The following is a 71,376-nucleotide window of genomic DNA, read 5'->3' as shown; positions in this document are numbered from 1 at the left end:
GATGTTTGAAGTTGGTGAGGGAGATTAAAGTCTCCAACTTCAGCGATTTTTGCAATTCGTTCCAGTCACAGGCAGCAGAGTACTGGAACAAGTTCTTGGTCACCTCCCTGACCAAGACCCTTCTCCTCTGAATGCTCAGCTTGGCCGGGCGGCCAGCTCTAGGAAGAGTCTTGGTGGTTCCAAATTTCTTCCATTTAAGTATGATGGAGACCACTGTGTTCTTGGGGACCTTCAATGGTGCAGAGATTTTTTTTGGTACCCTTCCCTAGATCTGTTTCTCGACACAATCTTGTCTCGGGAACTCTACGGACAATTCCTTCGACCTCATGGTTTGGTATTTGCTCTGACATGCACTGTCAACTGTGGGACCTTACATAGACAGGTGTGTGCCTTTCCACATGTCCAATCAAGTTGTAGAAACATCTCAAGGACGATCAATGGAAACAGGATGCACCTGAGCTCATTTGAGACTCATGGCAAAGGGTCTGAATACTGATGTAAATAAGGTAGTTTAATACATCAGCAACAAAACATGTAAAACAGTTTGCTCACTTTGTAATTATGGGGTTTTGTGTGTAAATTGCTGAGAATTTTAATTTGATTTAATCCATTTTAGAATGAGGATGTAAAGTAACAACAGGTGGAATAAGTAAAGGTGTCTGAATACTTTCCTAAGACACTGTATATATCTAGTGTCCTCTCAGATGCTCTGCACCAGTCTGTACCAACCCTGGGTCTTCTAGCTAACGGGTCAACTAAGTGGAAAAATACATTATTTTTTTGACCTTTATTTAACCAGGTAGGCAAGTTGAGAACAAGTTCTCATTTACAATTGCGACCTGGCCAAGATAAAGCAAAGCAGTTCGACAGATACAACGACACAGAGTTACACATGGAGTAGAACAAACATACAGTCAGTAATACAGTATAAACAAGTCTATATACAATGTGAGCAAATGAGGTGAGAAGGGAGAAAAAGGCCATGGTGGCAAAGTAAATACAATATAGCAAGTAAAACACTGGAATGGTAGTTTTGCAATGGAAGAATGTGCAAAGTAGAAATAAAAATAATGGGGTGCAAAGGAGCAAAATAAAAAAAAATTAAAAAATTAAATACAGTTGGGAAAGAGGTAGTTGTTTGGGCTAAATTATAGGTGGGCTATGTACAGGTGCAGTAATCTGTGAGCTGCTCTGACAGTTGGTGCTTAAAGCTAGTGAGGGAGATAAGTGTTTCCAGTTTCAGAGATTTTTGTAGTTCGTTCCAGTCATTGGCAGCAGAGAACTGGAAGGAGAGGCGGCCAAAGAAAGAATTGGTTTTGGGGGTGACTAGAGAGATATACCTGCTGGTGCGTGTGCTACAGGTGGGAGATGCTATGGTGACCAGCGAGCTGAGATAAGGGGGGACTTTACCTAGCAGGGTCTTGTAGATGACATGGAGCCAGTGGGTTTGGCGACGAGTATGAAGCGAGGGCCAGCCAACGAGAGCGTACAGGTCGCAATGGTGGGTAGTATATGGGGCTTTGGTGACAAAACGGATTGCACTGTGATAGACTGCATCCAATTTGTTGAGTAGGGTATTGGAGGCTATTTTGTAAATGACATCGCCAAAGTCGAGGATTGGTAGGATGGTCAGTTTTACAAGGGTATGTTTGGCAGCATGAGTGAAGGATGCTTTGTTGCGAAATAGGAAGCCAATTCTAGATTTAACTTTGGATTGGAGATGTTTGATATGGGTCTGGAAGGAGAGTTTACAGTCTAACCAGACACCTAAGTATTTGTAGTTGTCCAAGTATCCAAGTCAGAGCCGTCCAGAGTAGTGATGTTGGACAGGCGGGTAGGTGCAGGTAGCGATCGGTTGAAGAGCATGCATTTAGTTTTACTTGTAATTAAGAGCAATTGGAGGCCACGGAAGGAGAGTTGTATGGCATTCGCTACACCCAGCATAACATTTGATATTTTAGACATTTAGCAGACGCTTTTGTCCAGAACGATTTACAGTTAGTGCATTCAACTTAAGGTAGCTAGGTGGGACAACTACATTATCCTGATTTTAAGGTCTATGAGAGATCACTTGGTCTTGTTATTTGAATTTTTTTAAAGACAAAGCAACCATAAGAACTGAGGACTGTGTACATAACAATACTCAGAGACATACAGAATACAACACAAGAAAAGTTATCAGACAAAATACTGTTAGCTTACATTCAATGGCTTATGGCACATTTTGCCCGTATATTGACATATATTTGATTTAATCAATATTGTTCAACAGAACTCTAGTCGACTTTGTCAAAGTTGGTCTTGTTACCTCCTCAATCAGGCTTGGCATTTTCCTCGTCTCAAACCAAATCCTCTTTATCTCCTTCTCCTGCTCCCTCTGGATCTGCCTCACCAGAGCCAACCTGGCTCCCAGCTCCATCATGTAGTCTGTCTGGATCTCCCTTTCCTTCAACTGACACTCAGCCCTCCTCTGTGTCAGCGTTGAACCGTCCATGTCTTCCTCCTAGCTAACAATACGTCTGGGAAATACATAACGTTGTAGTAAGTGGCGTGTTGCTAACCAAAGAATAATGCATCTCTTTATGATGTGCTCACATTTCTTCCCCTTTACTTACAATTAAGCAAGTGACGATCCCAATCCAGAGATGATTACGCAATAGGCCTATCTGAATTACTAGTAAATTGTTGGCTACTTGAAAAGCAACCAAGTTCAAATGAATCGATTTTGGCTGTTCCTATTATGTGCACAATATCCTTTATGACATCTTCATTGTGATGCAATGAAGATGTTACCATTGGAGATAACAAAGCACATCATAGACTTTAAAAGATCAAACTTCAGGCTCTCTCTGTACCTTACTATTGAGCCTTATTCAACCCCCTCATGTTACGCCACTCCATATTGGTCCTGGTTCTCACAAACCACACTAATCACTTATATAATATCCTTCAAAAAGGTTTTGGGGGAAGAAAGTGACTCTATATCCATCATGGACCTAACTTGTTGTACAGTTTCACCTATTTTAATCACACGTCTTCTCTTTGAGTGGCTTTGAGAGCAACTGAATGTAAATAGGTACATATTTATTGAGATAATTGATTGTAATATATGTTGGGGATTAACACAGAGATGGGGTTTTCTTTCATCAATAGAATGTATTTGCCTTTAGGCTGGTTGACTACAACAACTGTAACATGCCATCTCAGTTGTCAGGATGAACAATTTTCTCACAAAAAAACTGATTCAAGCAAACTGTCTCTCGTCAATAGTTTCACTTGTCACCATGATTGCATGTCAGGCCTACTTAAAGGGTCATGTTAGTACACAAGTCATTTGAAAAGTAGTTATTCTTCAGAAACATAGTTAAACAGTAAGTTATATTACAACCTACCTCTGAAGTAAGCAGTGTGTTCTCTTGCTAATGAAATAGGACATGAATAATCTGTCAGTGGTTAGTTGAATCAGTCTCTTTGCACTGTTCTGTTTGTCTGTGCAACAGCTAACCTCCCAGAATCAGAATCTTGTGATGTCACAATGAAGGCCCCATTGCTATGACTACCCACAGAAGCTCTCATGTGTAATCAAGTGCTGGAACAATTCCTTTTTTAAACCTGTTGAGCACAGTCATATGTAATATTTACATTGAATCCATGTAACCAAATGTTTTATTAAAATAAAATGCTCTACCTCTTATCAAATTGTTGACCATTCATAATACAGGTGTTTTGCCTAATTCAAATTTAATATGTTTTAGATTTCACAACTAGCATCCAAGTTTACTTAGGTTATTTGTTTGACCTTAGCCTTCCGCTAATGTCAGTGTTGCTCATCAAAATCTTAATCATTAATCAAATATATAGGCTACCTTACTACATACAGTAAAACAGGTCTTCTGTAGACTGTGACACCTCAGTGAATGTTAAAGAAAACATCTCTCCTCAATGGCCTCAGCTATTAGCCATATGATCAACAAGGTCAAATGTTGCACTAAAATCAAGAAGCAGCTCAACCATAAGTTTATTTTGGTCAAGTGACCTGAGCCATTGATCTGTTAAAACAACTAGAGCTGTTGTAGTTGAGGGATCTTCACAGTTCGCATGCTGGTAGAGAAATAAGATGTACTGGATGTGTAATTATCTAGGCCTGAAACATTTGATTGAAGAGTAGGTGTCCCTGAATTCTTGCATTGTAGTTAAATTTATTATTAAGGAAATCAATATCAGCTGACTATAGAACAGTAGTTTTAGACCTGCCAACAGGTCCCATTGTTTAAAAACTTGTTTGAAATGTTTCTTATCCATGTCTTTCCAGTTGATCTAACCAATCAGACTCAAGAGCAGTGTAATTACTGACAGTGTAACAAAGTTGAAACTGCATCCTTTGTGTGTCTTCCACTAAGATACCAGTTGCATTTACATAGAGATGTAGGTTCTGCATCAGTCACATTACATACTGTTTGACAAATAGCCTATGTCTTGTTATAGGAATAAATGTGAAATGCAGCACTGAAATTGTTTGAATTACATTAAATGATTACCTGTCAGAGACCACCCACTGGTTCTCTATTTCTTCAGATAGTGTTGACACTGTGACTTCAGTTAAAGGGGGTAGATCAGGAATCTTTGTTGGAATGTGGCCCTCAAACTCAACTGAAATAAACAGAGCAAATAATCAGGGACCTGCATCCTAATGATTCTATTCTGTCATGGATGATAATAATTAATACTGACATTTTCAAACATATGATCATAATCCTTTTCAGTTATTCTATAATATAGGATATAATCAATGTTGATTTTATCTTGTGCAAACATTATCATAATCATTTTCACTGTCATAACTCAGTTCATCTATTAATTTCATACCTGCTCCCAAAAAGGCTCTTACATTTTCATTTTTACTTACAAATACAAAAAAATTGCATGGATGGACATGGACAGGAATAAGATCTAGTGTTGACGTGGTTGTACTGTCCTAATACATCCTCACATGGCAACTTTGATCCGCATAGATACTAATCATCTAGACCACGGGGATTGGTGGAAGTCATGCAAAACAGTTTTTTCCGCATTCATGTAATGATGGCACTGAAGCAGACACATTGAGCACACGTTTGGTATGTCAAAGCTTGTTGTACTAATTACATATGCCACCAACAAAGGTGATGGATACAATTTGAGATTTTAACTTTCCTGACCAGGACAGTCACGCAATACTGGAATATAAAAGAAAACCAGAAACCCTGAACATGTGAGTAGATACAGTGGGGCAAAAAAGTATTTAGTCAACCACCAATTGTGCAAGTTCTCTCACATAAAAAGATGAGAGAGGCCTGTAATTTTCATCATAGGTACACTTCAACTATGACAGACAAAATGAGAAATAAAATCCAGAAAATCACATTGTAGGATTTTTTATGAATTTATTTGCAAATTATGGTGGAAAATAAGTCAAGGTAGCATGAGTGAAGGAGGCCTTGTTGCGAAATAGGAAGCCGATTCTGGATTTAATTTTGGATTAGAGATGCTTAATGTGAGTCTGGAAGGAGAGTTTAGGTTTGATAACACAGTGTCCAAAGAAGGGCCAGATGTATACAGAATAGAGGTCGACCGATTATGATTTTTCAACACCGATACCGATTATTGGAGGACCAAAAAAAAGCCGCAACCGATTAATCGGCCAATTTATATATTTTTTGTAATAATGACAATACAACAATATTGAACACTTATTTTAACTTGATATAATACATCAATAAAATCAATTTAGCCTCAAGTAAATAATGAAACATGTTCAATTTGGTTTAAATAATGCAAAAACAAAGTGTTGGAGAAGAAAGTAAAAGTGCAATATGTGCTATGTAAGAAAGCCAACGTTTCAGTTCCTTGCTCAGAACATGAGAACATATGAAAGCTGGTGGTTCCTTTAACATGAGTCTTCAATATTCCCAGGTAAGATGTTTTAGGATGTAGTTATTATAGGAATTATAGGACTATTTCCCTTTATACCATTTGTATTTCATTAACCTTTGACTATTGGATGTTCTTATAGGCACTTTAGTATTGCCAGTGTAACAGTATAGCTTTGATCCCTCTCCTCGCTCCTCCCTGGGCTCGAACCAGCAACACAACGACAACAGCCACCATCGAAGCAGCGTTACCCATGCAGAGCAAGGGGAACAACTACTAGAAGGCTCAGAGCGAGTGACGTTTGAAACTTAGATACTGTATGCTCAGTCAGATTACATGCAACGCAGGACACGCTAGATAATATCTAGTAATATCATCAACCATGTGTAGTTAACTAGTGATTATGATTGATTGTTTTTTATAAGATAAGTTTAATGCTAGCTAGCAACTTACCTTGGCTTACTGCATTCGCGTAACAGGCAGTCTCCTGTGGAGTGCAACGAGAGAGAGGCAGGTCGTTATTGGGTTGGACGAGTTAACTGTAAGGTTGCAAGATTGGATCCCCCGAGCTGACAAAGTGAAAATCTGGAGTTCTGCCCCTGAACGAGGCAGTTAACCCACCGTTCCTAGGCCGTCATTGAAAGAAAATAAGAATGTGTTCTTAACTGACTTGCCTAGTTAAATAAAGGTAATATTTATATATATATATAGATTAATTCACTTTTTATAAATCGGAAAATTGAAGCCCCAAAATACCGTTTTCCGATTGTTATGAAAACTTGAAATCGGCCCTAATTAATCAGCCATTCCGATTAATCGGTCGACCTCTAATACAGAATGGTGTCGGCTGCGTAGAGGTGGATCAGAGAATCACCCGCAGCAAGAGCGACATCATTGATATATAAAGAGAAAAGAGTCAGGCCGAGAGTTGAACCCTGTGGTACCCCCATAGAGATTTCCAGAGGTCCGGACAACAGGCCCTCCGATTTGACACACTGAACTCTATCTGAGAAGTAGTTGGTGAAACAGGTGAGGCAGTCATTTGAGAAACCAAGGATATTGAGTCTGCCGATAAGAATGCAGTGATTGAATAGGCTTGTAATAGTGGTTGCAACAATTTTGGCAGATAATTATAGAAAGAGAGGGTCCAGATTCTCTAGCCCCTCTGATTTGTAGGGATCCAGATTTTGCAGGTCTTTCAGAACATCAGCTATCTGGATTTGGGCGAAGGAGAAGTGGGTGGGGGGGCTTAGGCAAGTTGCTGCGGGGGTGCAGAGCTGTTGGCCGGAGTTGGGGTAGCCGGGTGGAAAGCATGGCCAGCCGTAGAAAAATACTTATTAAAAGTATTGGTTATCGTAGATTTATCGCTGGTGACAGTGTTTCCTAGACTCAGTGCAGTGGGCAGCTGGGAGGAGGTGCTCTTATTCTCCATGGACACTACACTGTCCCAAAACTTTTTGGAATTAGTGATATGGGATTCAAATTTCTGTTTGAAAAAGCTGGCCTTAGCTTTAGTAACTGACTGTGTATATTGGTTCCTGATATCCATGAAAATATGCATATCGCGGGGGCTATTCGATGCTAATGCGGTACACCACAGGATGTTTTGTGCTGGTCAAGGGCAGTCAAGTCTGGGGTGAACCAATGGCTATATCTGTTCTTGGTTCTACATTTTTTGAATGTGGCATGCTTATTTAAGATGGTGAGGAAAGCACTTTTAATGAGCAACCAGGCAACCTCTACTGATGGGTCAATATATCCAGGATACCCGGGCCAGGTCGATTAGAAAGGCCTGCTCACTGAAGTGCTTTAGTGAGCGTTTGACAGTGATGAGGGGTGGTCGGATGCAGGCAATGAGGCAGAGATCGCTGAGATCCTGTTTGAAGACAGCAGAGGTGTAATTAGAGGGCAAGTTGTTCAGGATGATATCTATGATGGTTCCCATGGTTACGGATTTAGGGTTGGACCTAGTAGGTTCTGTGATAATTTGTGTGAGATTGAGGGAATCTAGTTTATATTGTAGGACGGCTGGGGTGTTAAGCATATACCAGTTTAGGTCACCTAACAGTACGTACTCTGAAGATGGATAGGGGGTAATCAATTCACATATGGTGTCATGGGCACCGCTGGGGGCTGAGGGGGATCTATAACAAGCGGCAAATGGTGAGAGACTTGGAAAAGGGGATTTTTAAAAGCTGTCCCAACACCTTACCACTGCTACACCTGGCTATCAGCTAGAGCCTTGTCTGGCAGCGAAATAGTTCATTCATCCAGTGAGGCACATGGGCTACTAGCAGCTTACTACACAACATACACTTAGTATGAATTTCTTAGCTACAGTATAAATTTCTCCCTGCCTAATTAAATCAATTATGAAGAATCATACAAGACATTTTTGGACTCAACTTGTTGTGCTGTGCTCACTTGAACAGGAAGGTGGTACGGCGGTCCATCGTGGGCAAATTTTGTTATCAAACTTTGTCATCAAGGTCTGGCATTCTCTGGATTCATGGTGCTTTCAAGACAACTGGGAACTCAACAACAAAAAAGCTTGAATCATGATGACGTCAGTGATCTTCAGGTCGTAGCTCTTTAAAGAGGCCCGAGTTTCAAATGTACAATTCCGAGCTAGATGAAAATTGAAAACGTATTTTCCAAGTCGTAGCTCCTTTTTCCCGTGTTACCAGTTGTCTTGAACTTACTAGACTTACTTGATGTCAGCTTTGCACACACTTGACATTCTCTCGACCATTTTCACCTGGAATGCCTTTCCAACAGTCTTGAAGGAGTTCGCTCATATGCTGAGCACTTGTTGGCTGCTTTTCCCAAACCATCTCACTTGGGATGAGGTCAGGTGATTGTGGAGGCTGGATCATCTGATGCAGATCTCCATCACTCTCTTTCTTGTTCAAATATCCCTTACACAGCCTGGAGGTGTGTTTGTCAGACTCCGGAGACGGGCACATCGTGCACCACTCCCTAGCATTCTTCTCGCCAATGTCCAGTCTCTTGACAACAAGGTTGATGAAATCCGAGTAAGGGTAGCATTCCAGAGGGACATCAGAGACTGTAACGTTCTTTGCTTCACGGAAAATGGCTCACTGGAGAGACGCTATCGGAGTCGGTGCAGCCAACTGGTTTCTCCACACATCGCGCAGACAGAAACAAACATCTTTCTGGTAAGAAGAGGGGCGGGGGCGTATGCTTCATAGTTAACGTGACGTGGTGTGATCATAACAACATACAGGTACTCAAGTCCTTCTGTTCACCTGATTTAGAATTCCTCACAATCAAATGTCGACCGCATTATCTACCAAGGGAATTCTCTTCGATTATAATCACAGCCGTATATATTCCCCCCCAAGCAGACACATCGATGGCTCTGAACTAACTTTATTTGACTCTTTGCAAACTGGAATCCATTTATCCGGAGGCTGCATTCATTGTAGCTAGGGGATTTTAACAAGGCTAATCTGAAAACAAGACTCCCTAAATTTTATCAGCATATCGATTGCGCAACCAGGGCTGGAAAAACCTTGGATCACTGCTATTCTAACTTCCGCGACGCATATAAGGCCCTGCCCCGCCCTCCTTTCGGAAAATCTGACCACGACTCCATTTTGTTGATCCCTGCCTACAGACAGAAACTAAAACAAGAAGCTCCCGCGCTGAGGTCTGTTCAACGCTGGTCCGACCAATCTGATTCTACACTCCAAGACTGCTTCCATCACGTGGACTGGGATATGTTTCGTATTGCGTCAGACAACAACATTGACGAATACGCTGATTCGGTGAGCGAGTTCATTAGAACGTGTGTTGAAGATGTCGTTCCCATAGCAACGATTAAAACATTCCCAAACCAGAAACCGTGGATTGATGGCAGCCTTCGCGTGAAACTGAAAGCCCGAACCACTGCTTTTAATCAGGGCAAGGTGACCGGAAACATGACCGAATACAAACAGTGTAGCTCTGTAAGGCAATCAAACAAGCTAAGCGTCAGTATAGAGACAAAGTAGAGTCTCAATTCAACGGCTCAGACACAAGAGGTATGTGGCAGGGTCTACAGTCAATCACGGATTACAAAAAGAAAACCAGCCCAGTCACGGACCAGGATGTCTTGCTCCCAGGCAGACTAAATAACTTTTTTGCCCGCTTTGAGGACAATACAGTGCCACTGACACGGCCCGCAACTAAAACATGCGGACTCTCCTTCACTGCAGCCGACGTGAGGAAAACATTTAAACGTGTCAACCCTCGCAAGGCTGCAGGCCCAGACGGCATCCCCAGCCGCGCCCTCAGAGCATGCGCAGACCAGCTGGCTGGTGTGTTTACGGACATATTCAATCAATCCCTATCCCAGGCTGTTGTTCCCACATGCTTCAAGAGGGCCACCATTGTTCCTGTTCCCAAGAAAGCTAAGGTAACTGAGCTAAACGACTACCGCCCCATAGCACTCACTTCCGTCATCATGAAGTGCTTTGAGAGACTAGTCAAGGACCATATAACCTCCACCCTACCTGACACCCTAGACCCACTCCAATTTGCTTACCGCCCAAATAGGTCCACAGACGATGCAATCTCAACCACACTGCACACTGCCCTAACCCATCTGGACAAGAGGAATACCTATGTGAGAATGCTGTTCATCGACTACAGCTCGGCATTTAACACCATAGTGCCCTCCAAGCTCGTCATCAAGCTCGAGACCCTGGGTCTCGACCCCGCCCTGTGCAACTGGGTACTGGACTTACTGACGGGCCGCCCCCAGGTGGTGAGGGTAGGCAACAACATTTCCACCCCGCTGATCCTCAACACTGGGGCCCCACAAGGGTGCGTTCTGAGCCCTCTCCTGTACTCCCTGTTCACCCACGACTGAGTGGCCACGCACGCCTCCAACTCAATCATCAAGTTTGCGGACGACACAACAGTGGTAGGCTTGATTACCAACAACGACGAGACGGCCTACAGGGAGGAGGTGAGGGCCCTCGGAGTGTGGTGTCAGGAAAATAACCTCACACTCAACGTCAACAAAACTAAGGAGATGATTGTGGACTTCAGGAAACAGCAGAGGGAACACCCCCCTATCCACATTGATGGAACAGTAGTGGAGAGGGTTTTAAGTTCCTCGGCGTACACATCACAGACAAACTGAATTGGTCCACCCACACAGACAGCATCGTGAAGAAGGCGCAGCAGCGCCTCTTCAACCTCAGGAGGCTGAAGAAATTCGGCTTGTCACCAAAAGCACTCACAAACTTCTACAGATGCACAATCGAGAGCATCCTGCCGGGCTGTATCACCGCCTGGTACGGCAACTGCTCCGCCCACAACCGTAAGGCTCTCCAGAGGGTAGTGAGGTCTGCACAACGCATCACCGGGGGCAAACTACCTGCCCTCCAGGACACCTACACCACCCGATGTCACAGGAAGGCCATAAAGATCATCAAGGACAACAACCACCCGAGCCACTGCCTGTTCACCCTGCTATCATCCAGAAGGCGAGGTCAGTACAGGTGCATCAAAGCTGGGACCGAGAGACTGAAAAACAGCTTCTATCTCAAGGCCATCAGACTGTTAAACAGCCACCACTAACATTGAGTGGCTGCTGCCAACACACTGACTCAACTCCAGCCACTTTAATAATGGGAATTGATGGGAAATGATGTAAAATATATCACTAGCCACTTTAAACAATGCTACCTAATAGAATGTTTACATACCCTACATTATTCATCTCATATGTATATGTATATACTGTACTCTATATCATCTACTGCATCTTTATGTAATATATGTATCACTAGCCACTTTAACTATGCCACTTTGTTTACATACTCATCTCATATGTATATACTGCACTCAATACCATCTACTGTATCTTGCCTATGCCGCTCTGTACCATCACTCATTCATATATCTTTATGTACATATTCTTTATCCCCTTACACTTGTGTCTATAAGGTAGTAGTTTTGGAATTGTTAGCTAGATTACTTGTTGGTTATTACTGCATTGTCGGAACTAGAAGCACAAGCATTTCGCTACACTCGCATTAACATCTGCTAACCATGTGTATGTGACAAATAAAATTTGATTTGATTTGTTGGGTCATTGTCCTGTTGGTGGAACTAAATGATTAGTTCCACCAAGCGCAAACCAGATGGGATGGCGGATCGCTGCAGAATGCTGTGGTAGCCATGCTGGTTAAGTGTGCTTGAATTCGAAATAGATCACAGACAGTGTCACCAACAAAGCAACCCCACACCATCACACCACCTCCTCCATGATTCACGCTGGGAACTACATATGCGGAGCTCATCCGTTCACCTACTCTGCGTCTCACAAAGACACGGAGGTTGGAACCAAAATCTCAAATTTAGACCAAAGCACAGATTTCCACCAGTCTAATGTCTATTGCTTGTGTTTCTTGGCCCAAGAAAGTCTCTTCTTATTATTGGTGTCCTTTAGTGGTGGTTTCTTTGCAGATATTTGACCATGAAGGTCTGATTCACACAGTCTCCTCTGAACAGTTAATGTTGAGATGTGTCTGTTACTTGAACTTTGTGAAGCATTTATTTGGGCTGCAATTTATGAGGCTGATAACTCTAATGAACTTATCCTCTGCAGCAGAGGTAACTCTGGGGCTTCCTTTCCTCTTGCGGTCCTCATGAGAGCCAATTTCATCATAGCGCTTGAAGGTTCTTGCAACTGCACTTGAAGAAACATTCAAAGTTCTTGAAATGTTCCTTCATGTCTTAAGGTAATGATGGCCTGTCATTTCTCTTTATTAATTGAACTGTTCTTTGAATGAGTAGGTGTGTCCAAACGTTTGACTGGTACTGTATATATATTTTTTACAATGTATTCATGTCAAAATAACATGCCAAAATGGGAAAAACAGTTTTTTGCAAAAAAATGTGGGGCTGGGCCCCACCTGCCCTGAATGTCGAGTCACCGCTGAATATGATAGAGGAATATGATAAAGGGGAATGAATGGAGGAATGTCTGATGCTCTTGAGTCTGATTGGTTAGATCATCTGGAAAGACATGGATAAGAAACATTTCAAACAAGTTTTTATACAATGGGACCTGTTGGCAGGTCTAAAACGACTGTTCTATAGTCAGCTGATATTGATTTCCTTAGTTAATAATATATTGAACTACAATGCAAGAATGCAGGGATACCTACTCTTCAATCAAATGTTTCAGGCCTAGATAATTACACATCCAACACATCTTATTTCTCTACCAGCATGCGAACCGTGAAGATCCCTCGACTGCAACAGCTCTAGTTGATTTAACTGATCAATGGCTCAGGTCACTTGACCAAAATAAACTTATGGTTGAGCTGCTTCTTGATTTTAGTGCAACATTTGACCTTGTTGACCATATGGCTAAAAGCTGAGGCCATTGAGGAGAGATGTTTTCTTGAAACCTCATTTCTTTGTTGGAACTTTGTTACTGAGGTGTCATAGTCTACAGAAGACCTGTTTTACTGTAGTAAGGTAGCCTATATATTTTATTAATGATGAAGAGTATGATGAGAAACACATTAGTGGTAGACTGAGATTAAACAAATAACCTAAAGGAAACCTGGATGAGTTGTGAAATCTAAAACATATCGACTTGGAATTAGGCAAAACACCTGTATTATGAATGGTCAACCATTTGATAAGAGGTAGAGCATTTTATTTTAATAAAACATTTGGTTACATGGATTCAATGTAAATATTACATATGACTGTGCTCAACAGGTAAAAAAAAGTGAATTGTTCCAGCATTTGATTACACATGAGAGCTTCTGTGGGTAGTCATAGCAATGGGGCCTTCATTGTGACATCACAAGATTCTGATTCTGGGAGGTTAGCTGTTGCACAGACAAACAGAACAGTGCAAAGAGACTGATTCAACTAACCACTGACAGATTATTCATGTCCTATTTCATTAGCAAGAGAACACGCTGCTTACTTGAGAGGTAGGTTGTAATATAACTTATAGTTTAACTATGTTTCTGTAGAATAACTACTTTTTAAATGACTTGTACTAACATGAACCTTTAAGTAGGCCTGACATGCAATCATGGTGATAAGTGAAACTATTGACGAGAGACAGTTTGCTTGAATCCACTTTTTTGTGACAAAATTGTTCATCCTGACAACTGAGATGGAATGTTACAGTTGTTGTAGTCAGCCAGCCTAATGGCAAATACATTCTATTGATGAAAGAAAACCGCATCTCTGTGTTATTCCCCAACATACATTGTAATCAATTATCTCTATAAATATGTAACACAAGGGTAGGTTGTGTAAAAAAACAAGTAGGCGAACTTGGCTAACTTGTAGTTGGTAATTTAAAAATCTAATTTAAAAATCAGATTTTCTTGATTGAATGGTCATCCATTTCAAATGGTTGAATTGATAAACCTCATTAAATTGAGTTGCAATCAGAGGCACTCAAAGAGAAGACTGGAGTGATTCAAATAGATGAAGCTGTACAACAAGTTAGGTCCATGATGGGTATAGAGTCACTTTCTTCCTCCAAAACCTTTTTGAATGATATTATATAAGTGATTAGTGTGGTTTGTGAGAACCAGACATGGAGGAAGACATGGAGGGTTCAACGCTGACACAGAGGAGGGCTGAGTGTCAGTTGAAGGAAAGGGAGATCCAGACAGACTACATGATGGAGCTGGGAGCCAGGTTGGCTCTGGTGAGACAGATCCAGAGGGAGCAGGAGAAGGAGATGAAGAGGATTTGGTTTGAGACGAGGAAAATGCCAAGCCTGATTGAGGAGGTAACAAGACCAACTTTGACAAAGTCGACTAGAGATCTGTTGAACAATATTGATTAAATCAAATATATGTCAATATACGGGCAAAATGTGCCATATGCCATGGAATGTAAGATAACAGTATTTTGTCTGATAACTTTTCTTGTGTTGTATCGTGTATATCTCTCTTTGAGTATTGTTATGTACACAGTCCTCAGTTCTTATGGTTGCCTTGTCTTGAAATTGTTTTAAATAAGAAGACCAAGTGATCTCTCGTATACCTTCATATCAGGATTATGTAGTTGTCCCACCTAGCTACCTTGCGTTGAATGCATTAACTGTAAATCGTTCTGGATAAATGCCTCTGATAAATGTCTAAAATGTCAAATGTTATGCTGGGTGTAGTGCATGTATTTTTACACTTAGTTGACCCGTTAGCTAGAAGACCCAGGGTTGGTACAGACTGGTGCAGAGCATCTGAGAGGACACTAGATATATACAGTGTCTTAGGAAAGTATTCAGACACCTTTACTTATTCCACCTGTTGTTATGTTACATCCTCATTCTAAAATGGATTAAATACAATAAAGATTCTCAGCAATTTACACACAAAACCCCATAATTACAAAGTGAGTTAACTGTTTACATGTTTTGTTGCTGATGTATTAAACTACCTTATTTACATCAGTATTCAGACCCTTTGCCATGAGTCTCAAATGAGCTCAGGTGCATCCTGTTTCCATTGATCGTCCTTGAGATGTTTCTACAACTTGATTGGACATGTGGTAAATGAAATTGATAGAACATGATTTGGAAAGGCACACACCTGTCTATATAAGGTCCCACAGTTGACAGTGCATGTCAGAGCAAACACCAAACCATGAGGTTGAAGGAATTGTCCGTAGAGTTCCGAGACAGGATTGTGTCGAGAAACAGATCGAGGGAAGGGTACCAAAAACTCTCTGCAGCATTGAAGGTCCCCAAGAACACAGTGGCCTCCATCATTCTTAAATTAAGAAAAGTTTGGAACTACCAAGACTCTTCCTAGAGTTGGCCGCATTGCCAAGATGAGCATTTGGAGGAGAAGGGCCTTGGTCAGAGAGGTGACCAAGAACCTGATGGTGACTCTGACAGAGCTCAAGAGTTCCTCTGTGGAGATAGGAGAACCTTCCAGAAGGACATCCATCTCTGCAGCACATCACCAATCAGGCCTTTATGGTAGAGTGGCCAGATGGAAGTGTGACGACCCTCCCACTCTGTCTGCCGTATTCTCTCTCTGTTATTTCCTTATTAGGATGCTGGTGGGCGGAGTTGGGAGGGTCGTCAGCTACATGGGAAACACCTGGGCCCATTGTCTCCCAGGATAAATACACCACTTCCCCATTCATGGAGGAGACTCTCTCCATGCAGACACCTTTATGGATTTTGTTGTGTTTCTTGGTGGTTTTTGGGTTGTTTGTGACAACATCTTTCAACACCCTGCATTATCACATTCATGCATGCAAAACACTCACTTACACTACTGATTACTGATTACACACACCATTGTATATTTTCCTTAGTTGCTTTAGTTAATAAATATATCTTTTGTTACTCCTTATCTCCACGTTGTCTCCCTTTTGTTACGGGCTTTGAGCCGGTTCGTGACAAGTGGGGGCTCATCCGGGATCTTTGAACTATTGGTTTGGGAGACCGTGGAGGTACGTGTTTGGTTTGCATATTTTGTTTGATTTTGATAGGCCCAGTATTGGTTGCCTTTGTGGTTTGGTTTGTGTGCTGTGTTGGAGAGTATAATGGTTAGTTTCCAGGCCCTGCCTAGCCTGAACTCTTGTTCTACTTTCTGTTGGGACGTCAGTCTGAGGTGAGTATTCGGCTGTGTACCTCGGTGGGAGATTTGGGTAGGGTAGTGGCACTTGCTACCCGGAGCTATAGCCTCTTTCCCCTGATAGGTTTAGCGACGTGTTTCATTTTTTGGAATATGTTGGGCATGGTTAATGTTTGTTATTTTTGTGTGGTGTCTGTGGACTGAGCAGTTGTCTTGGGGGCACATCCGTGGCTTGGTGGAATTTGCCAGCATGCTGGAGAGTTTTTCCTTGCCAGCGGGCTACAGTGCGTAAATTCCCACCGCAAATCTGCACGAAGACTAGGGTTGAGTTATTGTAGGTTTTGGGGAAGCTCCGTATCTCATCTCTTCTGTGGTGCTCAGGGTGATTGTCAATTCTCTGGTTGTGGTCTGGTGCGCTCAGCAGAAGGGAAGAGCGAGAATTTTTTTTTGTGCTTATGGCGTCTTATGTAGATAAGTTCATTCGCTCTCCATCAGAGGAATTGTTAGATTTAGGTACTAAAGAACAGCTGTTGAAGGTCGCGGATTAGTGATAAACGTCTAAAGAATTCTATTAGGTTGATATTGAAGGCCAATCTGATGAAGAGTGGTATTCTTGAAGTTACCACTGGGCCAGCCTCTGCTGAGGATTTGTCGTCTCCCCATAACGTTACAATGGCCATTCCATCGGTTAGCCCTAGTAGCCTTCTTTTTGAACAGCAGAAGGAACTGCTTTTGTTACAGCTGGAGCATGATCGTGAGAAGAGAGAGCATGATCGGCAGCATGATCGTGAGAAGCTAGAGCATGATCGGCAGCATGATCGTGAGAAGCTAGAGCATGATCGTGAGAAGCTAGAGCATGATCGTGTAAAATATGAAAAGGAATTGGCATTTAAACAAGATATGGAGCGTGCTAAAATCAAGTTGCAACAAGAACGTATAGAGTTGGTTAGGGAAGGAAAGATCTCAGGGGAGAGTTTGTTTTGGGAAGGTGACCCAGATTTACCTAGGGGTAGTTCTGCTTTTGGTCGTGCCCCAGAGACATTTGATATTGTTGGGAACTTACGGTTATTGCCTCAGTTTAATGAAAAGGACCCCGAGACATTCTTTTCGTTGTTTGAGCGGGTTGCTGACGGTAGGAGTTGGCCTGATTCTGACCGCACTTTAATGTTGCAGTGTGTGCTGACTGGTAAAGCACAGGAAGCATATTCAGCTCTTAGTGCACTAGACAGTACCAGTTATGATAAAGTTAAAACAGCTGTGTTACAGATTTATGAACTGGTCCCTGAGGCTTACCGCCAACGATTTAGAACTTTAAAAAGGGATGATAAGCAGACTCATGTTGAGTTTGCGCGACAGTTATCTTTACAGTTGAATCGCTGGTGTTCCGCCTCTGCAGTTGTGACTTTCCAAGGGCTGTGTGATCTGATTATGTTAGAGCAATTTAAGGACACAATTCCTGATCGTATATTAACGAACAGAAAGTAAAGAATGTTGCTGAAGCTGCGGTTTTGGCGGACGAGTATGTGTTGACTCACAAAAGTGTCTTTGCAGAGCCCCGTATTCGGAAAGAGTGGGGGCGTTCGGATAGATTTGGGCTTCGCTCACCGAGATACTTTGGTTCACGGGCAGAGTTCTATTCAACTAGGGTTGAGCCTGACTCCCATGGTAAAGCTGACTTTGGGCAGGAGTGTCACTACTGTCAAGGTTCAGGTCATTGGAAAAACGAATGTCCACTTCTCAGGTCAAAGGGTGCTTATGCTAAATCTAAGCCTACCGCGTTAGCTGCACCTGTTCCACATCAGTTCACTCATGACTCATTTCCTCAAGCCCAGGAGAATGTGAAAGTCCATATTGATCCAGACTATTTACCTTTCATTACGGAAGGTTTTGTGTCTGTTAGGAAGTAAAGACCTAGTGCCAGTGAAGATCCTGAGAGACACAGGTGCCTCTGAATCATTTGTGTTGGAGTCTGTGTTACCCTTTTCTGTTGAGACTGATTCGGGGAATAGTGTTCTAATTAGGGGAATAGGTTTGAACACTCTGTCAGTTCCATTGCATAAACTGATGTTGGATTGTGGGCTGGTGAAGGGTGAAGTTGTTGTGGGGGGTGCGTCCTTCGTTGCCTATTGAGGGTATCGACGTTATCCTTGGGAATAACTTGGCTGGTGAGCGTGTATGGCCAATCGTGTTTCCATCTCTAGTGGTTTCCACTAAGCCGTCATTTGTTGGGATTCCTGATGAGAGTGTACAGAGTTTCCCAGAGGTGTTCTCTGCGTGTGCAGTGACACGTTCTATGAGCCGTGGCGAACTGGTTACTGCGCCGACTAATGATAATAATACAAAGTATGTCACTGTTTTCCCTGTTATCCCGTTATCTGTAACCCGGTCAGATCTAATCAATGCGCAACGGGATGACCCCACGTTGGAAGAGTTGCGTGATCAAATTGTGCCTGTAGAACAGTTGGGAGATGTCGCCCATGGCTATTTTCTCCAAGAGGATGTCCTGATGAGAAAGTGGGTGTCTCATGATAGTTGTTTTCTGGGGGAGGCAATTAGTCAGGTTGTTGTACCAGTTAAGCTTCGTGAGTTGGTGTTGGAAACTTCTCACAGCGACGTTGCTGGACATATGGGGGTGAGGAAAACCTACAATCGCATATTAAGACATTTCTTTTGGCCTAGATTAAAGAGGGATGTTTCTGATTTTATCAAAACTTGTCACACCTGTCAATTAACTGGTAAGCCTAATCAAGCTATTAAACCAGTACCATTGTTTCCTATTCCTGTACTCAGCCAACCTTTTGAGTATCTGATTATTGACTGTGTGGGTCCTCTGCCTCGTTCTAAAAAGGGTAGCAGTTACCTGTTCACTGTGATGTGTCAGACCACTAGGTTTCCTGCTGCCTATCCTCTCCGATCTATCACGACTAAATCGGTGTTAAAAGCATTGACTCAGTTTCTCTCATTGTTTGGAATCCCTAAGGTCATTCAGAGTGATCAAGGATCTAATTTTACCTCTAATCTGTTTAGTCAGGTTCTTCAACAGCTCCAAATTAAACACAATTTGTCTAGCGCCTATCACGCGCAAAGTCAAGGAGCACTGGAACGTTTCCATCAAACACTTAAGTCTTTGTTGAGAGCTTATTGTACTGAGATGGATAAGGATTGGGAGGAGGGGTTGCCTTGGTTACTGTTAGCCGCTAGGGAAGTTTCACAGGAGAGCACAGGTTTCAGTCCAAATGACCTTGTGTTTGGACATAGGGTGCGTGGACTTTTATCTGTTCTCCAGGATGACTGGAAGTCTCCCGAGCCTCCTCAGTCCCTATTATCTTATGTGTGTGATTTCCGGCGACGACTGTACGCCGCTGGTGAAATGGCTAAAGAGAAGTTATCATCTTCACAGGAGAGGATGAAGGGCATATTTGATCGCCGAACTGAGCCTCGTCACTTTAGTCCAGGTGACCAGGTTCTTGCTCTGCTGCCAATTGTTGGTTCTCCTTTTCAAGCCAAGTTTCAAGGTCCATATACAGTGGTGCGCCAGTACACTGAGCAAAATTATCTAGTTGCCACTCCAGAACGGAGGAAAGCACACCAGCTGTGCCATGTAAATCTGTTAAAACCCTATTATGCACGTTCCTCTGAGACTGAACAGTGGGATTCTACAGAGGACGGTAAACCTGTTCTTTTGGTTGATACCGTTGTTTCCTTGTGTTCTTGTCCTGCTAGATCTGTGCATGAGGAGGAAGATGTTCCTGGTCCTGACGATTGTATATTGCAGGGTAGATTGAAAAATTCAGAAACACTGGATATTTTAGACAGTCTTCTCACTCACCTACCTGTTGATGGGCGGAAAGAGATGGTTGGTCTTATTCAGAGATTTCCAGGTTTGTTTTCTGATACACCTACACGTACAAACTTAATAGAACATGATATTGACATTGGAGGTGCTGACCCCATTCGTCAGCGGTTCTATAGAGTTTCTTCAGAGAAACTACGTTGTCTGGATGCTGAGGTCAAGTACATGCTGGAGAGTAAGATAGCAGAGCCTTCTTTCTCCAGTTGGGCTTCTCCCTGTATCTTGGTCAGTAAACCGGATGGAACAAACCGTTTTTGTACGGACTACCGTAAGGTAAACAGTGTCACAAAGCCAGATTCATTTCCTCTTCCTCGGATGGAGGACTGTGTTGATCAAGTCGGTGCAGCTAAGTTTGTGAGCAAATGTGACCTGTTAAAAGGCTATTGGCAGGTGCCACTGACGAGTAGGGCACGTGAAATCTCTGCCTTTATTACACCCTTTGGTCTGTACTCGTATTCGGTTATGAGTTTCGGTCTGCGCAATGCACCTGCCACTTTTCAGCGACTTATGAACAGGGTTGTCGCCGGTCTGACCGGGTGCGCTGTTTATTTGGATGATGTAGTAATATATGCAGATACTTGGGAAGAACATCTGTCCCGTATTCAAGCCTTGTTCGAACGTCTGGCTGCGGGTCGCCTCACAATCAATCTGGCTAAATGTGAGTTTGCTCAGGCGACCGTTACATACCTTGGAAAAGTGGTTGGGCAGGGTGAAGTGCGTCCTGTTCGGGCTAAAGTGGTGGCTATTGATGCTTTTCCACCACCAACTACTAAAAAGGAACTGATGCGTTTCTTGGGCATGATTGGGTATTACCGTAGTTTTTGTAGGAACTTCTCTACTGTGGTCGCTCCCTTGACAGATATGCTGAAAGCTAAGGCTGTTTACGTTTGGTCTACTCGTTGTCAACACGCTTTTGAAAATGCAAAGAGGTTGCTGACCTCAACTCCAGTGCTGGCTGCTCCTCGCGTGGATTTGTCATTTACCTTGCAGGTGGATGCTAGTCATGTGGGGGCAGGTGCAGTTTTGCTGCAAGCAGATGTGTCTGGGATTGAGAGGCCTGTTCGTTTCTTTTCCAAAAAGTTTAACGATTATCAGTTGAACTATTCGGTTATTGAAAAGGAAGCGCTAGCACTCATTTGGGCGCTACAACACTTCGAAGTGTATGTCGGGTCGGGGGTAGTGCCCATTGTGGTCTACACCGACCATAACCCCTTCACTTTTTTGAGGTCCATGATGTGTCCAAACCAGAGGATAATGCGATGGTGTTTATTTTTACAATCATTCCATCTCGATGTGAGGCACATCCGGGAGACTGAAAACGTGATTGCTGATGCGCTCTCTCGTGCGCCCTGTTCCTAAATGTTTACGTAACTGACCATTGTTTCGTATTGTCGTGTTCTCTCTGTCCTGTCTGCTCCCTCCTAGTCTTGTTTTCTTATTTCCTCTTAAATGTTGCTTCCTGTGCGAAGGTCGCTGAGGTCTGGGGAGGAGGTTGGCTGGGGCAAATTGTAAGTGTGAACACGTAAACCCTCATCAATTTGTGGCGCAGAAGCTGTCAATTTGGAAATTAGGCTGGTATTTTGTTCCGGGGTCCTTGTTGGTCCCCAGTTTTATGGGGGGGAATGTGACGACCCTCCCACTCTGTCTGCCGTATTCTCTCTCTGTTATTTCCTTATTAGGATGCTGGTGGGCGGAGTTGGGAGGGTCGTCAGCTACATGGGAAACACCTGGGCCCGGTGTCTCCCAGGATAAATACACCACTTCCCCATTCATGGAGGAGACTCTCCATGCAGACACCTTTATGGATTTTGTTGTGTTTCTTGGTGGTTTTTGGGTTGTTTGTGACAACATCTTTCAACACCCTGCATTATCACATTCATGCATGCAAAACTCACTTACACTACTGATTACTGATTACACACACCATTGTATATTTTCCTTAGTTGCTTTAGTTAATAAATATATCTTTTGTTACTCCTTATCTCCACGTTGTCTCCCTTTTGTTACGGGCTTTGAGCCGGTTCGTGACAGAAGCCACTCCTCAGTAAAAGGCACATGACAGCCCGCTTGGTATTTTCCAAAATGCACCTAAAGACTCTCAGACCATGAGAAACAAGATGCTCTGGTCTGATGAAACCAATATTGAACTCTTTGGCCTGATTGCCAAAAGTCATGTCTGGAGGAAATCTTCACAGTGAAGCACGGTGGTGGCAGCATCATGCTGTGGGGATGTTTTTCAGCGGCATGGACTAGGAGACTAGTCAGGATCGAGGCAAAGATGAACGGAGCACAGAGAGATCCTTGATGAAAATCTGCTCCAATCCCGCTCAGGACCTCAGACTGGGGGAGAGGGGTCACCTTACAACAGAACAATGAACCTAAGCACAAAGCCAAGACAACGCAGGAGTGACCTAGGGACAAGTCTCTGAATGTCCTTGCGTGGCCCAGCCAGAGCCCAGACTTGAACCGGATCGAACATCTATGGAGAGTACTGAAAATAGCTGTGCTGCAACTCTCCCAATCCAACCTAACAGAGCTTGAGAGGATCTGTAGAAAAGAATGGGAGAAACTCCCCAAACACAATTATGCCAAGTTTGTAGCGAAAAACCCAAGAAGATTCTATGCTGTAATCGCTGCCAAAGGTGCTTCAACAAAGTACTGAATACTTATGTACATTTCCATTTTTATTTAATTGTAATGAATTTGGAACAATTCTGGTTTTGCTTTGTCAATATGGGGTATTGTGTGTAGATTGATGAGCGAAAAATCCATTAATCCATTTTAGAATAAGGCTGTGAGGTAACAAAATGTGGGAAAAGTGAAAGGGTCTGAATACTTTCCGAAGGCATTGTATATGTGATGTATAAGTACATAGTGTTCACTCATAAAGAATGTATGTACTGAATGTGATCACTTTCATCATGTCTGTTTCTTTTCTCCTGCAGAATGTGAGAGATGTGACCAACCGTCCACTCACTGAGTTCATGGCTCCCTGTATTGACTCCCTCCCACCACTGGCTTTCACCAATCGGAGGCCTATACCAACCATGTTGCATCCCCCCTCTCCATTGGCCATACGCACTCAGGATGCACAGCGGTTCATTGTATTCTCCTACTTTGTCCCTGCTGAGTGCCCAGGTTCCACAGAGGCCACTGCAGATGTATCTGCTGGTACAAGAGAGGACTTATCGACAGATACACATCTATCCTCAAAGCTGCATCGATACCTGCCACACTTCTTTAACGATGACTCCATTCCACCACAGCAGACAGTAGAGGGAACCACTGAGGTCTCAGTTGCTCCAGTGGCAATATCTAATATCAAGGAAGAGGACAGATTCTATCCTTTCTCCCTCCCACCACTGGCTCAGCGGCTCATTGGCAATTCATTCAATGTCCCGGAAACATCCCAGCTTGCTGTTTCAGCCACGGAGTGCCGAGTTGCCACAGTGGACACTGCAGGTACAGCAACTGTCAAGAGAGAGAACCGATGGGCAGCTAGAATTCTTCCTTCAGTGCTGCCTCCATGCCTGCCACCAGTCATTGACATTGACTACAAACTGCCAGGGGCGGCAGTAGAGGGCACCAGCAAGTGTCCAGTTGCCAGTGAAGTAGCCGCTTCCGTATCTACTGTCCTCCAAGACGAGTTTTTGACTGATAAAAGTCCTCCTGCACCCACATCACTGCCTCTAAGGCTGCCCTGGACCCACATTGACCACAAACACCCAGAGGAGACCGTTGAGAACACCACAGAGTGCTCAGTTGACATAGGGGCATGTGCAGTTGCATCCACTGTCAAGAGAGAGGAAATGATGGGTGATAAAAGCCCTGTCCATGCACTTCCTCCAAGCCTGGCATGCATCCATGACAAGGACCACAAGCAGCCAGATCAGAAAGGGAGGGGCACTACTGAGGAGGTGGATATCTGTCCTCACGCTCAACAGCTGTTCTCAGATGCTAACTTAACTCTGGCAACCCGCAATGATGAGCTGCCCACCCCTCTGATCTGCGTGGTCACTAAGATGCCTGTTAGAGTTGGAGCCTCCACATGCAGTTCAGAGGGTGAGGAACCCAGGCCCTGGACCCTGGAAGAGGCAAAGGTAGGTGTTGTATTTCACCCTACTACATTACAGGGATGGTGGTCAGTTCCATTTCAATTCAATGCGTTGAAGAGAATTGGAATTTTAGAGAACTTCCTGAATTGATCGGAATTTAAATGGAATTGACCCCAACCCTGCTGCTCTTTGCAATAGTATAAAACATCACCCCTCACTAGGGTTAACATGTGTATTACTTTTAGTATGGACCCAGGAAGTAAATTTATAGGTATTGTAAAATCTAATGAGGATACAAAAAAACAAATGACCTTAATTACTGTCCCCCAAATTGTGTTCCCAATGAGGCCGTCATTGTATGTTGATCACTCAATTGTGTATGGAATGTGCCACACTGGAACAATTTTACATCTAGAGTCAATGTCTCCCTGTTAGGATTATTGGATAGGAATTGAAATTGAGAGTGAAGAGAGGAGCGTCACTGAGGAGGTGAGCCCGAGGGAGGGATTGAAGAGTGAGGCGGATTGTGCCCATTCCAAGTGCTCCAATGGGACGGTTTCATCAGAGAGAGCAGAGACCATCCTGGGAAGAGTGGGCTTTCTGCTCATGAACCAAATGCAGAAAATCCCGTTCTTGAAGATGGAGGAAAAAGAGAAAAATAAGAAACTGAATAAGAAGTTGAAAGATGAAGAGAGAAAGGAGATGAAAGAGAAGGAGGAGGAGCAAAAAAAGAGGGAGAAGAAAGAGATGAAGGAGAGAGAGAAAGAGCAGAAGAAAGTCATGAAGGCTGAGAAGAAGAGGGAGAAGTTCGAACAGAAAATGAGAGAGAAGGAAAGAATAGAGAAGGAAAAGGCAGAGAAAAAGAGGTTAGAGGGGCTGATGAAGATACATAATGACATGATGAAAGACAGGATTAAGAAAGAGAAGAAGTGTTATGAGGAGCTAAAAAAGAGAAAGCTCAAGCTGCATTCTTGGAGATGGAGAGAAAGATTCAAGAAAAGGAGGAGAAGAAGAGAGAAAAGATGAGGAGAGAGGAGAGGAAGAGACTGGAGAAGAAGAGGAAGAGGGAGCCAGCTGGAGGTGGAACTGAGACGGTGATAGAAGAGCAGGGAAGGGATGAAAGCTTGAAGATGGATGAGTAGACTGGGTAATAGAGAGTAGGGAGGGAGGGAGAGATGGTATTTTTGCATGCAATGAAAAAACAAAGCATTTAAAAATACAATTAAAAATATTAACTCTGATTTTTGTTAAGGCATACTGTACAACACTGTATAAACACAACATGTTGACTTTTCACATCTGGGGAGTGTTTAATGATGAGGAGTTGAGGAAGAACAGGGGGGGAGTTGGAGGGTGGAGAGGAATATGATACAGAGGAATTTGATAGAAGGAATATGATATTTTATTTTATTTAACTGGGCAAGTCAGTTCAGAACAAATTCTTATTCACAATGACGGCCTACCAAAAGGCAAAAGGCCTCCTGAGGGGATGGGGGCTGGGATTAAAAATAAATAAATAAACGTAAAACATAGGACAAAACACACATCACGACAAGTGGGACAACACAACACTTTAACCTCTTTCAGCTAGGGGGCACTATTTTTATGTTTGGAAAAAGAACGTTCCCAAAGTAAACGGCCTATTTCTCAGGCCCATATGCTAGAATATGCATATAATTGACAGATTAGGATAGAAAACACTCTAAAGTTTCCAAAACTGTCGAAATATTGTCTGTGAGTATAACAGAACTGATATTGCAAGCGAAAACCTGAGGAAAATAAAACCAGGAAGTGGCTTCTATTTTGAAAGCTCCATGTTCCATAGCCTTCCTTCGCTCCATTTAAAGGGATATCAACCAGATTCCCTTTCCTATCGCTTCCTCAAGGTGTCAACAGTCTTTAGACATAGTTTCAGGCTTTTTTTGTGAAAAATGAGCGAGCAAGATAACATCGCGTAGTGGATAGCTGGGTGTTCGCATGAATTTTGCTTGCGCAACAGAGTGGTGCAGCCATTGACTCTCCCTCTCCTACTGAAAAATAGACAGTGCCGGTTGATATATTATCGATTATATACTTTAAAATCAACCTGAGGATTGATGATAAAAAACATTTGATACGTTTCTATGGACATTACGGATACTATTTGGAATTTATCTGCGTTGTTGTGACCACTCGAGCCTGTGGATTTCTGAACACAACGTGCCAAACAAACGGAGGTATTTTGGATATAAAAATAATCTTTATGGAACAAAAGGAACATTTATTATGTAACTGGGAGTCTCGTGAGTGAAAACATCCGAAGAGCATCAAAGGTAAGCGATTAATTTGATTGCTTTTCTAATTTTCTCGACCAAGCTACTTTGATGCTAGGTGTCCATAATGTTTTGTCTAGTGATCGATAAACTTACACAAACGCTTGGATTGCTTTCGCTGTAAAGCATATTTTCAAAATCTGACACGACAGGTGGATTAACAAAAAGCTAAGCTGTGTTTTGCTATATTGCACTTGTGATTTCATGAATATAACTATTTTTAGTAATATTATTTTAATGTGGCGCTCTGCAATCCAGCGGTTGTTGATGAAAATTATCCCGCTAACGGAACGGGTAGCGTCAATTAGTTTTTAACAAGGTAGGCCAGTTGAGAACAAGTTCACTTACAACTGCAACCTGACCAAGATAAAACAAATCAGTGCGACAAAAACAACACAGAGTTACACATGGGTTAAACAAACGTACAGTTATAGCATAATAGAAAAATATATGTACAGTGTGCACGTGAAAATATTAATGAGGTAAGGCAAAAAAATAGGCCATAGAGGCGAAATAACTACAAATTATCATTAATACTGGAGTGATAGATGTGCAGAGGATCATGTGCAAGTAGAGACTGGGGTACAAAAGAGAAAAATAAATAAATAACAATATGGGGATGAGGTAGTTGGGTGTGCAATTTACAGATGAGCCAGTGGTTTTGGCAACGAATATGTAGTGAGGGCCAGCCAACGAGAGCATACAGGTCGCAGAGGTGGCTATTATATGGGGCTTTGGTGACAAAACGGATGGCACTGTGATAGACTGTGTAACATGTCATATTAGTGAGGCACATGGCTACATTTTGGGACTCAACTTGTTGTGCTGTGCTCACTTGAACAGGAAGGTGGTGCGGCGGTCCTTCGTGGGCAAATTTTGTCATCAAACTTTGTCATCAAGGTCTGGCATTCTCTGGATTCATGGTGCTTTCAAGACAACTGGGAACTGAAAAAAAAAAAGATTGAATCATGATTACGTCAGTGATCTTCAGGTCGTAGCTCTAGAAAGAGGCCCGAGTTCCAAATTTACAATTCCGAGCTGGATGAAAAATGAAAACGTATTTTCCAAGTCGTAGCTCCTTTTTCCCGAGTTACCAGTTGTCTTGAACTTACTAAACTTACTTGATGTCAGCTTTGCACACACTTGGCATTCTCTCAACCATCTTCACCTGGAATGCCTTTCCAACAGTCTTGAAGGAGTTCGCTCATATGCTGAGCACTTGTTGGCTGCTTTTCCCAAGCCATCTCACTTGGGATGAGGTCGGGTGATTGTGGAGGCTGGATGATCTGATGCAGAACTCCATCACTCTCCTTCTTGTTCAAATATCCCTTACACAGCCTGGAGGTGTGTTGGGTCATTGTCCTGTTGAAAACAAATTATTAGTTCCACTAAGCGCAAAACCAGATGGGATGGCGGATCACTGCAGAATGCTGTGGTAGCCATGCTGGTTAAGTGTGCTTGAATTCTAAATAGATCACAGACAGTGTCACCAACAAAGCAACCCCACACCATCACACCTCCTCCATGATTCATGCTGGGAACTACATATGCGGAGATCATCCTCACAAAGACACGGAGGTTGGAACCAAAATCTCAAATTTGGGCTGAGGACAGATTTCCACCAGTCTAATGTATATTGCTTGTATTTCTTGGCCCAAGCAAGTCTCTTTTTATTATTGGTGTCCTTTAGTAGTGATCTCTTTGCAGAATTTTGACCATGAAGGTCTGATTCACGCAGTCTCCTCTGAACAGTTCATGTTGAGATGTTTCTGTTACTTGAACTTTGTGAAGCATTTATTTGGGCTGCAATTTATGAGGCTGGTAACTCTAATGAACTTATCCTCTGCAGCAGAGGTAACTCTGGGTCTTCCTTTCCTGTGGCGGTCCTCATGAGAGCCAGTTTCATCATATCGCTTGATGGTTCTTGCGACTGCACTTGAAGAAACTTTCAAAGTTCTTGAAACTTTCCTGATTGACTTATCTTCATGTCTTAAGGCAATGATGGACTGTTGTTTCTCTTTGCTTATTTGAGCTGTTCTTGCCATAATATGGACTTGTTAATTTTCTCCAAATAGGGCTATCTTCTGTATACCACCCCTACCATATCACAACACAATTGATTGACTCAAACGCATTAAGAAGGAAAAAAAGCCCACAAATTAACTTTTAACATGGCACACCTGTTAATTAAAATGCATTCCAGATGAATTCCTCATGAAGCTGGTTAAGAGAATGCCAAGAGTGTGCAAAGCTGTCATCAAGGCAAAGGGTGGCTACTTTGAAGAATCTCAAATATAAAATGTATTTTGTAGCACTTTTTTGCTTACTACATGATTCCATATGTTTTATTTCACAGTGTTGATGTCTTCACTATTCTGCCCTCCCAAGCAAAAAGGCAGTAACTGCTCATTTGGTCAAAAATGAGTTCATGTAATTTATGTTAGATTAAATGCATGCTTAATCATGTGGACAAGTATCCTGCCTCTATTGTATTGTGTTTTGGAGAAAATGGGGGTCGTATAAGCAGTAACTGCAAAAAGTTACTGTGAAACCAAGGTAAATGGCAGTAACTGAACTTAATGCCTTTTAGTTTGGTTTCAACCTGCCCTTGGCTGCAGTTACTGCGTTTTACCTTTGTATCATATCATTTTATTCGGATAGTGATGCAATCGAACCTGTATGACACTGACTGACACCTACACACATACATTGCTAATCTAGGGATACAACACCATGGAACATCATTCCCGGGGGTTAAATGATGGTTGAACTTGCTCTGAAACGCCGACATCCAGACAAATGCTAACTAGCCAGCTAAGTAGATCTGACATCAAAATGAATTCGCTAGCTAGCAAGCTAAGCTAGCTAGCGAGCATAGACCAACAATGCTACCTGCTCTCATAAGAGATCTGCAATTGATACGAACGTCAATCTGTTAGCCATATAATGAATTATATTCTGAAATTTCATCTGATGGTTTCTTTGAATCAGTACACCATACACACGATTTCTAGCCAGTGACAGCCACCTAGCTAAAACTGACGTGCCCCTACCAAAACGTCAAAACCTACGTAGCTAGCATTAGCATGAAGCAATAGATTTGTGCCACATGTTCCCATAAGAGACGATCAGCAGTTTATACTAGCTTTAATTTATTTTACCTAGAATTCATGTAATCCCTATAGTTGTATTCTGACATTCAATGGGTTATTTGAATCCAAAACATTACACCACACACGATCTCTAGCCAGCTGACGGTCAGTTGGATGTGCACCCCATACTGAACTGTCAAAAGCCAACCACACTCGTTTTCCGGATGAGCGCACACACAGCATTGCTAGCTCATTAATACTATATCTACTCACATGTTCAGGAATTCTGGTTTTCTTTTATATTCCAGTATTGCGTGACTGTCCTGGTCAGGAAAGTTAAAATCTCAAATTGTATCCATCACCTTTGTTGGTGGCATATGTAATTAGTACAAGCTTTGACATACCAAACGTGTGCTCAATGTGTCTGCTTCAGTGGCATCATGACACGAATGCGTAAAAAACTGTTTTGCATGACTTCCACCAATCCCCGTGGTCTAGATGATTAGTATCTATGCGGATCAAAGTTGCCATGTGAGGGTGTATTAGGACAGTCCAACCACGTCAACACCTGGTCTTATTCCTGTCAATGTCCATCCATGCAATTTTTTTGTATTTGTAAGGAAAAATGAAAATGTAAGAGCCTTTTTGGGAGCAGGTATGAAATTAATAGATGAACTGAGTTATGACAGTGAAAATGATTTTGATAATGTTTGCACAAGATAAAATCAACATGGATTATATCCTATATTATAGAATAACTGAAAAGGATTATGATCATATGTTTGAAAGTGTCAGTATTAATTATTATCATCCATGACAGAATAGAATCAATAGGATGCAGGTCCCTGATTATTTGCTCTGTTTATTTCAGTTGAGTTTGAGGGCCACATTCCAACAAAGATTCCTGATCTACCCCCTTTAACTGAAGTCACAGTGTCAACACTATCTGAAGAAATAGAGAACCAGTGGGTGGTCTCTGACAGGTAATCATTTAATGTAATTCAAACAATTTCAGTGCTGCATTTCACATTTATTCCTATAACAAGACATAGGCTACTTGTCAAACAGTATGTAATGTGACTGATGCAGAACCTACATCTCTATGTAAATGCAACTGGTATCTTAGTGGAAGACACACAAAGGATGCAGTTTCAACTTTGTTACACTGTCAGTAATTACACTGCTCTTGAGTCTGATTGGTTAGATCAACTGGAAAGACATGGATAAGAAACATTTCAAACAAGTTTTTAAACAATGGGACCTGTTGGCAGGTCTAAAACTACTGTTCTATAGTCAGCTGATATTGATTTCCTTAATAATAAATTTAACTACAATGCAAGAATTCAGGGACACCTACTCTTCAATCAAATGTTTCAGGCCTAGATAATTACACATCCAACACATCTTATTTCTCTACCAGCATGCGAACCGTGAAGATCCCTCAACTGCAACAGCTCTAGTTGTTTTAACCGATCAATGGATCAGGTCACTTGACCAAAATAAACTTATGGTTGAGCTGCTTCTTGATTTTAGTGCAACATTTGACCTTGTTGATCATATGGCTAATAGCTGAGGCCATTGAGGAGAGATGTTTTCTTGAACACTCACTGAGGTGTCACAGTCTACAGAAGACCTGTTTTACTGTATGTAGTAAGGTAGCCTATATATTTGATTAATGATGAAGATTTTGATGAGCAACACTGACATTAGCGGAAGGCTAAGGTCAAACAAATAACCTAAGTAAACCTGGATGCTAGTTGTGAAATCTAAAACATATTACATTTGAAATAGGCAAAACACCTGTATTATGAATGGTCAACAATTTGATAAGAGGTAGAGCATTTTATTTTAATAAAACATTTGGTTACATGGATTCAATGTAAATATTACATATGACTGTGCTCAACAGGTAAAAAAAAAAAAGTGAATTGTTCCAGCATTTGATTACACATGAGAGCTTCTGTGGCTAGTCATAGCAATGGGGCCTTCATTGTGACATCACAAGATTCTGATTCTGGGAGGTTAGCTGTTGCACAGACAAACAGAACACTGCAAAGAGACTGATTCAACTAACCACTGACAGATTATTCATGTCCTATTTCATTAGCAAGAGAACACGCTGCTTACTTGAGAGGTAGGTTGTAATAGAACTTATAGTTTAACTATGTTTCTGAAGAATAACTACTTTTTAAATGACTTGTGTACTAACATGAACCTTTAAGTAGGCCTGACATGCAATCATGGTGACAAGTGAAACTATTGACGAGAGACAGTTTGCTTGAATCCACTTTTTTGTGATAAAATTGTTCATCCTGACAACTGAGATGACATGTTACAGTTGTTGTAGTCAGCCAGCCTAATGGCAAATACATTCTATTGATGAAAGAAAACCGCATCTCTGTGTTAATCCCCAACATACATTGTAATCAATTATCTCTATAAATATGTACCACAAGGGTAGATTGTGTAAAAAACAAGTAGGCGAACTTGGCTAACTTGTAGTTGCTCATTTAAAAATCTAATTTAAAAATCAGATTTTCTTGAATGAATGGTCATCCATTTCAAATGGTTGAATTGATAAACCTCATTAAATTGAGTTGCACTCAGAGGCCCTCAAAGAGAAGACTGATTCAAATAGATGAAACTGTACAACAAGTTAGGTCCATGATGGATATAGAGTCACTTTCTTCCCCCAAAACCTTTTTGAATGATATTATATAAGTGATTAGTGTGGTTTGTGAGAACCAGGACCAATATGGAGTGGCGTAACATGAGGGGGTTGAATAAGGCTCAATAGTAAGGTACAGAGAGAGCCTGAAGTTTGATTGTTAAAATCTATGATGTGCTTTGTCATCTCCAATGGCAACGCCTTGCATCACAATGAAGATGTCATAAAGGATATTGTGTACATAATGATAGGAACAGCCAAAATCGATTCATTTGAACTTGGTCGCTTTTCTAGTAGCCAACAATTTACTAGTAATTCAGACAGGCCTATTGCGTAATCATCTCTGGATTGGGATTGTCACTTGCTTAATTGTAAGTAAACGGGAGGAAATGTGAGCACATCGTAAAGAGATGTATTAATCTTTGTTTAGCAATACACCACTTACTACAACGTTATGTATTTTCCAGACTTATTGTTAGCTAGGAGGAAGACATGGAGGGTTCAACGCTGACACAGAGGAGGGCTGAGTGTCAGTTGAAGGAAAGGGAGATCCAGACAGACTACATGATGGAGCTGGGAGCCAGGTTGGCTCTGGTGAGACAGATCCAGAGGGAGCAGGAGAAGGAGATAAAGAGGATTTGGTTTGAGACAAGGATAATGCCAAGCCTGATTGAGGAGGTAACAAGACCAACTTTGACAAACTCAAAGTCAACAATATTGATTAAATCAAATGTGCCATATGCCATTGAATGTAAGCTAACAGTATTTTGTCTGATAACTTTTATTGTGTTGTATTCTGTATGTCTCTGAGTATTGTTATGTACACAGTCCTCAATTCTTATGATTGCTTTGTCTTTAAAAAAATTAAAATAACAAGACCAAGTGATCTCTTGTAGACCTTCAAATCAGGATTATGTAGTTGTCCCACCTAGTTACCTTAAGTTGAATGCACTAACTGTAAATCATTCTGGACAAAAGCGTCTGCTAAATGTCTAAAATATCAAATGTTATGCTGGGTGTAGTGCATGTATTTTTACACTTAGTTGACCCGTTAGCTAGAAGACCCAGGGTTGGTACAGACTGGTGCAGAGCATCTGAGAGGACACTAGATATATACAGTGTCTTAGGAAAGTATTCAGACACCTTTACTTATTCCACCTGTTGTTACGTTACATCCTCATTCTAAAATGGATTAAATCAAATTAAAATTCTCTGCAATTTACACACAAAACCCCATAATGACAAAGTGAGCAAACTGTTTTACATGTTTTTGTTGCTTATGTATTAAACTTAAAAACAGAAATACCTTATTTACATAAGAATTGCTATGAGTCTCGAAATTGAGCTCAGGTGCATCCTGTTTCCATTGATCGTCCTTGAGATGTTTCTACAACTTGATTGGACATGTGGAAAGGCACACACCTGTCTATGTAAGGTCCCACAGTTGACAGTGCATGTCAGAGCAAATACCAAACCATGAGGTCGAAGGAATTGTCCGTAGAGTTCCCGAGACAAGATTGTGTCGAGAAACAGATCTAGGGAAGGGTACCAAAAAAAATCTCTGCACCATTGAAGGTCCCCAAGAACACAGTGGTCTCCATCATACTTAAATGGAAGAAATTTGGAACCACCAAGACTCTTCCTAGAGCTGGCCGCCCGGCCAAGCTGAGCATTCGGAGGGGAAGGGTCTTGGTCAGGGAGGTGACCAAGAACTTGATGGTGACTCTGACAGCGCTCAAGAGTTCCTCTGTGGAGATAGGAGAACCTTCCAGAAGGACAACCATCTCTGCAGCACTTCACCAATCAGGCCTTTATGGTAGGGTGACCAGATGGAAGCCACTCATCAGTACAAGGCACATGACAGCCCGCTTGGAGTTTGCCAACAGGCACCTAAAGACTCTCAGACCATGAGAAACAAGATGCTCTGGTCTGATGAAACCAAGATTGAACTCTTTGGCCTGATTGCAAAGCGTCAAGTCTGGAGGAAATCTGGCAGCTACGGCAGAGTGAAGCACGGTGGTGTCAGCGTCATGCTGTGGGGATGTTTTTCAGCGGCGTGGACTAGGAGACTAGTCAGGATCGAGGCAAAGATGAACAGAGCACAGAGAGTTCCTTGATGAAAATCTGCTCCAGAGCGCTCAGGACCTCAGACTGGGGGCGATGGGTCACCTTACAACAGAACAACGACCCTAAGCACAAAGACAAGACACCGCAGGAGTGACTTTGGGACAAGTCTCTGAATGTCCTTGAATGGCCCAGCCAGAGCCCGGACTTAAACCAGATCGAACAGCTCTGGAGAGTACTGAAAATAGCTGTGCAACAACTCTCTCCATCCAACCTAACAGAGCTTGAGAGGATCTGCAGAGAAGAATGGGAGAAACTCCCCAAACACAAGTATGCCAAGCTTGTAGAGTAAAACCCAAGAAGATTCTATGCTGTAATCGCTGCCAAAGGTGCTTCAACAAAGTACTGAATACTTATGTAAATACCCATTATTTATATTTGAAATGAATTTGGAACGATTCTGTTGTTGCTTTATCAATATTGGGTAATGTGTGTAGATTGATGAGCGAAAAAAATTATTTAATCCATTTTAGAAGAAGGCTGTGAGGTAACAAAATGTGAAAAAAGTAAAATGGTCTGAATACTTTCCGAAGGCACTGTATCTGTGATGTATAAGTACATAGTGTTCACTCATAAAGAATGTATGTACTGAATGTGATCACTTTCATCATGTCTGTTTCTTTTCTCCTGCAGAATGTGAGAGATGTGATCAACCGTCCACTCACTGAGTTCATGGCTCCCTGTATTGACTCCCTCCCACCACTGGCTTTCACCAATCGGAGGCCTATACCAACCATGTTGCATCCCCCCTCTCCATTGGCCATACGCACTCAGGATGCACAGCAGTTCATTGTATTTTCCTACTTTGTCCCTGCGGAGTGCCCAGTTTCCACAGAGGCCACTGCAGATGTTTCTACTGGTAAAAGAGAGGAATTATCGACAGATACACATCTATCCTCAATGCTGCATCGATACCTGCCACACTTCTTTAACGATGACTCCATTCCACCACAACAGACAGTAGAGGGAACCACTGAGGTCTCAGTTGCTCCAGTGGCAATATCTAATATCAAGGAAGAGGACAGATTCTATCCGTTCTCCCTCCCACCACTGACTCAGCGGCTCAAAGGCAATTCATTCAATGTCTCGGAAACATCCCAGCCTGCTGTTTCAGCCACGGAGTGCCGAGTTGCCACAGTAGACACTGCAGGTACAGCAACTGTCAAGAGAGAGAACCGATGGGCAGCTAGAATTCTTCCTTCAGTGCTGCCTCCATGCCTGCCACCAGTCGTTGACGATGACTTCATGCCTCCAGAGCACACAGTAGAGGATGCCTATGAGGTCTCATTTGCTACAGAGGCCACTTCAGGCACAGCTACTGTTGATGGAGTGGACAGATCAGCAGCTAAATGCCCTGTCCCAATGCTGCCTCCAAGTCTGCCACGTGTCTTTGACATGGACTACAAACTGCCAGGGGCGGCAGTAGAGGGAACCAACAAGTGTCCAGTTGCCAGTGAAACAACCAATGATGTGTCCACTCACCTCAAAGAGGACATGGCAGCTGATCAAAGCCCTCCTGACCCTGCAGCACTGCCTCCAAGCTCGCCATGTATCCGTGACTCTGACCACAAAATGACCAAGGAGGAAAAAGAGGATGTACCCGAGTCCTACGTTGCCACAGAGATCACTGTAGGCACATCCATTGTCCAGGGAGAGGACCTGGATAAAAGCCCTGCTCCAAGGCTGGCATGCATCCATGACAAGGACCACAAGCAGCCAGATCAGAAAGGAAGGGGCACTACTGTGGAGGTGGATATCTGCCCTCATGCTCAACAGCTGGTCCCGAATGCTAAATTAACTCTGGCAACCCGCAATGATGAGCTGCCCACTCCTCTGATCTGCGTGGTCACTAAGATGCCTGTTAGAGTTGGAGCATCCACATGCAGTTCAGAGGGTGAGGAACCCAGGCCCTGGACCCTGGAAGAGGCAAAGGTAGGTGTCGTATTTCACCCTACTACTTTACAGGGATGGTGGTCAGTTCCATTTCAATTCAATGCGTTGAAGAGAATTGGAATTTTAGAGAACTTCCTGAATTGATCAGAATTTAAATGGAATTGACCCCAACCCTGCTGCTCTTTGCTCATAGTATAAAACATCACCCCTCACTAGGGTTATTAGGCCATCATTGTATGTTGATCACTCAATTGTGTATTGAATGTGCCACATTGGAACAATTTTACATCTAGAGTCAATGTCTTCCTGTTAGGATTATTGGATAGGCATTGAAACTGAGAGTGAAGAGAGGAGCGTCACTGAGGAGGTGAGCCCGAGGGAGGGATTGAAGAGTGAGGCGGATTGTGCCCATTCCAAGTGCTCCAATGGGAAGGTTTCATCAGAGAGAGCAGAGACCATCCTGGGAAGAGTGGGCTTTCTGCTAATGAACCAAATGCAGAAAATCCCATTTTTGAAGATGGAGGAAAAAGAGAAAAATAAGAAACTGAATAAGAAGTTGAAAGATGAAGAGAAAGAGAGAAAGGAGATGAAAGACAAGGAGGAGGAGCAAAAAAAGAGGGAGAAGAAAGAGATGAAGGAGAGAGAGAAAGAGCAGAAGAAAGTCATGAAGGCTGAGAAGAAGAGGGAGAAGTTCGAACAGAAAAAGAGAGAGAAGGAAAGAATAGAGAAGGAAAAGGCAGAGAAAAAGAGGTTAGAGGGGCTGATGAAGATACATAATGACATGATGAAAGACAGAATTAAGAAAGAGAAGAAGTGTTCTGAGCAGCTGAAACTGAGAGAGAAAGCTCAAGCGGAGTTCCTGGAGATGGAGAGAAGGATTCAAGAAAAGGAGGAGAAGAAGAGAGAAAAGATGAGGAGAGAGGAGAGGAAGAGACTGGAGAAGAAGAGGAAGAGGGAGCCAGCTGGAGGTGGAACTGAGACGGTGATAGAAGAGCAGGGAAGGGATGAAAGCTTGAAGATGGATGAGTAGACTGGGTAATAGAGAGAGAGAGAGAGAGAAGGAAGGGATACTGTATTTTTGCATGCAATGAAAAAACAAAGAATAAAAGAGAATACAATTTTTTTCAATCTGTTTGATTTTTGTCAAGTTATACTGCATAACACAGTATAAACACTAAGCACTCCTACATCTTGAAAGTATTGGATAGATGTACAGGGAGATATAGGTGTAATATGTTGGCCTGGGGGGGGTAGGTTTATGACAGTCATAAATACCTCTTCCCACTTTTTCCTCTCTCTACCCTACTGAGGTTACATTTGAAAACCCCTTGGTTAACATAGAGATTCTGGGAACATCAGAAGGTGGGGGGAAATGAACTATATTCTGGTAATCCGATCAATTGAACATATGCGGTGGTACTTAATGAATATGATGTCAGTGCGGTTGTCATCTGAGACATTCTCATCAATGATAAGATAACATAAACTCTACAGTGGAAAGTCTGCACATCAGAGTTATCGGATTCACATGGAATTGTTGTTCAATTTAAATGTTTGAATATTAAATTATTTGTTATTATTGTTGTATTGAGTTGATGCGTTGATCTCCTCTCTCTGTCTGTGCAGGTTTCAGTGAGGTTCTGCTGATGCCCCAGACTACAGAGGAAGTTTCTCAGATCCTTGGGTATTATTCTCCAGTCGTCTAGTGTATGAAGCCAGGTTTCCTCTACTGTTGCAGTGTTACATGACTGGTAGCAGGCAGTGTACCTGTGTTCTAATGTTGTGTTTCTCCTGTAGGTACTGTAACAGTCGTAACCTGGCAGTGAGTCCTCAGGGTGGTAACACAGGGCTGGTGGGAGGCAGTGTTCCTGTCTATGATGAGATCATCCTCTCTACCGCTCTCATGAACAATGTCCTCAACTTCGACTCTGTCTCCGGTCAGTATCGTCTGTAACTCTAGGGTAACTGTCAGTATCGTCTGTAACTCTAGGGTAACTGTCAGTATCGTCTGTAACTCTAGGGTAACTGTCAGTATTGTCTGTAACTCTAGGGTTACTGTCAGCATCGTCTGTAACTCTAGTGTAACTGTCAGTATCGTCTGTAACTCTAGGGTAACTGTCAGTACCGTCTGTAACTCTAGGGTAACTGTCAGTATCGTCTGTAACTCTAGGGTAACTGTCAGTATCGTCTGTAACTCTAGGGTAACTGTCAGTATCGTCTGTAACTCTAGGGTAACTGTCAGTATCGTCTGTAACTCTAGGGTTACTGTCAGCATCGTCTGTAACTCTAGTGTAACTGTCAGTATCGTCTGTAACTCTAGGGTAACTGTCAGTATCGTCTGTAACTCTAGGGTAACTGTCAGTATCGTCTGTAACTCTAGGGTAACTGTCAGTATCGTCTGTAACTCTAGGGTAACTGTCAGTATCGTCTGTAACTCTAGGGTAACTGTCAGTATCGTCTGTAACTCTAGGGTAACTGTCAGTATCGTCTGTAACTCTAGGGTAACTGTCAGTATCGTCTGTAACTCTAGGGTTACTGTCAGTATCGTCTGTAACTCTAGGGTAACTGTCAGTATCGTCTGTAACTCTAGGGTAACTGTCAGTATCGTCTGTAACTCTAGGGTAACTGTCAGTATCGTCTGTAACTCGAGGGTAACTGTCAGTATCGTCTGTAACTCGAGGGTAACTGTCAGTATCGTCTGTAACTCTAGGGTTACTGTCAGTATTCATTGGTCAGTTACGCGTCAAATTTCCTGTTCCAATTCTCAAAGTTTTGCCCTGGTGTTTTACAGTCCAATCCAGTTGAGCCCCTCTCTCTCTCTCTCTTCCTCTCCTGCTAGGTATTCTGTCATGCCAAACAGGTTGTGTGTTGGAGAGCCTGTCTCTTTACCTAGAGGACAGGAACTACATCATGCCTCTGGACCTGGGGGCAAAGGGAAGCTGCCATATAGGAGGCAACGTGGCCACTAATGCTGGAGGGCTGAGGCTGCTACGCTATGGATCCCTACAGGGGACAGTATTAGGACTAGAGGTGGTCAGTAGGGGGGGGGGGGAATAGGGGGCTATGCCTGTTGAAATTCAACTAACTCTCATTGTACAAGTGTCTGATCAACTTCTAATGTAAGCATAATCTGTATAATCTGTGTAAATTCATTGTAAATAGAGCTGATTATATTTTTTTACAAAATCTATTTGTTATTTACCACCAGAATGGAAGACAGCAGATGGTGTTTGGTAAGTGCAGATATTGTTTTATTACATGTAATAAAAAATGTACAGCAACAAAATAAACTCATTTTGTGAATGAATACGGATTCTCTAAAACTAGATGTACGGTTGGTTCTTTTTATGTAAATAATTGTGCATGCTCATTTTCCAAAAGGGACTCATAGATGCCCAATTACAAACTGACCCCTAACCCCAACACTATATACTTGTGTAGGTCTGAAAGGATTGGAGTGGTATAAACAATATGGTGGTAGCTCCACCTTGCCCTCTGATGTTTAAAGCTCAGTGGAGTTTTCCTTTTTCGATCTTGTTCTGAGGGAAGAATAGATGTGATTGGTTGGATGTTGGCAGAGTTTGCAGCTACAGGTGAATGGCAAATAAAGGCTTGTTAGGTGGTAAAACATGTTTTATTCCACCTTTATTTAAAAGGGCGGCAGGTAGCTTAGTGGTTAGTGTTGGACTAGTAACCGGAAGGTTGCTAGTTTGAATCCCTGAGTTGACAAGGTATAAATCTGTTGTTCTCCCCCTGAACAAGGCAGTTAACCCACTGTTCCTAGGCAGTCATTGTAAATAAGAATTTGTTCTTAACTGACTTGCCTAGTTAAATAAAAGGTTAAATAAAACATTTTTAAAAATCAGTTAAGAACAAATTCTTATTGACAATGACGGACCACACCGGCCAAGCCCGGTCTGTTGTGACACATCTAGCACTGAGATGCCGTGCCTTAGACCACTGCGGTAGAGGGTGTACAAAATTAGTTTAGACACACAAGGTCACTGGTTCGAATACCAGTGTGGTTTCAGTTCACTAACCCAACATACTTAACCAATCACCATTCCCAAATCTATTGTCATTCTGGCAGACTGACTGACCAGCTTTATATATGTGCGGTAAAGACTGGTGTCTCCCCCTAGTGGCGCAATGGACTAGGTACAGGGACCAGAAGGTCGCCTTCTGATCTTGTTGATGCCCTGATGTTCACATCTCAGTGTGGATGTTTTCTAACCCCATTCATATTTCTTGCTTTAACGTAACCAATCACATTTGTTAGCTGACCCTCCGAATAAGGGCTGTATTAATTCCCTATTGTGGTAGATCCAAGTTAAATGTAAAAGGTAATTTCCGATTGAGTCGAAATATGCCGCGTTTAACGCATTGTCTTACTTCGGATAGGGAGACGATTCGGCATGCACTGATATTGGTTGAGGGACAAGTGTCGCCGAGGAGTGACGCCATCTGACGTGAGACAATGGCGTTTACCTTGAATACAGTCTCCGAGAACTCAGGGACGTTGCCTTTACATTTCAATCGAGCTAACACATGGATCTTCCGCGATACGGATCTAATCCAGCCCCTAGAAATACACCAATCTACCCTTAAAACACATTTTCTCTCCTGACCTCCTTTGAGTAGGTAGAAGTTGCCTGATACAGGGTCTGGTATGTCATCCCCATAGTGGTTAAAATTAGGATGTGGGTAGTATGGTAATCTGATTATAGATCTGTGGTTAGGGGAAACTTCTACCTGGAACCTTAATTGAGCGACACCTGGTTAGCTTCTGTACCAGTGTGAAAACAGATCACCTTACAGTTATCAGGGGGCTCAACTTTAAAAACCTTGTTACTAGTACAACCCTATTACAAAAGACATGTATTTTCCAGACAGCTCCTTACAAATATAAGGTCAGGATTCAATCTAATCAAAGCAGTTACACACTTTCGATCCCCAAAAGGAGCAATGTGTTTTTCAGCTAACCAGGCTACTGCAGATCGGATTTAATCCTGGCCTTTTCCTGTAAAACATTCTGTGAAAAGGAACGAGTCTGTTTCCTATGCATTGGCGATCCTGTCCACTAATCCTGATCAGGCAAGGTCCTGGGGGGAGCAGAATCATAAACTTGCCTGACACTCCTGCAATTCCGTTTCCAGGCATAAGTGGTCACTCAGGGCCTATGGACCCCCCCAGAAAAGGAAACTCAGCCGGGTCTTGACTTATTATTGAGAGTAAGAATAGAAGAATATACCAGCTGCAATTTAAAAATGTGGTTGTGCAACAGCAGTTTCTCTTGTCAGTCACTCAATTAACTATGTTAGCTAACAGTGTTTAGATTGGTAGCTAGTCTAGCCATCGATCTAAACTTGGCCAAATACCGAGGGCACATGCCCAGGGTCCCTGACCTCCAAGGGGGCCCCATTGATTTTGTTAAGTCATTCTCACTCATATCACATTAACATGACATGTCATTTCAATGTGTAGAATTACAGGAAATTAGCTTTAGAACTGCAAAAATATCTACACCCCATGGCAAAATGTGTTAATGTTTACATTTTTTCTCTGCCCCAAAACTTCTGAGGTTCAATGCAGCTGTTTTTTTGTCAATATCAAATACTTTCTGGGTAACATTTAAGGCATACTATGGGATTTTTGCAATGAGACCCCTTTTGTGTGTCATTTAGCAGACACTTATCCAGAGCGACTTACAGTAGTGAGTGCATACAATTTCATACCTTTTCTACTTCCCCATAGTCAGATGAACTCGTGGATACTAGCACCTGCTAGCAGATACAACTGACTTCATATGGGATGCAGAGACATACAAATGGTATCCAGTTCATCTATCTGGGGAAAGAGATAAAGGGCTTCATTGCTAAAATACAGAAGTATACCTTTAAGTACCTGTGATTATTTTAGACAATTTTAATTGAAAACAAACAAAAATAGTTTCTTAGCAAGAGTAATTTCTAAGGCAAAAAAACTTTACTAGCACTGTCTGGGAGTGGACAACTAAAAATGTTATTGGCAGAGAGGTTTGGAACTCTTTCTTATTGGTCTATTAACTAATTTACCACATGGTGATGTCACCATGGAAGGCCGAAACATCCTCCCACCAAAACAGGCCAAAATTCCAAACAGCTACTACACTAAAAGGGCATTATCATCATGTTCACAGTATTATTCCAACCTCATACTGTGGAAATATATAGAACACAGTAAAATCAGGTTAAAAAAAAAACACTCTCTGCCATAAAGAGGGGGCCCACTAAAAATGTTTTGTCGCGAGGTGGGGGGCCCCACAACCAAATCTGGCTTAGGGCCTCAAAGGCTAGAGCCGGCCCTGCACTCTGGGTAGGCAGAGTTTATAGCTTTTGAAACCATTCAATTGGCCCCAAGGTGAAAACTCTGCCAACATGGCGCGGGTGTGAGCTAAATCAAGAGCACTGGGTGGAACTCTACAAAGCATACAACAGTGAATCAGTATGTGGTTCCTATATTTATAACTGTAATGCATTCACAGCTCACAATTCAAAGCATGTGGAGGCATGTCTCCTGACTTCCTTTGTAAATACACAATGTCTTACTAGCCCCCAAAAAAACTGCATTTACATGGGTACATAAAGTTTCCTTGTAATGTAATCAGTTTTCCCTTACCAAGACCAACTCCCAAACTCCTAGTCATAACATTACAAATCATCATAGTCCCACCCTACACATAAAGCACATCAATATTTTACTATAGAGTTCACAACCACAGCGTTCATTTGATCCCATTGGCTCTGTTCCTGTGTAACTGAACTCAAGATTGTGTGTGTTCGTTCATGTGTGTACCTACATTGGAATACACATCTGATTGTCTGAGTAGAGCAACATAATATGATTGGCTGAACATTGAAACGACAAATGGGCAGAAGTGCGTGTGTGTAGAGGGTCTGAGCCCCAGCCTTGACCCCTGCAGCGTGTACAGGCCTTTAAAGCAGGGTAAGGCTAAGGTAACACCATCTCACACTGAGTGACCAGCTAGTTCAGTTCAGCATTCAGCCAATAAGGAAAACAACATTCATGTTCAGTAGCAGCAGCTGTGTCCATCTGATCTGGCATCTCTACTTCCCTGCCTTCTTTCTATCTCTCCTCTGGCAGTCGTCCTCCTTTCCTCTCCTCACGACTTCTTTCCTTTCTCCAGGGAGCTATGGATCTTGTTCAGGGTCTTTTTGATGCGCAGGGCTGTGAGGCGAGCCGAGGGGTTCTGGTACCAACACTCCTTCATCAGTTTCACCAGGGCAGACAGGGTCTAGAGAGAGAGAGAGAGAGAGAGAGAGAGAGAGAGAGAGAGAGAGAGAGAGAGAGAGAGAGAGAGAGAGAGAGAGGGTGGGAGAGAGAGATGGGAACAGAGAAAGAGGAGAGGGGGAGAGATGGAGAGGGTCATTGTAAGATGATATACAAGAAGACAGGGTTTGAAACACAGAAACCTGAGAACGGATGACCTTAATGTAGTGTTACCGTTAAGGTCATGGTACCAGTGTGTGTGGTCATTTAACGGTCATGTAGTGGTCATACTCACAGGGTCGGAGAACCAGCGGTTGGGGATGAACGGTCGTTGTTGTTCCACACACACCACCTTCCTCATGTCCTCAAAGCTGGGGTCGTTAGGCACCTGGTCATAGAACGGAGGCTTGTACTCCTCCACAATACCTGATCACAGGGGTAAGAGGACATCTAGTGTTAGGGTCAAGGGTTGCATGGGCTAGGTGAAGGAAAGGGGACGAGGAGAGGAAGCCACTTGACGCCAGAGGTTCCTGAGCTATTTAAGGTAATAAAAACATTAGTCGTCACCGTTGCTGTAGGTTCTACTAGCGATCTCCCACAGCACCAGACCGAAGGCCCAGATGTCCACTCTCTTATAGGCATCAAAACAATCTGTCTGGATGGACTCATCCAACACCTCAGGAGCCATGTAGCGCTTGGTGCCCACCTTGGGGTTGTTTCCTACATCCAGCTGGTTGTCTGACTGGGAGTGGGTTACTGCCAGGCCTGTAGGGAATAGGGAGAGAGGAGAGACACTGGTCAGTACTGGCACAAAATGGCTACTCTGTGTGACTGAGTGCCCTGTTTTTTTTTCTTATAGGCTCTGCGTCTATCAATCTCTGACATTTCTTTCACACTGGATTTAAGTACCGACGCTAATTAGTATCATGTAAAGACAGACACTCAGACACACACACACACACTACTGACCCAGATCAGCTATACAACAACGTAGCTCCTTGGTCACCAGTATATTCTTGCTCTTCAGGTCTCGGTGAGCGATGGCCGGCTTCCCCTCGGTGCCGAAGATCTCCGTGTGCAGGTGCACCAAACCGCACGCCACCGACGTCGCCATCGCTAGGCCCTCCCCCGTCTCCACGGGAACCCTCTGGAGGTAGTCGTAGAGCGAGCCGTTGTCATGGTAATGTGTGATAAGCCAGAGCTGGGTGCTGGAGTTCCGAGACGTCATATCTGATGCCATGAAGCCTGGAGGGAAACGGAGAGGTCAAGTATCTTAACGAATATATATTATTTTAATATTACCATCAGGGTGCTGCTAAGTACGGCGGGAGATTTTTTGAACACCTGTAATGGTCTTACAGTGCATTTGGAAAGTATTCAGAACCCTTGACCTTTTCCACATTTTGTTACGTTACAGCCTGATTCTAAATTGGATTAAACTATTTTTCCCCCCCTCAATCTGCCCACAACAACCTGTTTTTGCTTTGTCATTATGGGGTAAGACATTTGTGCAAATGTATTAATAAAGATAATTATATACAGACGTATTCAGACCCTTTGCTATGAAACTCGAAATTGAGTTGAAGTGCATCCTGTTTCCATTGATCATCCTTGAGATGTTTCTACAACTTTATTGGAGTCCATCTGTGGTAAATTCAATTGACTGGACATTATTTGGAAAGGCACACATATGTCTGTCTATATCAGGTCCCACAGTTGACAGTGCATGTCAGAGCAAAAACTAAGCCACGAGGTTGAAGGAATTGTCTGTAGAGCTCCGAGACTGGATTGTGTCGAGGCACAGATCTGGGGTACCCAAAAAATCTCTGCAGTGGCTTCCATCATTCTTAAATGGAATAAGTTTGGAACCACCAAGACTCTTCCTTAGAGCTGGCTGCTCTAGGAAGCAATCGGGGGAGAAGGGCCTTGGTCAGGGAGGTGACCAAGAACCCGATGGTCACCCTGACAGAGCTCCAGAGTTCCTCTGTGGAAATGGGAGAATCTTCCAGAAGGTCAACCATCTCTGCAGCACTTCACCAATCAGGCCTTTATGGTAGAGTGGCAAGATGGAAGCCACTCCTCAGTAAAAGGCACATGACAGCCCACTTGGAGTTTGCCAAAAGGCACCTAAAGGACTCTGACCATGAGAAACAAGATAATCTGGTCTGATGGAACCAAGATTGAACTCTTTGGCCTGAATGCCAAGCGTCACGTCTGAAGCATGGTGGTGGCAGCATCATGCTGTGGGGATGTTTTTTAGTTGTGGAGACTAGTCAGGATTGAGGGAAAGATGAACAGAGCAAAGTACATAAATCCTTGATGAAAACCTGCTCAGGACCTTAGACTGGGGGGCGAAGGTTCACCTTCCAACAGGACAACGACCCTAAGCACACAGCCAAGACAACACAGGAATGGCTTCGGAACAAGTCTCTGAATGTCCTGGAGTGGCCCAGCCAGAGCCCAGACTTGAACCTGATCTAACATCTCTGGAGACACCTGAAAATAGCTGTGCAGCGACACTCCTCATCCAACCTAACAGAGCTTGAGAGGATCTGCAGAGAAGAATGTGAGAAACTCCCTAAATACAGGTGTGCCAAGCTTGTAGCATCATACCCAAGAAGACTCGAGGCTGTAATCGCTGCCAAAGGTGCACCAACAAAATACTGAGTAAAGGGTCTGAATACTTATGGAAACGTGACATTTCATATTTTTTTGTTGTGCAAACATTTCAACAAACCCGTTTTTGCTTCGACATTATGGGGTAGTGTGTGTAGATTGAGGGGGGAAAACGATTTAATCCATTTTAGAATTAGGCTGTAAAGTAACAATTTTGAAAAGGTCAAGGGGTCTGAATACTTTCCGAAGGCACTGTATATGATAACACCACCGCTCTTACATTATTTAAGGAGAACCTTGACCATTATTAAATATTATTTGAATATTACCATTTCATATCATAACATTGTTCAATATGCTGTTGTGTGCTTGTGTCCAATACAGCATGTGGGAGCTGGATGTGGGTTAGAGAGAGAGATGGACTCCTACTCACCTAGTATGTTCTCGTGTCTCAGTAGCACTGTGTTGTAGATCTCAGTCTCTCTGAACCACGACCTCTCGTCTCGGGAGGAGAAGATTTTCACAGCCACGTTCTCCCCCTGCCACTGACCCCTCCAGACCTCTCCATAACGCCCCTTACCTAAAGACATGGGGAGAGAGACCTCATTTGTTACAACACCCCTGTTTGCATTTCTATTATATGTGTTCGTCTGTTATATGTGTTGTGATTCTATGGACCTACACACTCCAGCAGGCTGATCTAACTGTTGCCTTTCTACGTACCTACACACTCCTTCAGGCTGAACTAATTGTTGCCTTTCTACGTACCTACACACTCCTTCAGGCTGAACTAAGTTTCTACATACCTACACACTCCTTCAGGCTGAACTAATTGTTGCGTTTCTATGTACCTACACACTCCTTCAGGCTGATCTAATTGTTGCGTTTCTACGTACCTACACACTCCATCAGGCTGATCTGTCTGGCCACAGTTCTCTGGACCAGGAAGGGCAGGCCTGAACCACTGCCTGACGTACAGGAGTGGTCCAACAGCTCCTATAGAGAGAAGTGGGGGAGAGACAGAGGTCATCAGGGTTCTCTCTATAAAATACACACAAACAAACTCATCAAGTCTTTTCTTCTTACAGCCAGAGTGCTGTCCCGAACATTAGAGGTGATGAGTCCGTCAATCGCATCCTGTTCTGGGTCAAACTCCTGTAGTCGCTGTAGCCTGCCGTGGTGCAGCCTCCTGCAGCCCAACACAGATAGGACTGACAGGAGGGTTAGGATCACTACTGGACCCAATACAAACAGGGCCAGAGTCTCCACACGATACCTCACAGGCTCTTCTTCTGGAGCTGGAGGGAGAGAAAGGCGGAAGAGAGAGAGAGAAAATGTTACATCACTATAACTGGACCCAGCATGCCATGAAACAAGCCAAAGTCTTTGCTTTTCTTAAAGTAAAGGGGTGCAGTCCCCACCTGTAGTGAGGAGGGGCAGTAGTGAGCTGGCAGTAGTATTGCGGTTGCACATGAAGCTGGAGCAGCAGAGCAGGGCATGGCTGAGGGAGGAGGCCGTAGAACAGATCAAACGGGTCTTCTCTGATCCCTGCAGGCAGCCCCGTGTTACTACGGCCCCATGGCTACTGACCGCCACCGACGAGTAGCACTGTGAGCCCTCGCACTGGGGGGAGTTGAGGCAGCCGCTGCCCTCACACACACACAGCAACTGGCCATCTAATAGAGAGAGAGAAGAAGGGGAGAGAGTTAACACACATGCAAAGCAAATGGCCATATGAGAGAGCGGTAGATATACTTCATGTCTACCTTCAGCCAATGTCTGCAGGGTCTGTAGCAGCAGGAACAGAAAGACACAACGACCCATTTGGTTCACTGCACTGTAGGGGAGAGGGAGACGGTCAGCTCTCAGAATAGGGCTGGTCACAGTCATTTTATTTCCTCTCTTTAAGGGACACAATGTCTTTTGTCTCAATTGATCGATCCTCTGCAGCGTGTGAGTGAATTAAACTGGGCTGCAACTCGCAATGTTGACAGGGAAAAATACACAGCCACACTATGTTGTTGTCTTAGGTCTCTTTTGGTAGTGTTGTGGTGTCTCTCTTGTCGTGATGTGTGTTTGGTCCTATATTTTTATTCCCAGCCCCTGTCCCCGCAGGAGGCCTTTTGTCTTTTGGTAGGCCATCATCGTAAATAAGAATTTGTCCTTAACGGACTTGCCTAGTTAAATAAAGGTTAAATAAAACATTTAAAAAATGTACAAATAGCAGAATATAAAAGGGCAGAATGTAAGACCAACATCAGAGCATGGATTGGGTCAATTTCATTTCTATTTAGAGAGGAATTAAAATTGCTACTCACTCTCTGAATAGACTGAATTGCATTGGAACTGACCCAAACCCTGGTCAGATATGGGCTTACTAATAGCAGATCTTACTTGTAGCGGTCCAGTTGGGATGCCAGTCTGGCCTCTACAAATCTCCGGAAGGGACAGGAGAGAAGCGCAAACAGTAGCAGGATTCAGTTAGACACATTCTCATATCAGGTAGCCATCATACATGCATTACTGCTTATTTTATAGCAGAGTTTCTCAACTGCACAATGTACAGTCATGGCCAAAAGTTGAGAATGACACAAATATTACATTTTCAAAGTCTGCTGCCTCAGTTTGTATGATGGCAATTTGCATATACTCCAGCATGTTATGAAGAGTGATCAGATGAATTGCAATTAATTGCAAAGTCCCTTTTTGCCATGCAAATTAACTGAATCCCCCAAAAACATTTCCACTGCATTTCAGCCCTGCCACAAAAGGACCAGCTGACATCATGTCAGTGATTCTCTCATTTACACAGATGTCAGTGTTGATGAGGACAAGGTTGAGGATCACTCTGTCATGCTGATTGAGTTCTAATAACAGACTGGAAGCTTCAAAAGGACGGTGGTGCTTGGAATCATTGTTTTTCCTCTGTCATCCATGGTTACTTGCAAGGAAACACGTGCCGTCATCATTGCTTTACACAAAAAGGGCTTCACAGGCAAGGATATTGCTGCCAGTAAGATTGCACCTAAATCAACCATTTATCGGATCATCAAGAACTTCAAGGAGAGCGGTTCAATTGTTGTGAAGAAGGCTTCAGGGCACCCAAGAAAATCCAGCAAGCGCCAGGACCATCTCCTAAAGTTTATTCAGCTGCGGGATCGTGGCACCACCAGTACAGATCTAGCTCAGGAATGGCAACAGGCAGGTGTGAGTGCATCTGCACGCACAGTGAGGCGAAGACTTTTGGAGGATGGTCTGGTGTCAAGAAGGGCTACTTCTCTCCAGGAAAACCATCAGGGACAGACTGATATTCTGCAAAGGGTACAGGGATTGGACTGCTGAAGACTGATGAATCCCCTTTCCGATTGTTTGGGGCATTCGAGGAAAAAAGCCTGTCCGGAGAAGACAAGGTGAGCGCTAGCATCAGTCCTGTGTCATGCCAACAGTAAAGCATCCTGAGACCATTCATGTGTGGGGTTGCTTCTCAGCCAAGGGAGTGGGCTCACTCACAATTTTGCCTAAGTACACAGCCATGAATAAAAAAATGGTACTAATACATGCTCAGAAAGCAACTTCCCCCAACCATCCAGGAACAGTTTGATGACGAACAATGCATTTTCCAGCACGATGGAGCACCTTACCATTAGGCAAAAGTTATAACTAAGTGGCTCGGGGAACAAAACATTAATATTTTTGGTCCATGTCCAGGAAACTCCTCAAGAGGCGGATGGACAAACAAAACCCCACAAATTCTGACAAACTCCAAGCATTGATTATGCAAGAATGGGCTGCCATCAGTCAGGATGTGGCCCAGAAGTTAATTGATAGCATGCCAGGGCGGATTGCAGAGGTCTTGAAAAAGAAGGGTCAACACTGCAAATATTGACTCTTTGCATCATCTTCATGTAATTGTCAATAAAAGCCTTTGACACTTATGAAATGCTTGTAATTATACTTCAGTATTCCATAGTAACATCTGACAAAAATATCTAAAGACACTGAAGCAGCAACCTTTGTGGAAATTAATATTTGTGTCATTCTCAACTTTTGGCCATGACTGTACAACACATGAATGATGTGATGTACATCAGTCTCGGAAGTACAAAACCAACACTGTAGTAAAGTTACTGGTTTGACTCTTTCAGTCAACCATAAAACACATATAGCTAGTTAGACAATAACGTTAGCAACCTAGTGAAAATGTTCTAGATAGCTAGTTGGCTAGACATGATTTGTGTCATGCCCTGGAAGGTTTAGCGAAAGCTAACTGGCTAGCAATCAGTCTCCACACGTCTGTTCTCCTCTGCCATCTAGCTAGCTACTGTTCGCTAACGCAGGCAGACAACTTGGCTAGCCAACTGGCTATACCATGGCATTGTTGAATACTCCTTTCTTATTGGCTTGAAGGGCATTCTAGTGCGTGCATTATGTAAGGGATAATCAACGAGTTCTATGGAAAATATTGAACGGTGAAGGTGTGTTCCACAATGCGCTAGAGGAGTGAACTGACCTTCCACAGAGTTGCATGATTTTTTAGAGAATGTATAGAGCCCCGAGTTCATTATCTCTTTCATACCATGATTATAATTTAACACATTTGCTGCTATAAATGTGTTCGACATCCAGTAGCTAGCTAGTTTACTAGATAGCTACAGTAGTTGACTTGGTAACCAGAGTTGCTAGTTTAGCTAACCAAACCCGTAGTCCTGGATTGCTATTTTGAAAATCTAATTCAGCAATGACAATAATGTTTTCAATTAAACTTTTGCTTTCAAAAGCAGCTCGAACATCTAAGAATGAACTAAAAGCCATCGAATTCTACCATGCTGCTTTACTGTGCGTTATTTAAAGCAATCAGGTCTGAGGGGGTGTGGTATATGTCCAATATACCACGGCTAAGGGCTGTTCTTATGCACGACACAACGCAGAGTGCCTGGATACACCCCTTAGCCGCTGTATATTGAGTATATACAACAAACCCCCAAGGTGTCTTATTGCTATTATAAACTGGTTAACGCAATTAGAGCAGTAAAAATAATTTGTCATACCCGTGGTATACGGTCTGATATGCCACGGCTGTCAGCCAATCAGTGTTCAGGGCTCAAACCACCCAGTTTATACAGGGCATTATAACCTGGGTGGTTTGAGCCCTGAATGCTGATTGGCTGACAGTCTGATATACCATGGCTATGTACCACGGGTATGACAAAATATTTATTTTTACTGCTCTAATTACATTGTTAACCAGTTTATAATAACACGAAGGCGGAGGTTTATGGCCAATATTCCACGGCTAAGAACAGCCCTTAGCAGTGGTATATTGGCCATATACCACACACCCTCAAGCCGTATTGCTAAATTTTACCATGGCATTGTTGAATACTCTTGAAGCTCATTCTAGAGCGTGCGTTATTTCAACTGGATGTTTAACACATTCCTTGCGGCAAACGTGTTCAATTATAACCATGGTATGAAAGGGATAATCAACTCGGGGCTCAATGAGTTCTCTGGGAAATAATGCAACTCCATGGAAGGTTAGTTCCACACCTTCCACGTCGTTCATTATTGAAATTGAGCCCAGGTGCATCCTGTTTCCATTGATCATTCTTCTTCGAGATGCTTCTACAACTTAATTGGAGTTCACCTGTGTTAAATTAAACTGATTGGACAGGAGTTGGAAAGGCACACCAGTCTATATAAGGTCCCACAGTTGACAGAGCAAAATCCAAGCCATGAGATAGAAGGAATTGTCTGTAGAGGTCCAAGACAAGATTGTGTCAAGACACAGATCTGGGGAAGGGTACCAAAACATTTCTGCAGCATTGAAGGTCCCAAGAACACAGTGGCCGCCATCATTCTTAAATGGAAGAAGTTTGGAACCACCAATACTCTTCATAGAGCTGGCCATACTGAGCAATCGGGGTAGAAGGGCCTTGGTCAGGGAGGTGACCAAGAACCCGATGGTCACTCTGACAGAGCTCGAGTTCCTCTGTGGAGATAGGAGAACATTCCAGAAGGTCAACCATCTCTGCAGCACTTCACCAATCAGGCCTTTATGGTAGAGATGGAAGCCACTCCTCAGTAAAAAGGCACATGACAGCCCGCTTGGAGTTTGCCAAAAGGCACCTAATGGGAAACAAGATTCTCTTGTCTGATGAAACCTAAATGTAACTCTGTGGCCTGAATGCTAAGCGTCACAGCTGGAGGAAATCTGGCACCATCCCTACGGTGAAGCTTGGTGGTGGCAGCATCATTCTGTGGGGATGTTTTTCAGCAGATCGAGGGAAAGCTAAACATGGCAAAGTACAGAGATACTTAATGAAAACCTGCTCAGAACCTCAGACTGGGGAAAAGGTTCACCTTCCAACAGGACAACAACCATAAGTACACAGCCAAGACAACGCAGGAGTGGCTTCGGGACAAGTCTCTGAATATCCTTGAGCGGCCATGCCAGAGCCTGGACTTGAACCCAATCTAACATCTCTGGAGAGACCTGAAAATAGCTGTGAGGCGACGCTCCCCATCCAACCTGACAGAGCTTGAGAGGATCAGCAGAGAAGATTGGGAGAAACTCCCCAAATACAGGTGTGCCAAGCTTGTAGCGTCATACCTAAGACTCGAGGCTGTAATCACTGCCAAAGGTGCTTCTACAAAGTACTGAGTAAAGGGTCTGAATACTTATGTAAATGTGATAGTTCAGTACGTATTATCTATACATTTGCAAAAATCTAAAATCCAGTTTTTCCTTTGGCTTCGTCATTATTGAGTATTGTGTGTAGATTGAGGGGGAGGTACAATTTAATCAATTTTGAATTGAGGTTGTAACGTAACAAAATGTGGAAAAAGTATACTTTCTGAATGCACTGTATTATTGTATCAACTTCTAGTTAGCCAACGTTTACTTACGGGTTTATTAGTTTGCAATTCACTAAAAGCTATTGTAAATTTTAGCTACGCTAACATTGAACTTGTTCTAGCTCAGCTTCGTTAGCATGCCCTTAGCTGGCTAGTAGCAGCTAGCTCCCCAAAAGCTTGCGAAATGGTGCTTACCTGGGCTTAATGAACTGATTTAGGTAGTGCTACTCCAAATTAGCGTGCTAGTTAATTCAGTTGCTTTTACTTGTAAAAAGGCTGAACGAATCGACCACCACCCACAGGCTTCTTGTTGGGTCGTGCAGTTCTAGCGCAACAACATGACGTCACAACGTTCCCATTATAATGCATTGTGGGTACACCAGTCCGCCAAACCATTTTTTTTTGTTTTTTTGTTTAGGTGATTTTTGTACCCAAATCTCATTGAAGCATTTACAATGAGTCTGTCTGATGTAGCACAAGTCTACATGAGGCAGACAGCCAGGTAGCTAGACAGGTGAAGGCAGGTTCACTTATGTGATCTTTTTTTTTTTCATTGCCTTGAACTCATTCTTTCTCAGCTTTCGTGGTCCCTTGACCTCGTCCTTCCCCTTCTGTGTTTACAGAAGGCAGATATGAAACACTCTGGATCAGTGGAGAAGCAGTATGGCGTAACCTTCCCTTTTGCCTGGAATGCTCGAACCTTGGCCATAATGCTTAGATCCAGCCTACATGGATGAGATCTGACAATGGTCAATCACACCTATCATATACTCTGGGATGAAGTTCCCCCTAGGTACAGATCTAGGATCAGCGTCCCCTCCCCGATCATAATCATTAGTTGGAATAATGCAAAACTCACCCAAGAACATATTTTAAGGGCAACACCCTACTCCCATATCACAAGTCTAGGGTTGTTAACCTCTGTCCAACGGCTAAACTCCAAACCTGACCTCCCCTCATTGCCTACTACTGCAATGCACTACCCTCCCTTCCCAAAATATGCACCCATTCACTCCCTGTCTGCTCTACACTACAGCTGCAGCAATTGTTCTAGAAGTGCTCTGATAGATTCTGATTATATTACAAATGTGTGTTTTTTACCACATAGTTCTGTACCTATTCACAAACAAACGGTACTGAGACATGAGATCACTGCAGTTGCAGACTTCTCACAGTCTCCTGCAACATCGATTGAACTGCTACGTGTTGAATCTTATCTGATCAAATGTTTTTTTTTTTATCGGAACGTCCTTATGGCTTTTAGTAATTTTCCACTGAGTATGACGTGTCTCTTGTACACGTACTGCTTAACTGAGCTGTGTGTATATAAGTCTGAGCCTCATAAAGTGCATCATATATGAAGAGGTATCGTTTCAGAAGGAGGGGTGCTGTAGGTCTGCTTGTGTTGCTGTTCTGTCTGTCTGGGACATGGACTCAGGAGGAGAGTGGAGGGGTCAGAGAGAGTGACATCACTCAAAAGGGTCACAGTGCAGGGAGAGAGGGCCAAATGACTTGCGCTTCAGAGACAACCAACGAACAGATGTCCACCTCACCTGACATATGGATGGAGCTGAGAGACAGTGCACAACCTGGGAACCACTGTGGTGGAGCAGAGCGAGAAGCTGAGGAACATGGAGGTCAGAGCGACCAGCCAGTGAGGCTGAGGAGCAGAGAAACAGTGACCGATCTTAGGGTGGAGCTGATGCTCACCAAGTATAAAGTGGAGAAAGAGAATGCAGGTCATTTAAGCTTATTATTTATTGCTTTATAGTCAAGAGTCAACTAAAGTTACATTTGATTGTCAGTGAGAGTGGAAATAATGAACATTTAACATTCTGGCTGGACATTTATTTCAGTTTAGATTGTAAGGCACTTATGTACTTAGGCCTTATTACGCCAAGAGGCACATAAGGCCTCAACGATGTCCCACCATATTTCCTGTCCTGGGATTTTTCAGACCCCTCTTTCCACAAGCAAAGTCAACATGAACTGTTTCATATTTCTATCATTCTAGACCTGACAGCTGGATTGAGTGGCAGTAAGATATCCCCCATTGGGGACAGAGAGACAGCCAGTGAGGCTGAGAATGCAGGTAATAAGTGAGAGTGATTTACTGGTTGTTTAAAAAGGGACAGTTCACCTAAATGACAGAAATACTTGAATATGTACTTGTAATAATTCTATGGAATATGTGGTGTCTTGCAGGTATGTTTACATAATGTATATTATAAGTGCTACTGTACTTAACCTTACTTTTCATAGGAAGTGCATTATACATAAGAGTAGTCATGACTTTTTAATGATTGTTCAGCCCTGGAGACCAGACTGAGTGCTAGTGAGAGCCAGGTGGAGGAGCTGAAGAGGGCAACTGCAGGTAAAGCAGATGATTGCCTTGATAGGATTACTATTGCAACAACACATCATCAGTAGGGTAAAACTAACCTGTCTCACGACGGTCTAAACCCAGCTCACGTTCCCTATTAGTGGGTGAACAATCCAACGCTTGGTGAATTCTGCTTCACAATGACAGGAAGAGCCGACATCGAAGGATCTCAAACATACACACGTCTAGCAAAACATTAGCTTGTCACTCTGAGAGCCACAGTTGCGTCTTCGATCTTAGGGTGACGTCACAGTTCAGTTTAAACTCTACAACACACACACAATTGAAAATGTAACAGTTGATTCGCCTGCTCTGGTCAGTTTTGAATCTATCCAAACGTCACAAAGCTTCTCCACTCTCGCCCAGTTTGGCTGTATTCAGCTCCCCCCTACTCCTAGATAGTTCACATCTGCCACAGTGGAAGAGTTCTGTCATGTGGTGACATCACTCTCCCTGAGATCTCACTCAAAGCTCCAACCATTATCATTACCATTATCATTATGCTCACTCCTAACACTGATTCATACATAGACGCTTATTAACGTTTAATCTTTTGCCAGAGGGTGTAATGCAGCTTTCACTGCGGACTTAAGAATACTAGAAGTACAGTATGTCATTCAATCTGTATGTTTTCTTTCCTGTGTTCGCAGACAGGCCAAAGGTGGCCTTCTCTGCTGGTTTGACTGATTCAGGAACTGTTGGTCCCTTTGTTGCTGAAACCAGACTGGTATACACTAAAATCTTTGCAAGGTCTTCAACCCAGCTACAGGTAGTCTACTTTCACTGATCTCTGGCCTGATTTCAAACCAACACTGTCCCTTTTTGAACGCCCATTGAAAATGTGATATGTACTTGTTGCTCTTTAGTCTTGCGTGGTCATCCTTCCAAACCATCCTTCATAGGCCTGGGCATCTGAGGCCAGTCGCTCTTATGGCCGTTAGGCTAGGAGGTTAAGTAGCCTGGTACTTACTGTTGCTACAAAGTTATAACTTTTCTTGTTTAGCTATCGGGCATCAATGGCATTCTGTTGATTTGTGTGATTTTGTTGCATGCCAAAAGAGAACATGCGAAACAGAAAGTGTTGATTCCTCTTTACTCTCCTCTGATACAGGTGTCTTCACAGCACCAGTGAGAGGACTCTACTACATTAGCTTCACTGCCATGAGTGTCCAGACCTCGTTTTACTTTTATGCATGCATGTATAAGAATGGACAGAAAATCATGTATAGTCAGGGATATAATGCTGGCGGTTATGAGCCACTGTCTAATGGAGTCAGTCTAGAGCTGGAGGAGGGAGACGTGGTGTACATGCACATCCCTGCAAGCAACCGGCTCTATGATAACTCAAATAATCACATCTTCAGTGGCTTCCTGCTCTTCACTGTGTGACAACATAATGAATGCTGTAATGGTCTCTAGTGAAGAGTGTATGTCAGGGCCTTTTGGAGTCCAAATGGCTCCCGTATTAATAAATGCATCAATAAAAGCAGAATGTTGTATTATTTATGTTTTGCAGTCTGTATAACATCCTGATTTAATGTGTTTAATTAGTTCAATATGACAGTAGCGCAGTGTTTCTGGTTGGTGGGGAGAGGAAGGTTTGGGATGGATGATTAGGTGACATTATAGAGTCATGACATAGTCTGTCCACAACAAGTTCCAAATGTGCCTATCATTAGCACCAAGTAAAACACAAACTCGAAGTCTGAACAGAGAACTCTTAATTTACGCTGTACCTCAATACCATACTCCTTAAAGTTTTATTTTAACCTTTTAATTAGACCTGTGACCTCTTTTATTTTCATCTGGGGGGAAAAGAGACAAGTGCAACTCTGCCCCCTGAGATAGTTGCCAATGAAATCGCCCATATAACTAAATTGTTTACCAGCAATGTTACTATCCATCTGATAGTGTTGGTATCTGGCTGACTGTTTATCAGTATGGATCCAAGGACATACAGTAGGGAGTTCTAGAGAGAAATAGTCTTTACTTCTTCGTAGTGGCCTAGAGTTAGATGAACTACTGTGCCCTCCGGTATCTGGACAGACGTCAACACTTTTTGTTGCTTTATTATAAAGCAATTTCATTGGATAAATAATCAAAGTGCAATAAAGCTAGGTCTTTGGACACAGATGCCTTGATCAGCTTTTATCACACCGCTTTTCAATATATTTTTTTACTTTAGTCTCCTCAGCAATTTAATGCATGCCTGCTCGATCGGTACAATAACTTGGGCAGACAACTTTGCACTCTTTCTCCCTAATTAACACCTACGCTATAATAACACAGAATATGACATTTAGCAGATGTTTTTATCCAAAGCAACTTACATGCATGGATACATTTTCTTATGGGTGGCCCCAGCGGGAACCAACCCACAATCGTGACATTGTAAGGGCCTTGCTCTACCAGCTGAGACACAGAGGACCAACATGAGAAATAAAAGGTGACATTCTGTACTTTGGCCTAATTTAAATAAGTTAGGAGGGCACCGTAGATCTCATCCCTGAACACTGCTCTGTGTTTGGCTCTGTGTCCATGCCCCTTCAGGTCCTATCATCTTAGCATTATCCCAATTATCTGGAGCAGTGTTTTCAACCTGAAATCTGATGACCTTGGCGACTGGCAAATGACAGACAATGACAACAAGCATTCTCGTAGCCTCATTGATCGAAATGACCTGCTTTAAGGAAACACCTTCTCAATTGTCTTCTATTTTATCAGTCTTTGGTTTTATTATTGTCTAGACTTCACCTTTGAGAACACGTGCAGCTTGTGTCCCATGTGGTTCACTACGATGTGTGTGTATAAGGAAGGGAACTGAGCTCTGTAGACTATCATATCTGAAATAGCATTGTATCAGAATGAGGGGTGCTGTAGCTCTGCTTGTGTTGCTGTTCTGTCTGTCTGGGACATGGACTCAGGAGGAGAGTGGAGGGTGTTCTGTCTGGGGAATGGACTCAGGAGGAGAGTGGAGGGTGTTCTGTCTGGGGAATGGACTCAGGAGGAGAGTGGAGGGTGTTCTGTCTGTCTGGGGAATGGACTCAGGAGGAGAGTGGAGGGGGGCAGAGAGAATGACATCACTCAACGGACAGGGGAACAGAATATGGTGAGTGAATTTCAGATAGAGACCCAAAGAACTGAAGCTACAGGCACGACAGGCAAATGCACGACCACACCACCTGATGTCTGGGCTGAGCTGAGAGCGCTGAGAGACATGGTGGTTGAACAGAGAGTGGAGCTGTGGAATTTGGGAGCCAGACTGCAAGCCAGTGAAAGTGAGAATGCAGGTTGTGCAGAAAAGCTTATTCTTGAATTAGCGGGAGAATCAATATGATTAATAAAGTTGAATTGGATTGACTGCCAGTGAGAGTGAAAATGCAAATATGATCATGTGTATCAGTTCACGTTCTACAGTGGGTTGGTCATGTAATGTGTCTCTCAGTTTTAGCTGTGAGGTAAACAGTGTTTCTGCTGATATCATTCTAGCATTGGCAGCAAGACTGAATGCCAGTGAGAAGAACGTGGAGGAGCTAAATACCAAGAATACTGGCAATGTATTTTATTTAATATGTCAGAGCATGCCTTTATAGAAAGCAATGAAATACACGTTGAGTACAAATGTAAAGAAAGATGCAGTATGCAGATTTTAGTTGAAATAAAAATCTGTATTTTTTTGGCCCCCACAAATTGGAATAGTGTATATTGTTCCTCATTGTATCATAGAATGAAAAGGAAGGGCAAGGAGGAGGAGGTGAAACATTGTCTGAAAACTTCACTTGTTCCCGTGTTGTTCAATTATGGTATTGGAGAATTCCTCTTCACTTTCAAAAAACACCTCATTAGAAACTAATAAGTAGGTTTAATAAGTAAAGATCTTTTCTAAATCTGAATTTCTGAGTGTTTTCAGTGAATTGTCCTAAATAAGTATACTTTCTCTCCTGTGTTCACAAGACGGACCGAAGGTGGCCTTCTATGACTGATTCAGGAGCAGTAGGAGCCTTCAGTTCTGAAACCAATCTGATCTACATTAAAGTCTTCACCAATATAGGCAATGCCTTACCGCCAACATACAGGTAGCCTACTTTTACTAAACATTACTGCCCAATATCAAACCGACCCCTGGCCTCAACCACTAGGCCCTTTATAGAGGCTTTGACATTAGACTGTTGATCAATATGGACTGCATCCATATCAATTGTGCTATTTTACTTGTATATGTCCATGTTTGCATTAGGGCTTCCCTCCATTAAGCTCAACTGCAGCTTTGACTGACATGTTCCTCATCTTAGCTCATCCCCACTAGCTATAACCAAAAGATCTTGTGGCCACAATTTAAAAGGTTGTTCCCTTCTTGCCCTGTGCTTCAGGTGCTTTCACAGCACCGGGGAGAGGAGTCTACTACTTCAGCTACACTGCCTCTGATCATCGAAATAACTTTTTTTAATCACATTTTTTCAGTCGGATAAACACTCCAAACAGCCTACCCGACCGCTCTGAGGCATCCGCATGGTCCTAAAGCACACCGTTGGCTCGTTTTGTATCACATTCCAATGATAAAACTTGGGGGGACAAATATGCAATTTCAGAATGTGCCCCCCCGTCCCCGTCCCCCGTGAAAGTTGCACCCCGGGATGCAATAGTTAAAGCGGTTTGGGTAGCAAACACATAATTTCATGGTACTGTTGTTTCCACTGGCCTATTCCAAGATTTTAAATCTCTTAAATCAAGGTAGAGCTAGTCATTATGTACGTGTGACTGTGCGTGTATGTGTACCTGCCTGCTTGTGAGCTGAGACCCAGAGAGAGCGGTAGAGGTATCAGATAGCCAATACGTTTTCCTTGACTGGCTACTGTACACCTGAACAATACACAGCCTGTTATGGCGGCTAGGCTACATCTTTAATCTCAGCCCAGGCGGAGCGGGACCCAGGGAGTATCCACTCTCCCTGGCAAAGCCTCCCACCAGACTTCCACACAGAGACACTCTGTCTGCATCACTCTTTTAATTAGAGAGATTGCTGGGCTATGCCAGGTGTACTGGAGTGGGTACGCCAAGCTAAGTAGCCAACCTGCCTCCCCTTCCCCCCCTATCCCCATCCTCTACTACTCTCCCTTTCCTCTCCCTCCTCTCTCTCTTTTCCCTCACCCTCTCCATCAACTCCTATTCCTTCCTCTACCTCTCCTCCATCTCTTCACCTTCTCTTCTCCCTGCCCTCTCTCTCTCTCTCTGTCAACTCCCCTCCTCTACATCTCTCTATCCTCTCTCTTTCCCTTCCTCTCCGCTCCCCATCTCTTCCCCCATCTCCTTCCATCTCTCTCTCCCCTCCTCTCACTTTCTAAAGCTAACGGAATAGCTGTCTAACGTTTCTCTTTCAATTATCAGGAGATTATCTACAAGGGGTTAGAATTTTTGGAATGGAGGAGAATAATGAAATGTTTTCTTCTTACCTGACCCCCTCCCCCCTTCCCCCATCCCTCTCTCCGCTTGAGGGTTCCTCAGGACAAGGGTATAAGAGGGGGTTGATGTGAAAGCATTTTTTTCCCATAAAACCTCAGGTTACTGGTTTCTCCACTGTAGCATTCAGTTGGAGTGTGTCTCGTGTGTGAGAGGAGATTTCGTATTCACAGTGTGTGTTTGAGAGAGCGAAGATTTCTCTGATTTTGTCAGTCGACATGGATCGTCTGGACAGAAGGCTGGCAGTGACTCTTCTCCTCTTCTCATTCATCTCGTTCTCCATTCAGAAAACCTCAAGTAAGTCTGGGAGTCTTTAGGTCAGATGTATTCTGTGTTTTCACCTTGGTTACGGTGAACCTCATCATAATGTGAAAGCTATTGAGAATTTCTGTAGCATTTGCAACAGGTGCATAGGTGCAATGCTTGTACCTGTTTTTCTCCAGTGTGAATACAGTTGAAAACAGTTAAACATTCCTTGTCTTTCTCAGTCTCCTGGTGTGTGGTGTCGGAGGCAGAGGAGCAGAAGTGTCTGGATCTGGCTGGGAGTGCTACAGCTCGGAATATCAGAGGAACGCTGCTGTGTGTCCGTGGCCAGAGTCCCACAGACTGCATGGAGAAGATCAAGGTGTGTGGCAAAGCAGCTTTACGGCTTCAGAAATCCTGGTTGGATGATTCCACGGAATTACAAGAGAATAAGCAGGAAATCTGGGAACCCTCCAACCAGGATTTCTGGAAAGTTACCCGAGTTGTGCAACCTTAAAACAACCTGTAGAGAAACGGTAGTTGAATTGTGCAACAATAACTTTATTGCTTCTTTAATCAGTAATATGACCTATGTCTGTTCAGAATGGTACAGCGGATGCAGCAGCCATGTTTGCTGATGACATCTACACAGCTGGCTGGTGCTTTGGACTAGAACTGGCTGCTGGAGAGTCTTACAACGGAGTGGGTGAGTGTGGAGGGGGGGAGACGGGGAGAAGGAAACCGTGTGTAAAAGTTGAACCTGTCTTACCTTATCCTGTCTGCTCTCTCAGATGGTATCAGCTACTATGTTGTAGCTCTGGCTCGTCGCTCCTCCAGTGACCTGTCCCTGTTGGAGATGCATGAACGCAGGTGAGAACAGTTAGATAAGTTGATTGATTGTTTGTTCCATTTTTTTTATTAGGATCCGTATTTAGCTGCTGCCAAGGCAGTGGCTGCTCTTCCTGGGGTCCAAACAGGAAACGCAACACAACAAATAAAATACATAGTATACATAACACTACAATACTTAATACAATACTTAATACAAGGGGCGGCAGGGTAGCCTAGTGGTTAGAGCGTTGGACTAGTAACCGGAAGGTTGTGAGTTCAAACCCCCGAGCTGACAAGGTACAAATCTGTCGTTCTGCCCCTGAACAGGCAGTTAACCCACTGTTCCTAGGCCGTCATTGAAAATAAGAATGTGTTCTTCACTGACTTGCCTGGTTAAATAAAGGTAACAAAAAAATATACAATGCATAATACAATACTTAATACAACACATAATACATTATAAAATACGTAATTCAACACTTAATACAATACTAAATACAATACAAAATACAATACTTAATGCAATACTTAATGCAATACAAAATACAATACTTAATGCAATACAAAATACAATACTTAATACAAAATACAATACTTAATGCAATACAAAATACAATACTTAATACAAAATACAATACTTAATGCAATACAAAATATAATACTTAATGCAATACAAAATACAATACTTAATACAATACAAAATACAATACTTAATGCAATACTTAATGCAATGCATATTACAATAATACAATAATACAATACGGGGCGGCAGGTAGCCTAGTGGTTAGAGCGTAACCGGAAGGTTGCAAGATCGAATCCCTGAGCTGACAAGGTAAAAATCTGTTGTTCTGCCCCTGAACAAGGCAGTTAACCCACTGTTCCTAGGCCGTCATTGAAAATAAGAATTTGTTCTTAACTGACTTGCCTAGTTAAATAGAATAAAAAAATATATTTTTAAATATTCCATAAAAAATCTGCCGTTTCCAGCTACAATAATCATTTATTCTTGCAACAACAAGGACATTTCTAAGTGATCCCAAACTTTTGAACGGTAGTTTTCTGTAAAATAACATTGTATTTGATCAAACACGTTTGTTTCGAAAAGTTTGCTAAGCACCCGTAACAGGCTCATTGGTCGGCTGTTTGAACCATTAAAGGGTGGTTTGCTATTCTTGGATAGCGGAATGACCCTTTCCTTCCTCCAGGCCTGAGGGCACACACTGTCTTCTAGGCTTAAATTGAAGCTGTGGCAAAGGGGAGTCCAGCTTCAGCAATTTACCTTCCAATTTGTCGGTACCAGGTGGCGTGTCCTTATAGACAGAAAAAAAAACGTTGCCTCTTCCACACCAACTTTGCGATTTGAATGATTGACTCATTGATTGATTGATTGGATATTGTAGCTCCTGTCACCCAGGGATCCGTACCACGGTGGGCTGGACTGTTCCTATTGGCTTCCTGGTCAACACCTCACAGATCAGTGTCGATGAACAATGCAACTTTCCTAAAGGTGAGACCTGTGTGTGTGTGTGTCTGACCCTGACTCGGTGTTTGTGGTGTGTATGTGGCCCTGACTCTGTGTGTATTGTTGGTGTCGTTGTGTGTCCCTCCAGCGGTGGGGGACTTCTTTGGCTACAGCTGTGTACCAGGAGTAAAGGACAGAGAACACGACCCCAGAGGAAGCAACCCTAAGAACCTGTGTGAAGCCTGCATAGGAGACGACAACGAGAGACATATATGTGTTAACAACCACCGAGAGAGACACTATGGAGAGGCTGGGGCACTGAGGTAGGGGGGAGAGGAGGAGAGGCTGGGGCACTGAGGTAGGGGGGAGAGGAGGAGAGGCTGGGGCACTGAGGTAGGGGGGAGAGGAGGAGAGGCTGGGGCACTGAGGTAGGGGGGAGAGGAGGAGAGGCTGGGGCACTGAGGTAGGGGGGAGAGGAGGAGAGGCTGGGGCACTGAGGTAGGGGGGAGAGGAGGAGAGGCTGGGGCACTGAGGTAGGGAGGAGAGGAGGAGAGGCTGGGGCACTGAGGTAAGGAGGAGAGGAGGAGAGGCTGGGGCACTGAGGTCAGGAGGAGAGGAGGAGAGGCTGGGACACTGAGGTGGGGAGGAGAAGAGCTGTTTCTCCTACTTGAAGGTTTCTCTAACCAATCCATGGGGACCCCTAACCATCCCACATATTTGATATATTCCAACACCAGTCTACAAATTGAACTAGTCAACGAATCACCAAGGCCTTGATTAGTTGAATCGGGTAGAATTGCTGTGGATCCCAGAGGACTGGTTTGAGAAACAGTGTCTTATTTAACTAGCTGTGTTTGACTTGAGTCTTTCTTCCAGGTGTGTGGCTGAGAATTTGGGCGATGTGGCATTTGTCAAACACACCACCATTTTTGACAACATGGATGGTGAGAGTCTGATCTAAATCTAACCAAAGACCAACATTCAGAATGTCTCCTCTCTTAGCAAACTTCAGCATTTCTCGCTCGAGACACTAGGTGTCAGTATTCCATAGTTTCTCTGATCAGCCTCCTCCACATCACTTCACCAATTCTTCTACTCTACCTTAGGCAACAATATGGAATCATGGGCCATGGACCTGGAACTGGAGGACCTGAAGCTGCTGTGCCCGGATGGCAGTGAGGCCGGGCCGTTTGACCATGAGACGTGTCACCTGGCTGTGGTACCAGCTAACGCTGTGGTGGTACGCCTAGAGGACAAGTGTAGAGTCTGGAAATACCTGGAACGCTTACAGGTAGGTGTGTGTGTGTGTGTGTGTGTGTGTGTGTGTGTGTGTGTGTGTGTGTGTGTGTGTGTGTGTGCCTGCGTATGTATGTGAGCATTTAAAATGTTTGACATCTCACCCCCTCTCTTCTCTCTTTACAGAATGCGTTTGGGAACACCACCATGTTCAGCTCAGTGGGCTACACCCAATCAGATCTCCTGTTTTCTGACTCTACCCACCACCTGCTCAGGGTTGTGGGTAGTTACACTTCCTGGTTGGGTCCTACATACACCACGGTCCTGCAGGCCTTCGAGTGTGAAAGTAAGAGAGTGGAGAGAGAGTGGAGAGAGAGAGAGACAGTATGGTTTCATTCTCTCATGTCTTGTGTTTCTTCCCACAGGTTTGTGCTGATCCTTCTAGAAAGAAATCAACCAGCATCCTCTCTATCTCTCCACCTCTTTCTTTCCCTCCCTCCATATTGTATCCTCCCTCCCTCCCTCCATACCCACCCTCCCTCCCTCCCTCCCTCCCTCCCTCCCTCCCTCCCTCTGTGTGATGATATGGTAGATATTCGGAGTGTTTCTTTGCTCCCACACAGTTCCAGTAGTCACTTATCCTCCTATAAAAAATATCAATGTCATTAACTCACTGAATCACAATCTCTCTGTGTGTGTGTGTGTGTGTGTGTGTGTGTGTGTGTGTGTGTGTGTGTGTGTGTGTGTGTGTGTGTGTGTGTGTGTGTGTGTGCGTGCACCCATGGTTCACTGCGTTCCCACGGTTGGTATAGCAGACCACCAAGCTAGTCACTCTACACCTGACAGAGAGGGGATTACAGCTATAAATCGCCACCAGACACTGATCTAAGGTCAGGTTAATGTTTTGGTGGTTAATGTTCCATTTTGGGAAGGTAAGCTGATCCTAGATCTGTGCTAAAATAGGAACTTCTACCCAGAGCAGTAATCCATGACACTCTATACACAGCAATTAAAAACAAATGCTGACTCACACTGTATTAAACCATGTATTCAGAGCGTTTTGATTGACCTTGAAGGTGCTGAAATATTGGTGATAATACGTGTGATAAGATGTTTGAAGCCACTGAAATTATGTTTGTACTGTAAACCATTGAATGAACAGGAATTACAATTTTTTTCTATCATTTCTTCTGGAGAATGTTCTCTCTATCAAAACAATCCCTTATGACCTCTATATTTTGTTAATGTTGTACCCGTAGAGTAACTCACTCTACGGAGTTATATTGGTGCTGTGACACTACAGTATTTTCTGTCTGTCTTCAGGATTTAAATTGTTCTAAAGAGACCTGTGTGTAAATACTCTTCACCTGCTTGTATTTGTAGTTCTGCAACCTCTTTAAATATATTAAAGAAATGATGACAAAATGTTGGCAAAGGCGTCTTTGCTTTGGAAGAAGTGGATTCTAGGCGCCGTTATAGGGGGGTAACACACACACACACACACACACACACACACACACACACACACACACACACACACACACACACACACACACACACACACACACACACACACACACCCCTAAGCCTTTAGCCTACTTACACTGCTGACGGCTCAAATTAGAGCTGATTTGACTTGAAGCTGTGGATGGAGGGATTGAAAGAAAGGAGAGGTTGACAAGGATGGAGGGATGGAGGACGGAGTAGTGACAGGTGATCCATCAGGATCTGTACTGTCATTATTCAATTACCACCCATCCTTTACACTACTGATAACATGCGCGCACGCACACACGCACGCACACAAACACACACACACACACACAAACACACACACACACACACACAAACACACACACACAGACACGCACGCACACATTGCGGTAAGTGGTTGGCTGTATTGAAGGGTCAGTTCTGCTTAGTCAAGGGAAGTGTGTACACTGTGTGTGGATAATGAGTTTGGCACCGTGTTTCCATATGCTTTTAGTGCAGTAGACCCTAAAATCTCTCTCCCTCCTCCTTCCCACTGTTCCCTTTTTCATAACCTCCCTCTCTCTCCCTCTACACCCTTCCCTTTATCATACCCCCTCCTCTCTCTCGCCCCCCCCACCCTTCCCTTTATCATACCCCCACCTCTCTTCCCCTTCCCTGTTCATTTACCCCTATGTCACATTCTCCTTCTCTCTCTGTATATCTCCTTCCCCCTCTCCTCCACAGCTCACAGTGAGAATATGAGTCAGATTAGACATGAGATGTATTTCCCCCGTCACACACACACAGTTTAGACACTAGATGGCACCCTAGGGCCATTACTAAACGTGTGCGTGTGTGTGTGTGTGTGTGTGTGTGTGTGTGTGTGTGTGTGTGTGTGTGTGTGTGTGTGTGTGTGGCATGCGCATGTGGGGGTGCACGCGTGTGTGTGTGTACGCATGATTGTATGTGTTAAGTTAAGCACCGTTGCAGGAGCTAGAGCCGGAAATTACCTGGGTATGATGAGTTTGGGAATGATAACAGAATACACACACACACACAACCTGGGAATGATAGTGTCGTTACATTTCCCACCCAGCAATCACACTGACGCTACATTAACTGGAACCCGGGGACTGTGTGTGTGCCTGTGTGTGTGTGTGTGCCAAGGGATAGTTGTATCCTGCTGTCAAACTACACTGTTTGGTAACCTAGGTTACGTCACGAAGTGGACCACTATTAAGACTGGATGGAGGGAATAAGGAACATTTATGACAGAAATCCTTCTTAGTAACCTTTATCTGTCATCCCTCCATTTCTCTTTTCCTGCCTTCTTTTAATCTCCCCATTCCTGTCACCCCCCCTCTCTTGTTTTCTACCTATTTCTAATCACCTTTCTGTTTATCCCTCTATTCTTCCGTTTCTCAACCACTTCCTTCCTCCCTTCTTTTCCTCTCCCTCTTAACCTTTCTGTCTTTCCCTTTGTCTCTCTCTTTCCCTGTGTAAGTGTGTGTGCGTTTGTGTGTGGTGCACATGCGTGTGTGTGTGTGTGTGTGTGTTCATGTGTGCGGTTTGGAGATTGAGCTTTTCATTATTAATTAAACATATTCACTGGAAATGTAGAGAAAATCAGAGCTGTTTATGGAGAGACATATCGGCCTTATCGGCCTGACAACACACACAGCCATTACACAAACACACACACACACACCCTACAGTACTTCCCCCTCCCTTCCCCTCCCCTCTGTCAACCCTCGTCCTTCTCTTTTAGTCTCTTTGTTAAACCCTCCTTCAATATCTCTTCTCTAAAACATGGCAGAGAGAGAGAGAGAGACATTTGAGGTGTTTCATCATCATTTCTAAAGACACATTCCTTCATACTGACAGGACATCTCAGCTGACTGGCTTTATGGCTGCTTAGATCTGTACCATCTCGCCTCTCATCTCTTCTCTTTGTCACAGTCTCCGTCTGTGATTAAAAAGAGATGAATACTGTCTAGTGTGATGCAACTCCCGACACCAGTTAACTGGACTGGAGATCACGACAGCGTGCAAAGTGTGTGTGTGAGTGTGCCTCTGTGTGTGTGTGTGTGTGTGTCTGCCTCTGTGTGTCTTACTCTACAGGGGTGTGATGGTGAGACTAGAGTGTGTAAGGTCGTAGCTGGGTGAAACCAGTTATCAGTCAGGTCAGACAGAGTTCACTGACTGAGACTACTACTGAAAAGCATCATGTGCACTCTGCCGTGGTGTGTGTGTGTGTGTGTGTGTGTGTGTGTGTGTGTGTGTGTGTGTGTGTGTGTGTGTGTGTGTGTGTGTGTGTGTGTGTGTGTGTGTGTGTGTGTGTGTAACCTACTGAAGGAGATCAGATGGAAGACATCAGAAGGTATTGGTAGAGAGGTGCTGCGGTTTTGACAAACAGGAAGCAGACCACTGTGGTTCATTAATTCACGCTATATACTGTATCAAACCAGATAATCAACAGGAAGTTTCCTTATAAATACTATGATAGTATTGTCTACATATCAAATATATTAAACTAGTTAAAAAAATATAAAAAAATAAAACTCTGTATACTATTTAAGTTGGATTTGAATTCAAATTGTTTTTTTTTTCCAAATTAGTTTAGGGACAATCTGTCGACATGTTGCATGTTTTATTTTATTTATTTAACCTTTAACAAGGCCAAACCCTAACCCGGACGATTCTGGGCCAATTGTGCTCCGCTCTATGGGACTCCCAATCACGGCCAGTTGTGATACAGCCTGGAATCAAACCAGGGTCTGTATTGACACCTCTAGCACTGAGATGCAGTGCCTTAGACCGCCGCACTACTTGGGAGCTTGATAGAGAACAACCATGAGAGAGTGTATGATCAACAAGGTGACAAAGGAGAGATGACAATGGAAAAGAGGGGGGAAAGATAGAGGGAAAAGGAGGAAGAGAGAGAGAGAGAGAGAGAGAGAGAGGGGTAATTAGAAGAGAGTGTGACACGGGGAAGACATGGATGTGATTAAATATTCTGGTGAAATATTAATCTAGATGGTTTAACTGGAGGTTGACCTCACTATGAACCAACCCCTCCGGGACAGGGTAGACAGGGTAGGCTGGGGAGGAGAAGAGGAGAGGGTTGAGGAGAAGAGGAGAGGGGTGAAGAGAAGAGGATAGGGGTGAAGAGGAGGGGAGAGGAGAGGAGGAGGGGTGAGGAGAAGAGGAGAGGGGAGGGGAGAAGAGGAGAGGGGTGAGGAGGAGGAGGGGTGAAGAGAAGGAGGGTGGGTAGGCTGGGGGAGGAGAAGAGGAGAAGGGCGAAGAAGAGGAGGGTGGGTAGGCTGGGGGAGGAGAAGAGGAGAGGGCGAAGAGAAGGAGGGTGAAGTGGATGAGGGTGGGTAGGCTGGGGAGGAGAAGAGGAGAGGGGCGAAGAGGAGGAGGGGTGAGGAGAAGAGTAGAGGAGCGAAGAGAAGAGGAGAGGGGCGAGGAGAAGAGGAGAGGGGTGAAGAGAAGAGGAGAGGGGTGAAGAGGAGGAGGGGTGGGTAGACAGCGGGGAGGAGAAGAGGAGAGGGGCGAAGAGGAGGAGGGTGGGTAGGCTGGGGGAGGAGAAGAGGAGAGGGGCGAACAGAGAAGGAGGGCGAAGAGGAGGAGGGTGGGTAGGCTGGGGGAGGAGAAGCGGAGAGGGGCGAAGAGAAGGAGGGTGAAGTGGAGGAGGGTGGGTAGGCTAGGGGAGGAGAAGAGGAGAGGGCGAAGAGAAGGAGGGTGAAGTGGAGGAGGGTGGGTAGGCTGGGGAGGAGAAGAGGAGAGGGGCGAAGAGGAGGAGGGTGGGTAGGCTAGGGGAGGAGAAGAGGAGAGGGCGAAGAGAAGGAGGGTGAAGTGGAGGAGGGTGGGTAGGCTGGGGGAGGAGAAGAGGAGAGGGGCGAAGAGAAGAAGGGTGGGTAGGCTGGGGGAGGAGAAGAGGAGAGGGTCAAAGAGAAGGAGGGTGAAGTGGACGAGGGTGGGTAGGCTGGGGAGGAGAAGAGGAGAGGGGCGAAGAGAAGGAGGGTGGGTAGGCTGGGGGAGGAGGAGAGGAGAGGGGCGAAGAGGAGGAGGGTGGGTAGGCTGCGGAGGAGAAGAGGAGAGGGGTGAAGAGGAGGAGGGTTGAGGAGAAGAGGAGAGGGGTGAAGAGAAGAGGATAGGGGTGAAGAGGAGGAGGGGTGAGGAGAAGAGGAGGAGGGGTGAGGAGAAGAGGAGAGGGGAGGGGAGAAGAGGAGAGGGGTGAGGAGGAGGAGAGGTGAGAAGAAGAGGAGAGGGGTGAAGAGAAGAGGAGAGGGGTGAAGAGGAGGAGGGGTGGGTAGACAGCGGGGAGGAGAAGAGGAGAGGTGTGAAGAGAAGAGGAGGGGGGGGGAAGAGGAGGAGGGGTGAGGAGAAGAGTAGAGGAGCGAAGAGAAGAGGAGAGGGCGAAGAGAAGAGGAGAGGGGTGAAGAGAAGAGAGGGGTGAAGAGGAGGAGGGGTGGGTAGACAGCGGGGAGGAGAAGAGGAGAGGGGTGAAGAGGAGGAGGGGTGGGTAGACAGAGGGGAGGAGAAGAGGAGAGGGGTGAAGAGGAGGAGGGGTGGGTAGACAGAGGGGAGGAGAAGAGGAGAGGGGCGAAGAGAAGAAGGGTGGGTAGGCTAGGGGAGGAGAAGAGGAGAGGGGCGAAGAGGAGGAGGGTGGGTAGGCTGGGGGAGGAGAAGAGGAGAGGGGCGAACAGAGAAGGAGGGCGAAGAGGAGGAGGGTGGGTAGGCTGGGGGAGGAGAAGCGGAGAGGGGCGAAGAGAAGGAGGGTGAAGTGGAGGAGGGTGGGTAGGCTAGGGGAGGAGAAGAGGAGAGGGCGAAGAGAAGGAGGGTGAAGTGGAGGAGGGTGGGTAGGCTGGGGAGGAGAAGAGGAGAGGGGCGAAGAGGAGGAGGGTGGGTAGGCTAGGGGAGGAGAAGAGGAGAGGGCGAAGAGAAGGAGGGTGAAGTGGAGGAGGGTGGGTAGGCTGGGGAGGAAAAGAGGAGAGTGGCGAAGAGGAGGAGGGTGGGTAGGCTGGGGGAGGAGAAGAGGAGAGGGTC

General features: G+C 43.8%; 3 protein-coding genes and 1 pseudogene across 5 annotated transcripts; 3 read left to right on the top strand and 1 right to left on the bottom strand.

Annotated features, from left to right (window-relative positions):
- Positions 1–14,503: 14,503 nt before the first annotated feature.
- LOC116353983 (uncharacterized) lies at positions 14,504–24,673 on the top strand. Its single transcript, XM_031792252.1, has 3 exons — positions 14,504–14,701; positions 23,301–24,455; positions 24,656–24,673. Exons 1-3 carry the CDS (start codon positions 14,504–14,506, stop codon positions 24,671–24,673), a joined length of 1,371 nt encoding a protein of 456 aa, XP_031648112.1.
- A 15,055-nt stretch (positions 24,674–39,728) lies between these two features.
- Positions 39,729–53,601, bottom strand: LOC109906743 (activin receptor type-1). 3 transcript variants are annotated; one of them, XR_004203456.1, is made up of 12 exons: positions 53,435–53,601; positions 48,779–48,820; positions 48,151–48,221; positions 47,806–48,060; positions 47,471–47,682; positions 47,281–47,380; positions 46,818–46,964; positions 44,738–45,013; positions 44,336–44,533; positions 44,064–44,194; positions 42,235–43,793; positions 39,729–41,676 (listed from the first exon to the last, which is right to left on the bottom strand). XR_004203456.1 is itself a non-coding variant. In XM_031792602.1 (11 exons), the coding sequence occupies exons 3-11, from the start codon at positions 48,206–48,208 to the stop codon at positions 43,662–43,664; spliced, it is 1,509 nt and encodes a 502-aa protein (XP_031648462.1). In that variant the 5' UTR covers positions 48,209–48,221; positions 48,779–48,820; positions 53,435–53,601; the 3' UTR covers positions 39,729–43,661. The 3 variants fall into 3 exon arrangements, 2 of the variants coding, with proteins under 2 accessions (XP_031648462.1, XP_031648463.1); XM_031792602.1 differs by having other exon boundaries at positions 39,729–43,793; XM_031792603.1 differs by lacking the exon at positions 39,729–41,676 and having other exon boundaries at positions 42,986–43,793; positions 48,779–48,812; positions 53,435–53,574.
- A 995-nt stretch (positions 53,602–54,596) lies between these two features.
- LOC109906795 (uncharacterized) lies at positions 54,597–57,028 on the top strand (annotated as a pseudogene).
- A 4,140-nt stretch (positions 57,029–61,168) lies between these two features.
- On the top strand, positions 61,169–66,276 carry otomp (otolith matrix protein). The gene is made up of 10 exons (XM_031793095.1): positions 61,169–61,376; positions 61,568–61,704; positions 61,926–62,028; positions 62,114–62,192; positions 63,554–63,660; positions 63,764–63,938; positions 64,492–64,559; positions 64,722–64,906; positions 65,038–65,197; positions 65,277–66,276. Exons 1-10 carry the CDS (start codon positions 61,298–61,300, stop codon positions 65,285–65,287), a joined length of 1,104 nt encoding a protein of 367 aa, XP_031648955.1. The 5' UTR covers positions 61,169–61,297; the 3' UTR covers positions 65,288–66,276.
- Positions 66,277–71,376: the final 5,100 nt, after the last annotated feature.

Source organism: Oncorhynchus kisutch, linkage group LG16, assembly GCF_002021735.2.
Source record: "Oncorhynchus kisutch isolate 150728-3 linkage group LG16, Okis_V2, whole genome shotgun sequence".
Classification (NCBI taxonomy): Eukaryota; Metazoa; Chordata; class Actinopteri; order Salmoniformes; family Salmonidae; genus Oncorhynchus; species Oncorhynchus kisutch.
This window is presented reverse-complemented; position numbering and strand designations above follow the sequence as displayed.

What these genes read in the sequence shown, in the direction of transcription:
- LOC116353983 (XM_031792252.1), top strand. Translation starts at nt 14,504, where the DNA reads ATGGAGGAAGACATGGAGGGTTCAACGCTGACACAGAGGAGGGCTGAG. An exon ending in TGCCAAGCCTGATTGAGGAG is followed by an intron (nt 14,702 to 23,300) that starts GTAACAAGACCA and finishes TTTCTCCTGCAG; the next exon opens with AATGTGAGAGATGTGACCAA.
- otomp (XM_031793095.1), top strand. Translation starts at nt 61,298, where the DNA reads ATGGATCGTCTGGACAGAAGGCTGGCAGTGACTCTTCTCCTCTTCTCA. An exon ending in TTGGAGATGCATGAACGCAG is followed by an intron (nt 62,193 to 63,553) that starts GTGAGAACAGTT and finishes TGGATATTGTAG; the next exon opens with CTCCTGTCACCCAGGGATCC. An exon ending in ACAATGCAACTTTCCTAAAG is followed by an intron (nt 63,661 to 63,763) that starts GTGAGACCTGTG and finishes GTGTCCCTCCAG; the next exon opens with CGGTGGGGGACTTCTTTGGC.
- LOC109906743 (XM_031792602.1), bottom strand. Translation starts at nt 48,208, where the DNA reads ATGGGTCGTTGTGTCTTTCTGTTCCTGCTGCTACAGACCCTGCAGACA. An exon ending in ACTGCCCCTCCTCACTACAG is followed by an intron (nt 47,683 to 47,805) that starts GTGGGGACTGCA and finishes CTCTCCCTCCAG; the next exon opens with CTCCAGAAGAAGAGCCTGTG. An exon ending in ACCGCTGGTTCTCCGACCCT is followed by an intron (nt 43,794 to 44,063) that starts GTGAGTATGACC and finishes CTCTCTCTCTAG; the next exon opens with ACCCTGTCTGCCCTGGTGAA.